This window comes from Lolium perenne, chromosome 2 (genome assembly GCF_019359855.2).
Source record: "Lolium perenne isolate Kyuss_39 chromosome 2, Kyuss_2.0, whole genome shotgun sequence".
In the NCBI taxonomy this organism is placed as follows: Eukaryota; Viridiplantae; Streptophyta; class Magnoliopsida; order Poales; family Poaceae; genus Lolium; species Lolium perenne.
Window position 1 is genome coordinate 112,874,238 of NC_067245.2, and position 72,089 is coordinate 112,946,326.

General features: G+C 42.4%; 2 protein-coding genes and 1 pseudogene across 3 annotated transcripts; 2 read left to right on the forward strand and 1 right to left on the reverse strand.

Moving 5' to 3' along the window:
- The first annotated feature begins 19,733 nt into the window (after positions 1-19,733).
- LOC127330214 (F-box protein SKIP23-like) lies at positions 19,734-22,079 on the forward strand. The gene is made up of 3 exons (XM_051356497.2): positions 19,734-20,927; positions 21,412-21,735; positions 21,851-22,079. Exons 1-3 carry the CDS (start codon positions 19,734-19,736, stop codon positions 22,007-22,009), a joined length of 1,677 nt encoding a protein of 558 aa, XP_051212457.2. The 3' UTR covers positions 22,010-22,079.
- A 323-nt stretch (positions 22,080-22,402) lies between these two features.
- LOC127333624 (probable protein S-acyltransferase 12) lies at positions 22,403-26,798 on the reverse strand. 2 transcript variants are annotated; one of them, XM_051360017.2, is made up of 8 exons: positions 26,459-26,798; positions 25,664-25,754; positions 25,508-25,585; positions 25,057-25,148; positions 23,627-23,753; positions 23,460-23,545; positions 22,948-23,013; positions 22,403-22,872 (listed from the first exon to the last, which is right to left on the reverse strand). In XM_051360017.2, exons 1-8 carry the CDS (start codon positions 26,663-26,665, stop codon positions 22,756-22,758), a joined length of 864 nt encoding a protein of 287 aa, XP_051215977.1. In that variant the 5' UTR covers positions 26,666-26,798; the 3' UTR covers positions 22,403-22,755. The 2 variants fall into 2 exon arrangements, with proteins under 2 accessions (XP_051215977.1, XP_051215976.1); XM_051360016.2 differs by having other exon boundaries at positions 25,508-25,754.
- Positions 26,799-44,559: 17,761 nt separating this feature from the next.
- Positions 44,560-52,823, forward strand: LOC127333623 (FACT complex subunit SPT16-like; annotated as a pseudogene).
- Positions 52,824-72,089: the final 19,266 nt, after the last annotated feature.

Here is a 72,089-nt window from a genome sequence, read left to right on the forward strand (position 1 = left end):
TTAGATATGCTCTAAGGTGCTTTCAGCCTTCCCGTTGACCACAATATCCTATTGTGCTAGAACTCTAGATGCACTATTTTGCAGTTGGATACTCTGCAATACTCTTTGCAGCCTGTCTACGTCTTTACAACTGAACAAAACAAACTCTTCACCGTCTTCACCAAAACCGCTTTTTATATAGATTATGGAAATGCTCTGCCAAAAATAATAATGGGGTGATCTGAAGCGTACTGAATTAAGCAAATCCTTGGTTCCAATGGGCAAAAGGCCCAATAGCATTTCATACTTTCATTCATGTAACTGATGTCAGTAGCATTTGTTTTGAGAGGCTACCTTTGTCAAATTCAGTTGCCTCTGTAAAGAAATGATCCAGCAATTTTGGTATACAAAATGCTCAGCGTATAAAGCCTTTTATCCTAACAATAATACATTATGGTATAAAGCTCAAATCTTATTGTTTACCTTTGATTTTGGTTAGTGTTTTCTTTGCCTGCATTAAAAGTGTATGATTAATCATGTGCCTTGGTTAATCATATACCAAATGTTCATCAGATGCCTCTTACATGTAATTTGGTGTATGCTAATTGTGCAGAGAAGATAAGATGTGAACTACCAATTGCTCAAGCCCAGTCAATTTTTATTTAACATATGATGTCTTTTAGGCTGTCCATGCATGCCCGAGTGCTTCTTTCAGGGCCGGGCCGGCAAAATTCGGGGCCATGTGCGAAACCTTAAAATGGGCCCCATCACACTAGACAAATATAACTAATTAACAATTATAACATATATGTGTTTTAGATAGACATTCAAAGTGAGGAACTACTCCCAACACCTGCAGATTCTAAACCCGTGGTCAAATCGTGTTAAAAAATTGTTTTAAGAGGAATCATATGGTTTAAAACCCCAACCGAACCGATGATTGTACCAAAAAATACATAAATCTAATGGTTTTGATGCATTTAATCTATACTAGAAAAATACTTTCATAATCTCATTAGCTGATAGCATGTAAAGCTATCCCAACAAGTATATTATATAGATGAGCCCATTATAAAAACTATCTCCATGAGAGGAATACAATATTGCTATATCAAATTTACCTCAATCTTTATAAATTAAAATCGCTGTAATTAATTGTTTGATTTGAATATGAGAAGTCAAGATATTGTACTACAAACTTTCTGACATGTTTAAGACTTGAACTGTTTTTTTTTCAAATGTAGTTATAGTGTGATTCATGCATACAACTTCTCTGAGTTTTATTCAATGTTAATAAAAGAAATAATCAAGCATGATGTATCATAGGCATAGCATCAATCGGAATTAAAAAAAAAGTCAGAGAAAAGAACAAAAGAAGCAGCAGCGCTGCGCCTACGGGTGATTTGAACCTGCAACCTCTAAAGTAGCATATGCTTTTCTCGATTTATTTAAGCATGGGACAAAATATATGCCTACGTACTGCAATTTCTCTGAGTGTTTTCAATAGATGTGAATTGTGCAGTCAATAAGATATAAGACACCAGTACATATGCTAGACTTAGATAATTTTTTTGCTCTGCCCGGCGATAGAAATCTGTACTATTGGAACTATTAATGCTGTTTGAAGTTAAATATTTAAAGCAATAAGAAATTAAATATTGTTCATTCATTCAGATAGTCTATGGATCACTTCAGCAAGCACTAATGGACACGAGCTGGGGTTTAAGACTTGGAACATTCCAGCAGCTAAAGAAGTGAGGTGGGAAAGAGAATTCTTGTCTACAGTAGTTCTATTCCCATAGGATTGAGACTGCTAAAGATGCTAACATTTCGCTTCCATTGATTTGAGTGACATGTCTTTGGATCTAACGAAGTCTTCACTCTTCAGGTTGTTCTGAAAAGAATACATGGCTGTAGCATCCAAGTCAGATTTTCCCTATCTACTTGAGAGCAGACCATGCTTGTACACAGGAGAATAGTAAGCTTTGAGGTACGGTTTCAAATTGTTCCTGAGGTAACCTAAAACTGAAGTTCGAGATGAATTATATATTATCTCACATTGATTGTTTTAGAAAATGTTGATGACACTGAATATTTAACCTTCTATTCCGATAGCCTCATTGTCCGTTCTGTTTTCGTATTCAAATCCTTGCTGAATTAGCAATAGCACTAGGGTTTTTTTTTTTTTTTGCTAAAAGAACTACATCTTTGTTTAGGTTCTTTTGTTAATGATATTTTCCCGCTTACTTCTAATCATTAATGTAGAAAGTCCCAGTATTACACATCTCAAGCCTCTTCCGAATATTCCGAATCGTGCTCATTTATTACTAGGGCTTCTCTTTTGCTCAAAAAAAACTACAGATTTGTTTATATTCTTTTGTTAATGTTATTTGCCCGCTTTGTACTGGTGATCATTAGTGTATAAAAGTCCCAGTATTACACATCTCAAGCATCTACCGAATATTCCAAATCATACTCATTTATCATGTTCTTGATGATTAGGTTATAAATATTTACTGTTGCGATATACACATCTCGTTGAACTGGCACTGAAATGAAGAAATATGGCATTTCAAGTTCATGAAATTAATGGAAAAAAATTGTTTTTTCTCACTTGTAGAACCTAATAGACAGGGAATGACAGTTTTGTTAGACTTTGATCAAGTCTGCGATCTATGGTCAACTCAGTTCAGAACCTACAATTTGCAATCATGTGTGTGGATTTTCCTTATTTGTTTGTGAAGCGCGTTTGGTTCATAGCTGGCATCTGTTTGCTTTCTAATAGCCGATGAGACAGATTATTTTAATGAGTTATTTACATCTACTGCAGGTCATCGTATGGACGAGCTGCTTGAACATGTTGTTCATCGGGTAACACCAGAGATGAATGACATGCTTCTCCGTGAGTTCACAAAGGAGGAGGTGAAGGACGCACTTAATTGTATTGGAGATCTTAAGGCGCCTGGCCCTGATGGTATGCCGGCCGTTTTCTACAAACGGTTTTGGAACATTATTGGTGACCGTGTGACAGAGGAGGTTCTTCAAGTCCTGAATGGTGGCGAGCTCCCGGCATACTGGAATGAAACATGTGTTGCACTAATTCCAAAGGTAAAGAACCCAGATAAAATGAAGGATTTGCGACCAATAAGTTTATGTAATGTCATTTACAAGTTGGTGTCGAAGGTGTTGGCAAATAGACTGAAGCTCATCCTCGATGAGATCATTTCCCCAAATCAGAGTGCCTTTGTTCCAGGAAGATTAATAACTGACAATATTTTGTTAGCATATGAGGTGAATCACTACATGCACAACAAAAGAAGTGGGGCTACAGGTTATGCAACACTTAAACTTGACATGAGTAAAGCCTATGACCGTGTCGAATGGCATTTCTTGGAGAGTATGATGAGGAAGATGGGTTTTGATGAAATGTGGATTTCTTTGATTATGAAATGTTGCTCATCTGTGAAATATAGATTCAAGGTGAATGGTGTTCTCACAGAAGAGGTAATTCCTGGAAGAGGGCTTCGACAAGGAGATCCGATTTCCCCATATCTCTTTCTTATATGTGCAGAAGCTTTTTCGAGCATGCTTAATAAAGCGGAGCAGGATGGGAGTCTGGAAGGTATAAAAATTTGTCCAGGTGCACCGAGTTTCAACCATCTATTGTTTGCAGATGATTCTTTAATCCTACTGAAAGTTTCAGAGGAAAGCTCGCTTCATCTGCAAAATATTCTAAATTTATACGAGGTTTGCTCGGGGCAAACGATCAATGTGGACAAATCGTCCATTGTGTTCAGTAAGAATACATCAAGGAGGGACAAAGATCAAATGATGGCTATACTGGGAGTTAGTTGTGAAGGGAGAAACAGCAAGTACTTGGGTCTTCCGGTTTTTGTGGGTAAGTCAAGAGCCAAAACCTTTGCATATATCAAGGATCGGATCTGGAAAACAATCCAAGGTTGGAAGGAAAAAATGCTGACGAAAATGGGTAAGGAGATTCTTATAAAGGCTTGTGCCCAAGCAATTCCAGTGTTCGCCATGACTTGTTTTGATATCACCAAGGGTCTATGTGATCAAATTAATAGTATGGTTGGCAGATTTTTTTGGGCAAGTCAAGACAAGGAAAATAAGATTCACTGGTTGAGTTGGGATAAGCTCACCATGGCAAAAGAGAAAGGGGGTCTTGGGTATAAGGACCTCTATACTTTCAACCTAGCTATGTTAGCCAAGCAAGCGTGGAGGTTACTTACAAACCCAGATTCCTTGTGTGCGCGTGTGATGAAAGCTCGCTATTTCCCTGTTTGTTCAATCTTTGAGGCTCAAGCACAAAGTGGAATTTCGTATGCATGGCGAAGCATCCTGAAAGGCATAGAAGTACTAAGGCAGGGGGTCATTAAACGGGTTGGTAATGGTGAAACAATAAACATCTTGCAGGATCCTTGGTTACCTCGACCCTGGAGTCGTCGGCCGATCACAGCCCGTGGACAGCGAGTTGTCAACAAAGTGAGTGAGCTGATGGATCCTGCTGCTGATACTTGGGACGAGGCCCTAGTGAAGGACATTTTCTGTGCACATGATGCACAGTTGATTTTGTCTATTCCGATTTTTGAAGATACTGTAGATGATTGGGCCTGGCATTTCGATGAGAAGGGTCTGTTCAGCGTTAAATCGGCGTACCACTTACAGAGACAACTCCTTGAAGTTCAGCTTGGACAGGTGGAGAGCTCGGATCAGTCTTCTGGTTTTCAGTGGAAGCAGATTTGGCAAGCAGAGTGTACCCCAAATATTAAGCAGTTTCTTTGGCGTATTGCTCATAATAGTCTGCCTTTTCGACTGAATTTACAACGCCGTGGGATGGATATTGATCCAGTTTGTCCATCTTGTAACCGACTGAATGAAGACGGATGCCACCTATTTTTGCGGTGCAAAGCAGCGAAAGAAATCTGGCGAAGCTTTGGGATGGAGGAAATTAGAAATGATCTGATTCAATGTAACGGACCACAGGAGATGATCAGTCATGTTTTGCAACTCACACGAAGTCAGAAGTTGTTGGTTTTGGCCTTGCTTTGGTGGCGTTGGAAGGATAGAAACAAGGTGGTTGCAGGGAGAAGCCTAATACTGAAATCAGTCTCATCTGATTAGAAATACTGCCCATGATTTTGATCAGTTCTGTACAAAAGAGCAAATGAAACAACCAAAGCCTCGTCAGGTTTGGACTACTCCATTAGGGGATGAGCTTAAGCTGAATACTGATGGCAGCTTCTGTCACGAAAATCATATATGAGGATGGGGTTTCGTTGTCCGAAATTCGGATGGTTTTGCGATGGGTGCAGGTGCTGGGTCTCTTCATTATGTATACGATACCCTGCACGCAGAGGCTGCTGCATGCCTGGCCGGTTTACAATGGGCGCAATCCTGGAGTATTGGTACGATCCAAGTGGAGACGGACTCTCAAAAACTTGTTGATGCCATCAAGACAAATGTTCATGATCTGGGGTGGCGCCGTCCTCGCCCCGTGCGCCTCAGGAGGAGGAGCAGGACTGGTTGGGGAGGCGCCCCGGCCAGTCCCCTATGAGGCGACGCAGCAGATCCCCGGCGCCCTCGCCGCCTATGGGGGTTTCGGCGTCGCGGTGGGATCGGTGCAGGAGGCTTCATCGCCATCTACCCCTGCATCAAGATCTTCTTCACCAGCGTCAGGACGGTCTTCTTCACCACGCTCGTCTCCGCCTCCGCCAGCTGCCCCCGTTTTGCATCCTCCCCCCACTATTCCTCCACCAGTGGCGCAGCCGCCGGTGAGGAGGAGTGGGAGGTTTGCTACGACGGAGGGTGGCGTGGAGGCTACGGATGAAGACGTGATGCAGAGGGCTATGCGGCGTAAGGCGGAAAAGAACCTCGACACGGCAGGTACCAGATTTTCATCCAAGTCCTTCACTTCTTTTTCTGATACTAGAATTTCTTCGAATTTGAGTAGTGTAGGTATTTCTTTGGGTAGAGGTTCGGATGAGATTTTAGCTTCAGCTCATGTGTTGAGACAGACGGAGCTTGACCGTTTAACGGTTGCTCCAAATGGATCCACTGAGCTGGCTACTTCCACTGTTGACGATGATGAAGATGATGGCATCCTAGATGGTTATCTTCTCTCGGCTTTAGTTGGGGGTGTGACAGAAGTTGATTTAGACCACTCAGAGCTTAGTTCAGTTTATGACCTCTCCGCCTCTGAACGTGGTTCTAGATCATCGGCTGGAAAGAAATCTCGTAGATATGGCAAAAAATCTAAATCTAAAATAGTTTCTCGATGAACGGCATGTTTCGGAATAGCAGAGGTCTTGGTGACTTGGCTAAGCATTCTCACATTGCCGATGGTTGTAGAGATTATGATTTAGATTTCATTGCTATATCGGAGACGGGTAGGCGGAATTTCACACAAAGTTTTCTTGACCGATTGTCAGGCAGAATTAACTTTCAGTGGTTTTCTCGCCCACCCCGTGGTAGATCCGGTGGCATTTTACTTGGCGTCCGTATTGATACCATGACTGTCTTAGCTAGTTCTGATGGCGAGTACCACATTAAACTCGACATTCAGAATAAAGCAGACGGGTTCAAGTGGACTTTGGTCGCTGTGTATGGTGCCGCTCAGGATGCTTTTAAGGCTGACTTTTTACGTGAGTTGGTAAATCTTACAAAAGATAATCCCTACCCGATTTTATTCGGAGGCGATTTTAATTTGTTGAGATTCCCTCACGAGAAAAGCAAAGGCCGCTTTGATGGACATTGGCCTTTTCTATTCAATGCTGTCATTGACAGTCTTGATTTAAGGGAGGTGTTCATGTCTGGTCGACAGTTTACTTGGGCCAACAGCTTGCCTGAACCCACCTACGAGAAACTAGATCGCGTGTTGATGGACACCGAATGGGAAAATAAATACCCTATGGTGTCTGTCCGTGCACTAGAACGTATTGTAAATCTGTCTGACCATGCCCCCATCCTTCTAACCACTGGGGAACCCCGCCCTGTGTGTAAGCGGCCGTTCAAATTTGAACTTGGTTGGTTACATAGGGATGGTTTTCATGATATGGTTAAGAAGGTTTGGGAGAGACCGGTCGGTGGCAGCTCTCCAATTCTGAGATGGAACAATAAGATGCGATCATTACGCAAACATCTCGGTGGTTGGGCTGCCCATACGGCTGGTATTCTTAAAAAAGAGAAGGCTCGCTTATCAAAGGTCATTGATGAGCTTGAGGCCTTTGCGGAGGTTAGACCGTTTGTCGACGCAGGAGATTGAACTCAAAAATCAATCAAATGCGCAGATGGCGAGTCTTCTTCGTGAGGAGGAACTCAAATGGTACCAGCGATCCAAAGCCCAGTTCATTTTAGAGGGAGATTCAAATACGCGATATTTCCATGCTTTAGCCAATGGAAGACATCGGAAAAAACGTATCCATTCTCTTACTCAAGATGAAGGGGTGATTGAAGGCCATGAGCAGCTCAAATCGTACATTACTAATTATTATAAAGGCTTGTTTGGTCCTCCGGAGGAAAGTACTTTCTCTCTTAATGAGGATTTAACGGCCGATATACCCCAAGTTTCCGTTGAGGAAAATGGTCTACTAACCGCACCTTATACTGAGGAAGAGGTTCAGAAGGCAGTTTTCCAAATGGAATGCAATAAAGCACCGGGTCCGGTTTCCCAGCTGAGTTTTATCAAACTTTCTGGGACACGATTAAATCGGACCTTCTAGATTTGTTCAGTGACCTACACTCTGGACAACTAGAATTATTTCGTCTAAATTTTGGTGAAGTAATCTTGTTACCGAAAGTTAATGAGGCAGAAAGGATTCAACAATATAGACCTATCTGCCTATTAAATGTAAGTTTCAAGATTTTCACGAAAGTGGCCACCATTAGACTTAATACGGTCGCGGATCATGTTGTCCAGCCATCACAGACGGCCTTTATGCAAGGAAGAAACATCCTTGATGGAGTGGCGGTCTTGCATGAGACGGTACATGAGATGCATTCTAAGAAATTAAATGGGGTTATTTTGAAACTAGATTTTGAAAAGGCGTATGATAAAGTTAAGTGGTCGTTTCTACAGCAAACACTCAGGATGAAAGGTTTTTCTCCAGAGTGGCGCGCTCTGATAAATGATTTTGTGTATGGTGGTAGTGTCGCAATCCGGGTCAATGATGACACCGGTCACTATTTCCAAACACGAAAGGGGTTACGTCAAGGGGATCCGTTATCACCGATGTTGTTTTGTAGGACAACGTTGCATAGAAAACAAAAAATTTCCTACCGCGAACACGCAATCCAAGCCAAGATGCAATCTAGAAGACGGTAGCAACGAGGGGGTATCGAGTCTCACCCTTGAAGAGATTCCAAAGCCTACAAGAGGAGGCTCTTGTTGCTGCGGTAGACGATCACTTGCCGCTTGCAAAAGCGCGTAGAAGATTTTGATCACGATCGGTTCCGGCGCCACGAACGGGCAGCACCTCCGTACTCGGTCACACGTTCGGTTGTTGATGAAGACGACGTCCACCTCCCCGTTCCAGCGGGCAGCGGAAGTAGTAGCTCCTCTTGAATCCGACAGCACGACGGCGTGGTGTCGGTGGTGGTGGAGAAATCCGGCGGAGCTTCGCTTAAGCGTGCGGGATGTGGTGGAGGAGAGAGACCGCTAGGGTTTGGGGAGAGAGGGGGGTTGGGCGCCGGCCCTCTAAGGGGTGCGGCCAAGGCTGAGGCTTGAAGTGTTCAGCCCCCTCTCTATGCCCCTCATTATATAGGTGGAAGCCCCAAGAGTTCTAGTCCAAGTCTTCGAATAAGACCCCAACACTAAAACCTCCCAAAAGTGGGAAACCTACTCAAGGGGGGAGTCCTACTCAAGGTGGGACTCCCACCTTTCCTTGAGGTGGGGCTGGCCGGCCACCAAGGTGGAGTCCACCTTGGACTCCTCCCCTTTAGGGTTTGGCCGGCCATGCTAGTGGAGTCCCTCCGGGACTCCACCTTCCATAGTGCCATTTTTCCGGACTTTTCTAGAACCTTCTAGAACCTGCCATAAATGCACCGGATCATTTCCAAACTTGGAATATGACTTCCTATATATGAATCTTATTCTCCGGACCATTCCGGAACTCCTCGTGATGTCCGGGATCTCATCTGGGACTCCGAACAAATATTCGAACTCCATTCCATATTCAAGTTCTACCATTTCAACATCCAACTTTAAGTGTGTCACCCTACGGTTCGTGAACTATGCGGACATGGTTGAGTACTCACTCCGACCAATAACCAATAGCGGGATCTGGAGATCCATAATGGCTCCCACATATTCAACGATGACTTCAGTGATCGAATGAACCATTCACATACGATACCAATTCCCTTTGTCACGCGATATTTTACTTGTCCGAGGTTTGATCTTCGGTATCACTCTATACCTTGTTCAACCTCGTCTCCTGACAAGTACTCTTTACTCGTACCGTGGTATGTGGTCTCTTATGAACTTATTCATATGCTTGCAAGACATTAGACGACATCCCACCGAGAGGGCCCAGAGTATATCTATCCGTCATCGGGATGGACAAATCCCACTGTTGATCCATATGCCTCAACTCATACTTTCCGGATACTTAATCCCACCTTTATAACCACCCATTTACGCAGTGGCGTTTGGTGTAATCAAAGTACCTTTCCGGTATAAGTGATTTACATGATCTCATGGTCATAAGGACTAGGTAACTATGTATCGAAAGCTTATAGCAAATAACTTAATGACGAGATCTTATGCTACGCTTAATTGGGTGTGTCCATTACATCATTCATATAATGATATAACCTTGTTATTAATAACATCCAATGTTCATGATTATGAAACTAATCATCCATTAATCAACAAGCTAGTTTAAGAGGCATACTAGGGACTTCTAGTTGTCTACATATCACACATGTACTAATGTTTCGGTTAGTACAATTATAGCATGATATATAAACATTTATCATAAACATAAAGATATAAATAATAACCACTTTATTATTGCCTCTAGGGCATATCTCCTTCAGTCTCCCACTTGCACTAGAGTCAATAATCTAGTTTACATTTGTAAAGATATAACACCTTGGCCTTCCGGTGTTTTATCATGTATTGCTCACGGGAGAGGTTTTTAGTCAACAGATCTGACACGCTCAGAAACGTATGTATTTTGTAATTCATTTGCGTCTCAACGCATTACTCATTTCCAAATGAGTCGGCATTAAATATGTTTGATCTTCTGGTGGAACCTTAATTCCGCTATCTGAAATATGTCACTAATATTGTCACACACAATATAGCTTCAAAATTCTGACTCTGTCGGAACTACACCAAGTTCTCAAAGAACCTCTTGACTTTAACATACTTTGTCATTTGTCAAAACAATGACATATTCTGCCTTCTTTTGTAGAATCCGTCACAATATTTAGAACTCTTCTAAATCTAGCATAGACAACTTCTAGCTCATTGTGCTACCTTTTAAACAACACTTAGTCTAATTTGAGATTTGAAATTATATTTTATATGTGACAAAACCAATATCGGTGTAATACCTTACAGCGATTTGTTTGTCATTTCTTCATACAAATATATATATATATCCTTAGTTCTTCTAAAGTACTCAAGGAAATTCTTACTGTCGTCCAATGATCATCATATGAATCATTCTGGTATATGCTCATAACACTTTATAGCACATGATATCTGATTGTGTACATATTATTCGTGATCTATAATCACTCATGTGTTTTTACTCATTGAGTGTCAGATACACTCAAGTCTTGTTAAAACTTTAACATGACAAGAATATTTTCTTAATATTTCTATATTGAACCATTTCAATATCTATTCTATGTACTTTGATTTAAACTTATTTATGTATTTCAATCTATCTTCATAGATCTTGACACTAAATTTGTTTCAGTCCATATCCTTTCATTGAAGTTTAATTTTCAATGAAACCTTTTAATCAAGTATATAATTACATCATTTATAACCAACTATATGTCATCTACATAAGTTTTATAAATATGTCTCAGCGCTCCCACTTAATTTCTTGCAAATGCAAGCCTCTTCATCGTCTCTGATGAAATCAAAAACTCTTTGACTATTTCATCCAGTGAAGATTCAAACTCCGCGATACTTACTTCATCCAATTGAAGTTCGTATACCTATCTAGTATTTCACGGACCAGCAAAACTCTTGGTTTGTATCTAGTATACACCTTTAATATACACTTCTGTTAAGTAGTGTATTTTGCCATCCTACTAACATATCTCATAAAAGAAATATGTAGTGATTACTAGAATAATCCACATAGACTATAAGCATTGCTACGGAAGATCTAATCTTATCGTAGTCAACTCTTTGAACTTTGTCGTAAACAACTTTTCAATAAGTTGAGCTTCTTCAAGGATATTTCATCCAAGTCCATCAATTTCATAGATCCATTTACTTTCAAAAAGTATTCATCTATCTTGGATTTTATGGCGTATAGCCATTTTAACGAAGTCCGGGCCCATCATAACTTCTTTGTTTGTAGTTGGTTTATCATTGTTCAAAATCAATCCTTTGTCCACAAATCATTTATTTGATCACAAAGTAAACCATACCTACAAGGTTCAATATGTACTTCGATCTCCATGACTAAAACACTTTGTAGTCATGAGAGCCATGATCGTCGTGGCCGCTTCCGAAACCAATTCCGATGCTGCGCTACTCTGATCATTATGCTCAGGTTTATAAACCTTATCAAATTATATTGTCCTCCCACTCAAAAACTTCACTAGAAACAATTTCTTGGAAATAAGAAACATTGACAAACACTTTTGTCTTTGTCTCCATAGTGGGAAGAATTCCCAATCAATTCTCTGGGATAACCAACAAAGACATTCATCCGATTTTGGTTGTAAACTTATTTACTTATGCTATGCATACCAAAATTTAAGAAAAGACTATCAGGTTTCATACCCATGCCATAACTCGTATAGTGTCATTTCAACGGATCATGATGATGCTCTATTCAAAGGTGTAAAAGCGGTAGTCACTAAAGCATAATCCACAAAAATATAATGGCGTCATAATATTTTATCTCATCATTAATCCAACAAGATTTGGATACATCTCTCGGATACTTCATCATCACTATGATACTCCGAGAAACGTGAGTTGTAGAACAATTTCATAACTCTCTTAGATGTTCGCTAAAACTTGTAATTCAAATATTTCCACCATGATCCAATCATAGATATTTGACTTTTCTATTACGATGATTTCCACTTCATGCTGAAATTTATTTGAATCCATTCAAAATGTTTCAAACTTTTCCTTATTGAATATATCCACATATATATACTCAATTCATTGTTGAAAGTTTTCATGAAGTAGAAGAATCTCCCGCACACAACTATGCTCAGTGAACCACATACATCATTATGTATTTTTTCACTAAGTTTGTTGCCCGTTCAACTCTTGGCCTATGAACGGTATTTTAATCATTCTCTTTAGAAAAGATTTGCAAGCGTCAAATGATTCAAAAATCAAATGACTCCAAAAATCCATTTGCATGGAGTTCCTTCATGCGTTCCTTTCTAACATGACCTAAATGGCGGTTCCACAAATAAGTGGAATTCAAATCATTTGCCTTATGGCATTTTAGCGTCAGTTTTATGTATGTGTGTTTCACCATTAAGATTTATAATAACTTATCCATCGTACATGGAGTAATGTCATAATTTGAACAACTCATTGTTTTCATTTGACCAGAGCAAAATAACAATTATTAAGTTCTTTATTATAAATTCTAAGGGCTAGATAGAATGCCAACGACGAACATAATAACACTTTATTTTGTTCCAGACGTGCTTTTCTATCATATTCCTTGTCAGTCACTTAGGCCATTGTATTCTTGTATTGCGTTGTTTTGTATGACACTTCATACCAACCAATATGGTACTAATACCCAAGAATTTCATTGTGTGACTTAACTAGGAATACAACCATAACATGTATATCATTTATATACACCTGAGCTAGACTTTCTAGTCTTTTCTTTTCTTTTTGCCAAAATATCTTTTGCAGTTTCTCTTTTAGCTTTCCTCATTATTCAGAAAAACACTTCAACATTAATAACTTCTAGGTTTGTTGGTCAAATACCAATAACCTTGAGGTTCTTACTTTGAAGTTGATCATCATATGACAAGTGTTCCATATTTCACTTATTAGTAACTTTGTAATATGATGAACAATTTCACTCATAATTTTATCCATCATATCATGACGACTTTCCGAGACCATGTCTGTACATGCTAGGCTCGTAAAGTTTTAACCTTGGTATTTGCATGTGCAAATCTAGCTTGCACCCGTTGTATGCACTCGTAGAATCTATCACACCCGATCATCACGTGATGCTTCGAAACGACGAGTCTTAATAATGGTGCATATTAAGGATGGTCACTTCATGGATATGCGAATATTGTTAGTGCCCCAATAGTTGGAGGATTGTGACGCCTGGCGTCTTCAACCTTCATACATTCCCATAAAACTTATGAGTTTATGTAGTCTCACCAAATTATATTCTATTATCTTGTAATAAGGTCTTAGATATCACATATATCTCATACCTTGATTATTTCTGAAAACTAAATTTTCAGCTCCTTACTTTTCAAACAAATTTGAACTTCAAGTTTGACGGAGACAAGATAACTTTAGGTACTAATTGAAAACATAGCTCTTTGAATCAACAATGTGAGGTTTACTAAAAGTTTGCAATAGGACTTAATCAATTCTTGATTCTTTAACAATACGGTACCAATCCGTAAAGTTTCTTGTCAGATTTTAACAGTATTTCTATCTCAATTACAAGACTAGCGCATAGTAGTAAACGGATGCCAATACTACAAAATTAATTCAAAATACTACTCAGACTATGTTTAAGATAATTAGTTCATGGTTTAATCTAATTACTAATGAACTCCCACTTAATACAACATCCCTCATAGTTGTTAAGTGGTACACGATCCAAATTCACTACACCAAAAACCGATCATCACGTGAGATGATGTAGCTTCAATGGTGAACATCAACATGTTGATCATATCATCCATATGACTCGTGTTCAACCTTTCGGTTTCCGTTGTCCCGAGGCCATGTCTGTACATGCTAGGCTCGTCAAGCAAACCCAAGTATTCCGCGTGTGCAACATGGCTTACACCCGTTGTATGTGAATCGTTGAATCTATCACATCCGATCATCACGAGATGCTTCGAAACGACGAACTATTACAACGGTGCATACGAGGGGAGAACACTTTATTATCTTGATATTAATGTGAGGGATCATCTTATAATGCTACCGTCGCGATCTAAGCAAAATAAGATGCATAAAGGATTAACATCACATGCAGTTCATATGTGATATGATATGGCCCTTTTGTCTTTGCGCCTTTGATCTTCATCTCCAAAGCACGGACATGATCTCCATCATCAACGGGCATGATCTCCATCATTGTTGGCGTAGCGTCAAGGTTCATGGCGCCGTCTTCATGGTTGTTCACCTCATGTAGCAACTATTACAACTACTTTGAAATACTACTCAACATGAAAATTAAAGACAACCATAAGGCTCCTGCCGGTTGCCACAATACAATAATGATCATCTCATACATATTCATCATCATATCATGGCCATATCACATCACCAAACCCTGCAAAAACAAGTTAGACGTCTCTAATTTGGTTTGCATATTTTACGTGGTTTAGGGTTTTCGTGTAAGATCTAATCTACCTACGAACATGAACCACAACGGTGATACTAGTGTTGTCAATAGAAGAGTAAGTTGAATCTTCACTATAGTAGGAGAGACAGACACCCGCAAAGCCTCTTATGCAATACAAGTTGCATGTCGAACGAGGAACAAGTCTCATGAACGCGGTCATGTAAAGTTAGTCCGAGCCGCTTCATCCCACTATGCCACAAAGATGCAAAGTACTCAAACTAAAGACAACAAGAGCATCAACGCCCACAAAACCATTGTGTTCTACTCGTGCAACCATCTATGCATAGACATGGCTCTGATACCACTGTAGGAAAACGTTGCATAGAAAACAAAAAATTTCCTACCGCGAACACGCAATCCAAGCCAAGATGCAATCTAGAAGACGGTAGCAACGAGGGGGTATCGAGTCTCACCCTTGAAGAGATTCCAAAGCCTACAAGAGGAGGCTCTTGTTGCTGCGGTAGACGATCACTTGCCGCTTGCAAAAGCGCGTAGAAGATTTTGATCACGATCGGTTCCGGCGCCACGAACGGGCAGCACCTCCGTACTCGGTCACACGTTCGGTTGTTGATGAAGACGACGTCCACCTCCCCGTTCCAGCGGGCAGCGGAAGTAGTAGCTCCTCTTGAATCCGACAGCACGACGGCGTGGTGTCGGTGGTGGTGGAGAAATCCGGCGGAGCTTCGCTTAAGCGTGCGGGATGTGGTGGAGGAGAGAGACCGCTAGGGTTTGGGGAGAGAGGGGGGTTGGGCGCCGGCCCTCTAAGGGGTGCGGCCAAGGCTGAGGCTTGAAGTGTTCAGCCCCCTCTCTATGCCCCTCATTATATAGGTGGAAGCCCCAAGAGTTCTAGTCCAAGTCTTCGAATAAGACCCCAACACTAAAACCTCCCAAAAGTGGGAAACCTACTCAAGGGGGGAGTCCTACTCAAGGTGGGACTCCCACCTTTCCTTGAGGTGGGGCTGGCCGGCCACCAAGGTGGAGTCCACCTTGGACTCCTCCCCTTTAGGGTTTGGCCGGCCATGCTAGTGGAGTCCCTCCGGGACTCCACCTTCCATAGTGCCATTTTTCCGGACTTTTCTAGAACCTTCTAGAACCTGCCATAAATGCACCGGATCATTTCCAAACTTGGAATATGACTTCCTATATATGAATCTTATTCTCCGGACCATTCCGGAACTCCTCGTGATGTCCGGGATCTCATCCGGGACTCCGAACAAATATTCGAACTCCATTCCATATTCAAGTTCTACCATTTCAACATCCAACTTTAAGTGTGTCACCCTACGGTTCGTGAACTATGCGGACATGGTTGAGTACTCACTCCGACCAATAACCAATAGCGGGATCTGGAGATCCATAATGGCTCCCACATATTCAACGATGACTTCAGTGATCGAATGAACCATTCACATACGATACCAATTCCCTTTGTCACGCGATATTTTACTTGTCCGAGGTTTGATCTTCGGTATCACTCTATACCTTGTTCAACCTCGTCTCCTGACAAGTACTCTTTACTCGTACCGTGGTATGTGGTCTCTTATGAACTTATTCATATGCTTGCAAGACATTAGACGACATCCCACCGAGAGGGCCCAGAGTATATCTATCCGTCATCGGGATGGACAAATCCCACTGTTGATCCATATGCCTCAACTCATACTTTCCGGATACTTAATCCCACCTTTATAACCACCCATTTACGCAGTGGCGTTTGGTGTAATCAAAGTACCTTTCCGGTATAAGTGATTTACATGATCTCATGGTCATAAGGACTAGGTAACTATGTATCGAAAGCTTATAGCAAATAACTTAATGACGAGATCTTATGCTACGCTTAATTGGGTGTGTCCATTACATCATTCATATAATGATATAACCTTGTTATTAATAACATCCAATGTTCATGATTATGAAACTAATCATCCATTAATCAACAAGCTAGTTTAAGAGGCATACTAGGGACTTCTAGTTGTCTACATATCACACATGTACTAATGTTTCGGTTAGTACAATTATAGCATGATATATAAACATTTATCATAAACATAAAGATATAAATAATAACCACTTTATTATTGCCTCTAGGGCATATCTCCTTCATGTTTAACATTGTAGCGGATATTCTGGCTATACTCATAGAGCGGGCTAAGGCTGATGGCCAGATTGAAGGTGTGATTCCACATCTAGTTGATGGTGGCTTATCTATACTTCAATACGCCGATGATACAATTCTATTTATGGATCATGATCTTGAAAAAGCTCAGAACTTGAAATTAATCTTGGCGGCCTTTGAGCAATTGTCAGGATTGAAAATCAATTTCCATAAGAGTGAATTGTTCTGCTTCGGTGATGCCCAAAATGATGCGACTCTGTACGCAGAGTTGTTTGGTTGTGGGCAAGGCCAATTTCCGATTCGTTATTTGGGTATTCCGATTCATTATCGGAGACTTACAATCGCGGAATGGAAATTAGTGGAAGAAAGACTACAAAAACGCCTTAGTAGCTGGAAAGGCAAGTTGCTGTCCCTAGGTGGAAGATTGATACTCATTAATTCGGTACTCACAAACATGGTGCTGTATATGTTATCATTTTTCATCTTACCAAAAGGAATTCTGCATAAACTCGATTATTATCGATCCAGATTCTTTTGGCAAGGGGACAGTGAGAAAAAAAAATATCGACTGGTTAAGTGGAGTATAGTTTGTAGTCCCAAAGACCAAGGTGGGCTTGGAGTTCATGATTTGGAAGTCAAGAATTCGGCCCTATTGGGAAAATGGCTGTTTAAGCTCCTCACTGAGGATGGGATTTGGCAGACTATCCTTCGGCGAAAGTATATCGGTTCGAAGACATTATCCCAAATGGTTTGGAAACCAGGGGATTCTCACTTCTGGGCCGGGCTAATGGTGACTAAAAATGAATTTTTTCGCCATGGCACTTTCTCAATCAGGAATGGAGCACAAATACGTTTCTGGGAAGATGCTTGGCTTGACAACGCACCCCTAAGTGAACAGTATCCAGCTCTTTATAGGATTGTTCGTCGTCAAGGTGATACCATTGCTACTGTAATGGCTACCTCACCCCCGAATGTGACGTTCAGACGGGTTTTACTTGGACAAAGACTTGCGGCATGGAATACCTTAATTCAACGGCTTGGGGATATTCAATTATCGGACGAACCGGACGAATTTAGATGGAACCTTCATGCCAACGGTGCTTTCTCTGTGAAATCTTTCTACAACGCGATCCTTCTTTCTGATCTACCAGTTGATAATAATAAAAAGATTTGGAAGATGAAGATACCATTAAAAATTAAAATTTTTGGATGGTATCTTCGTCGAGGGGTAATCCTCACCAAAGATAATCTTGTTAAGCGTAATTGGCATGGAAGTACTCGATGTGTTTTCTGTCAACAGGACGAAACAATCAAGCATTTGTTCTTCCAGTGCCAATTTGCGAGATCTATATGGTCAGTCATCCAAGTAGCGTCTACCCTGTATCCTCCGACTAGTGTTGCCAATGTTTTTGGTAATTGGCTCCATGGGGTTGATTCAAGGTTTAAGTTGCTTCTTAGGGTGGGGGCGCTAGCAGTTATCTGGGCGCTTTGGCTATGTAGAAATGACAAGATTTTTAATGATAAAAATTGCTCTTTGTTGCAGGTCATCTACAGATGTACAGGTATTCTCCGTTCGTGGTTACCTCTTCAGCGAGTGGAGAACCGAGACCTGTTTACGGAGGTCTGTACACGGTTGGAGGCTACGGCGAGGGATACTTTTTCCCAACATGGGTGGCAGCATAGTCTACGGATAGATGCCCCACCTATTTCTTAGGCGTTATATGTTTCATCTTGATGTGTATCTCGCCTAGTTTTTTGTTTTTATCACTTTCGAACCTGAGACAACATAAACGGCTGTGTGCATCCTGGTTATGCAGAGGCTGGATGTAATTGCTTATAAAAGTAATGAAAGCATCCTTTATCGAAAAAAAAGTGGTCATCTCTTCAGAGAGATTAAGTTTTTAGCTCGTTTAAATTTCTCTAGCTTTTCTATTAGGCTGCTCATAGTGGGGAGTAACTTAGACTAGTAACATATGCCATGTTACTAGTCTAGGTTAATATCTTCATAGTGGGTAGTAACTTATATGTGGTGTTATGCATTGTGTCATTTATTATGTTGTAGACTCATTTTGCCTTGGGGTATGTGATGTTATGGTAACATAGCTAGTTACCACCTCACTCTCTTTCTTCATTTATTCGCATGCCATGTCACCAAAATGCCTTGAGATGTGTAATGTTACTAGCTATGTTACTCCCACTATGAGCAGTCTTAAGTACTGCCCAAGGGCTTGTAATAAAGTTGCGGACGCTCTGGTGACGTATGGTGCAAAACTTGGACATCAATCCCCAGCTGTATGGCCGGATGATGTACCTGAGTTTGTACGAGTTTTAGTGGACAGCGATCGTGCTGTTTCCACATGTTAATGGAAGTCTGGTTTCCATCTCAAAAAAAAAAAAAAGATATTTACTGGTGGAATTGTGTGTAATTCGCACCACCATATCTCTACCGAATGTGTTATCCTTGCTCACAATTTGGGATCCTCTTTTCTTTTATCTTCTAAAAAATAATTGCTCAAAAATTTGTAAGTTTTTCCTTTGGTTTAACACTATCCATCACGGGGAAACTCATGACAACACGGGGAGAGAAACAAGCAGCTCGGAAATCCTGATCAGTACAATCGTACGTGTATACAACAACCTGATCAATCACAACCCGATTCGAAACCGTATGTGTATTGAAATTAGTTGGCGATTCGTAACCGTGATCCGACACGGATACCTGTTTAATACTACTACGTATTTGTTTTTTCCAAACGGACTATCCCCCTTTTAATACTCCGTACCAAGAGGACGCACACCTCGGAAACAAGCAGGCAGCTCCCAAGATATCAATGAACATGCAGGAGGAGCCTTCGTCCCTGTCCCAGTGGTCAGACCTGCCACCGGACGTGCTCCGCGAGATCTCCGGTCTCCTGCGCGAAGCTGGCGATGTCGTCAGCTTCCACGCCGTCTGCAAACCATGGCGCGATTCACACGAGCAGACGAGGAAGCGGAAGCAGTCGGGCCTGCCATGGCTCCTCGCGCCAGACAAGATGATTGATCCGTTCTTCATCAATATGAGATGCATCTTCTCCAGGAGGAGCTACTATGCGCAGCCGCCGTTCTCCATGCAATCGAGGAACTGGGTTGCCAGCGCCGACGGCACCGCCGTCTGGTACTTGGCCGAGAGCCCCAGCCCCAGCCTCCGCGACCCTCTGACCGGAGCCGTCACCCTCCTCCTGCCTCCCTTCCCGCACGAGAAAGGCCCGTGGAAGTGTTCTCCCAACGGCATCGTCTACAGCGACGGCGCCGTCCTCCTGTACCACATCTCCCGGTATGTCCATGGCGACCCGAGAAAGTTCAGGGCGGCGCTCCTGCGCCCCGGCGACGCCACATGGATGGTTGTGGACAGGACTTTCAGGTCCGCCGACTTAAAGGGCATGTACGTCTCCTATTACCATGGAAAGATCCTGATTACCGTCGACGGTCCGGTGCTGACGCCAGACGACGAGGCAGGCATCGGCGACGTGCTGGCATTGTCGAGGCCGTGGTTGCCAGGAGAGCTCGACGACTACATCCAAATCATCCACAGGCACAGCTACACGCTGGAGTCCCGTGGCGAGCTTCTGTGCGTGTCCATTTACATCGACCGGGATTACCCGTACGCCTACGGCGGGAAACCCAACGTTGGTGGTCTGGTTCGCTCGCTACGGATGCGTGTGCACGCCCTAGTAGAGGACGAGTCGGCGCCTGGAAAATTGCGTTGGGTGAAGAAAGACGGCGATAGCCTGGCTGACCGCGTGTTATTCCTTGGGCGGCCAAACAGCTTCTCTGTGGACGCCTCGCGGCTCAACGGCGGCAGCGATGCCGTGACTGGTGGATGTGCCTACTTTATCTACCAGGAACTCGGTGTCATGCCGGATCGGCCAAGCTGTGTGTTCAGATACAACTTCATGCATGATAGCGCCAGGTTTGTTGAACGGCTGCCTGAAGGATGGGACAATTATTTGTACATGTGGCTCTTCCCCCAGCCCTCCATTGCTCCAACCCAGGTACTTATTATATATGAACATACCCAGGTACTTAATTATATAAGCATATTGCGAAGATGCTCCTGGTTTAATAAAAAAATCAAAACAAATAGTAAAATAATTTTAAAAAATCTAATATTTTTGGACAATGAACATGAACAAGTGTTCTAACTTCACACCAAAAATTTCCGAGAAAAGACATCTATAGTGGTTTGTGCAAAAAAGCTAAAATACGGTGCTGTTTAGAACGTCTAGATTTGTTTCTTACATCACTTCAATTTGTCTTTTTTGCACAGATCACTACGTAAGTCTTTTTCTGGAGATTTTTGGTGTAAAGTTAGAACAAGTGTTCATGTTCATTTTCCAAAAAATTCAGATTTTTTAAATTTTTTTTGCTATTTGTTTCGATTTTTTTATTAAATCAAGAGCATCTACACCTGGGTTCAGAAATGCCTTGTCCTATTGCTTCCTCCTTTTGAAAATAAACTTGACTTTGTTGAACCAGGAAATCATTGCTCGGCTTGAGGGTCGAAAATGGTGGAAGAAGAAGAAGAAGGAGCCGCATATGGCTCCAACTCCAACGAGTAATATTTACAAGGACGATATACCTCAGCTACAATGTTACAATACTAATCTCAGGGTGTATGTGGAAAACCTACCTCCTAAGGTGGGTAGCTTTCAGCTAAGAAAGTTCTTGAGCAAGTATGGAAAAGTGTCCAACGTTCAGGTGGTGTGTAAGAGAAAGAACAAGAAGTCAACGAAAATTGGGCTCGTGAACATTGCGATGATGGAGAAACGGGCAGATGCGCTCGCTACTCTCAACGGACTGGTCAGTGGCATGCATATGCTAGCTTGTTTAAGTAATTCATTCGCTAATCCATCACATGTTTTCCACTAATTGTTTACAGATTGATGGATGTATCTTTTGTTTTTCATGCATGTAGGTTTTTAATGGACACACCCTCTATGTGAGGTTGCTGCGGATGTGGAAGGGACGAGGCATGCCCCCTGCCGGATCAAATCAGCATAGTCATGGCAATCTTATATGTATTGTTTTGTTGTTATTTTTCTTTATTTTTACGGTGTGGTGGAAGCTTATCTAATTCAGAAAATTGCTTCCATGAAAGAATCTCAAACTCATTCATAATATTCCTCTATTGCTAACCCTCTTTGTCTTTGGGGATGAACAATTTCTTGGATGGATATATGTGAAGTCTCCCTGCGAAACATAAATACACTACAATTTTATCGTCATGATTCAGTGTTGAGTCAGCTAAAATTCTATTTTGTAGATGGCGATAAAAAAAGTCTACCCATGGGCTTCCCAGCTACTTGTTTGAACTGATTTTTTTTAGCATTGCTCACAGTCTTTTCAGAAACTTTATCTTCTTTTCACAACTGTTGCATTGATCCTTTCAAATATACCAACACAATACCAGTGCTTCGCTACGGAGGCACTAACAACAATGTCATGAAGCAACCGTTGACGGGGGAGATGAGGAGGTAGGGAGGCACAATGAAGGCCTCTCCGAACCGATTTAGAGCATGAACAATGTAGTACAAATGGAGCGATGTTTCATGTAATACAAAATCATGAGGTCATATCTAATTCTCAGTTGAAATGAGCTTCACATCTTCAGTCACACCCTATGAACAATCCCCACATATGGTGTTTTTGGGCAGATCTTGTTCAAACCAACCAAAGAATGACCATGGTACAGAGTCATTCTGTTCACTAGCTGTGTATAGAAAGAATAAAGATCCTGTACAGAAATATGATTGTTCAATCTACGGGTGAGATGGCCGTATAGTATGACTAGAATATACTGTGGACAGAAACCAGTGGCAATTATAGCACTGCATCAGAACGAGTCAGGAACTCAATGCCTTGAATTGCAGTAATGTTGTGCAGATCCTCGGTGCAGTACATAGGAAGAAACCAGAGCAACTTTTTGGTGCCAAAAACCTACAGCACACAATATTTCAGAAGGTATGCATGGAAGTAGGAAGACCAGGCCAATGAAAATGACGAGAAAAATACCTGCTCCAAGTTTTTTCTCCGTCCTAGGTCATATTTCCATGAGCGTGAGTTCTTTCGCGCGTACACCTGGAATAAATTTCACCCGTACAAAAGCTTATCATTTGGGCATTCTAACAGAAATGCAACTATAGGACCAAAATCAAGTCCTAAGCTCGATGATCTGCGGTTCTTGAAGAAAATTTAAGCTGGAACCTAGATTGTAACTATACTCTGTACCAATAAGTTTAACTACCAAATCAAGGCCATGAAAGGATAGGTTATGAATATGAATACAATGAGGTGTGTGGTATTCTTTGAACAGTGAGACGGTCTTCCTCGTATAAGTTACATAGTTAGTTTTATGTAACACAGAAAAAAAATTATGTTGATTGGAAATAGATATTGCATCCAAATTTGCAGATCAACCTGTAACTCAGTATGAATGGAAAAAATGAAGCCTAGCTGTTTAATCGAGGGATTTAGTGAACTGTGACACACAAGGAACCAAAAGAATTCACGGTACACCACCTTACCTCTATAGATGTTGTATTACTCAGAACAAGAGGCATGTTAATGCCTAGGAAACAAAGGAGGCTCAGCGCAAACACTAAGTTAAGAACTGCAAGACAAGCATGCAAGTAGGGTAAGTACAACCGGACAACTTTAATATATGTTTGATGCTTCCATGGACGAGGCTTACCGAAAGCGATAAATAGAATGGCAATATCGCTGGCGGAGTTGGAGCGCCTACTTTCATCTTGAAAGTAGGTAATAAAGCTTGGAAGTAGTACTGATATATCTAGCAGAGTCTCGGAGAAAGTATACACCTATAATAGAAAGATAATGCACTTACAAAACAATAAATAACAAGAATTAGGGAAGCTAAAGAAGCAAATAGAGAACACTGTTATCAGAGTGTGTATCATAAGGCTTGTTTTGCTTATGCACAATGCTGATCTACAGCTGAAGCCAGCCAGAGCTGGTTTGCCAGCATAGAGAATATGGCACAATGACTGTTATTCTTGGTAAGTCAGCACGTAGTACACAAGACAACCTTGCAGGCTTTTATTTAAACTTATAGGTTCTCTAATTGCAGAAAATAAAATTATTCTCAGTATGCAGGAGGAACATTTCTATGTCTTACTATTTTTTGCAACCCTTGTATATTTGTATCTTTTGCTGGTACCTTCAATTTTTTTTAAAAAAACAAATACAAATTAGCAAGCCAATGTTCCTGTACATGCAAAATCTGGTGAAAATTTGTGCCTAGACATATCAGATGATATCACAATAGATAAGGAAATCCTTATTATCAGTAAGGAAACAGAACAGAAATATATGGCTACAAGCCTACAACAGCATGATAACAAGCTCAGAAATGATAACAAGGCAATTGGTGGAATAAATTTGTGCAATGAGCCTGAAAAGGCAAGCCAAATGCTCCAAGATGGTTACAACAAAATGATAAAAAACAAATTGGTGGCACATATTTTGTGCAAGCTTTAAGAATGCTGATATATAATGTTGTGTTACATTTGATGAAAATGCTGTTTGGCCAACACTATTTCTTAGTTCCTATTATTCTGAAGTGGTTTCCCCCCCCCTCCCTCCCCCCCCCACAAAGCTGGTAATTGGTAGTTTCATCAAAGCCTGTTTTCTTTATGTTGTTTGCCTAATCTAGCTGAACAAGGTTTAAGTGGTAGGCCCATAAAATTAGTTCAACCACGGTTTTTCTTACAGCAGAGATCCACACAACCCGTGAGGCATTGTTTGCACATCAAGTTTATATGAAAAAAGATTTTTTTCTTACATTAAATTTAGGGCCTAACAATAATCTCAAATCATGTTTGTCTACGGAATGACGAACTCGTATAGCAAAAGTCAGCTTTGCCAAAAAAAAAAAAGATACAACAAGTAAATCAGGATATCACCCTGCCATGGTTTTTGTAGAAGGAAAAAAATCAGATATAAGAGACTAGCTTTAAAGACATTATATGTGCAAAAGATCCACTGCATCCTATCCGAACCAAACAACTTAAACTCTGTATTGCAAGAGTTAACACAAAAACGTGCTCTGATAAAACTTTTAAATACTATCCAAAATCAATTTCCCAACAAGTCCAATCATACCAGGAAAAGGAGAAAATACTTGTAGTTCCTTGCTCCAACACAATTTACTACCCAAACACAGTGATGATCCATTTTGAGTACACATCTGTCACCTGCATAGTCAAATACATAGGTCAGAATGACAACGTGAAAGAAGGTATAGACGACTTTAACACATTTATAGATAACTCCAAAGGAAAAGCATGCAAGATCCGAGTCATCATCTGAGTCGTGATAACAAGTGAAAATAAGAGCATGCAAACTATGCAAGAACATTCTTGTGTTTTTCACCACTAAAACTTTTGGCATTTCTGCAGCAGCTTCACATACTACCATTTCTTAATTCAATGGACAGCAACACTAACATAACATCAGATCCAGATCAGGGACCATATTGGATGGAAAAAAAGTTCCCTTTGCAAAACTGTGGGATTTTATATATAAACTGACACCATGAGGACGGCTGACTTACAGACAGAACAATGATGGCAACGTGGAGGTTTGCCATTTTGACAACGAGAGCAATATCTAGGCGTGTGTCCTTGCTCCTCTGAAAGGGATAATGGACGATTCACATTATCTGTAGCAACATAGTTTGATATGGCCGTACTGTTGTTCACATCCATACCATCCTCTTCGGCAGCACGCCTCCAGTTTTGGGGTACGGATCCAGGATCCGTAAAAACAACCATCAAATAGCACCATAGCATCATTGCAAGCTGCAGAAGAAACAAGATCCCTGAAGAAATTTAAGCAAAACAGAGACACAATCATGGCCCAATTTTCTCCTTTAAAGAAAATAAAAAGTCCATGAAAGCAAATAATGTAAAGTGGCGCATGCATATGATGATGAAATAATTCAGTGTAATTGGAACAAATCGACATATTCTTTGGCATACTAACTATGTAGGATAGGAACTACAAAGGTCAATGTTAGATAAAAGATACCTCCCTCCGTTTCATATTAGTTGTCGCATAGTCGGTTGTATGACTTGTATCTATACACATTTGATCTATATCGCTATATGGCATATCATCGAATATGGTTTGATCTATATGCTACCAACTTTCTTGACAAGAACACCTGGTAATGACTTGGAGAATGAAATAAATAGTCGAATTAGAGTTGACGCATCTCTAATGTTTTAATTCGAATTACATTAATTATTCCACCTGAATTAAGATCCATAATATACAACCTTGTAGTTCAAAATTGCAATGTGTATGTGCCTGGTAGCGCTAATGTTCAACTACGTACTGTGTAGGCCAAAGCAGCCAAGGAGCGGCAATGCAAAGTTTGGCAAATGAGAAGGCCGAGACAGAGGAAAATCAGAGAGGGTTGCTTCTACATCGCAGCACATGAAAAATTCGTGGAGGCAGATTAAATTTAGTTGGTAAGAGAGACATGGTTGCGGGAGTTTACAAGCAGGTGGAAGGCGGCAAGGATGGTAGCCGCCGCGGCCACGGAGCCTCGGCCGCCCCCGTGCAGGAGTATCGGGCCCCAGGCGTAGACGACGACGGCGTAGTAGGAGGCGGCGACGATGGCGGCGACGAGCGCCAGCATGAGGTACCCCAGAAACCGAAGCCCCGCGCACGCGCGGAAGGGGTTCACGCGCCGCAGGCACTCCATCCCGTCGGGCCCGACACCGGCGAAGCGCGGCCGGCGAGGCGGGCCGGGGGATGTGTCGGCGGCGGCGTTGCGTGCGCTGCGGGGTTTGGTGCGTCACTGACTCCCTGGGGCCCGGAGGCTGGAGCCGCGAGCAAAACTGCCAAGCTGTTACGGCCAAGGCCAACGTTGGTGGGCCTGCATTGTCGGCGCCTCGGCGGTGCTTCGGCCTTGGGTTGCAGTCCCACGGTGACGTGGCAGTTCATACATTTTGTTGGGAAAGAGATAATCGCATGGTTGGTCATAGAACTTACCAGAGATGAGCACATTAGTCACAAAACTTCAGAAGAGGAGTCCGCTAGTCACTCAAGATTGTTTTGTGAGCAAACTGGTCACTCCCGTCATGACACCGTTAGCCAAGATGACGTGGCACGTTGACTAGGAAGTTGACTGGAGATAATCGCATGGTTGGTCGCAAAACTTACCAGAGATGAGCACTTTAGTCACAAAACTTCAGAAGAGGAGTCCGCTGGTCACTCGGGACTGTTTTATGAGCAAACTGGTCACTTTCTGTTAAGTAGCACGTTGAGAGCCTGTTGACCACGTTAGGATGTCCTTTTTTTTGCAAAAAAACACCCTAAACAATCAATATAGTCCTCTTAATCTCACGTCTCTCTGGACCCTTGTTGGCTAGTGGGTCCCACTGGTCAGGTGCATCTTCTTCCCCGTCCTAGCACATTGGAGCGTCCTGTCCGCGCCCTCCGACACAGTGCCCTCGGCGATGAGCTAATGAACAACAGGACGAGGAGAGGGTCCGCCGAGGGACACACTGAAAGGACACGGATGTCGCCTAGAGGGGGGTGAATAGGCGATTTAAAACTTTTACGAGATGGGCTTAACAAATGCGGGATAAAACTAGCGTTTACTTTGTCAAGCCCAAAGCCTATATATTATTGTTCACCTATGTGCACCAACAACTTATTCTAAGCAATGGTTCACCTATGTGCACCAACAACTTATGCTAAGCAATACAAGCAAGTATGTGATAGCAAGATATATATAACTTCAAGCACGATGGCTATCACAAGGTAAAGTGCATAAGTAAAGAGCTCGGGTATAGAGATAACCGAGGCACGCGGGAGACGATGATTTATCCCGGAGTTCACACTCTTGCGAGTGCTAATCTCCGGTGGAGAGGTGCGGTTGCTTAGTGTTCCCGAACGCCACAAGAGGCTCACCTTGAGGTGTGGTTGCTCGATGCACACCAACGCCACAAAGGCCTCACCCCAAGATGCGGTACTCACACCACACACCGAACGCCACGAAGGCGCCTCACCTAAATCTCCGGTGACCCTCGCCACAAAGGCCTAGGTCACGGTTCCACTAAGGGATTTCCTTCGAGGCGGAAACCGGGCCTTACACAAAGATTGGGGCACACATCCACAACTTAATTGGAGGCTCCCAACAAACCGCCACAAAGGCCTAGAATCCGTCTAGGGTTCCAAGAACCCAAGAGTAATAACTTCCTTGCTTTCACCTCCACGAATCACCGTGGAGAACTCAAACCGATGCACCAGATTCAATGGCAAGAACACCACAAAGATGCTCAAGTCCTTCTCTCTCAAATTCCAACAAACCTACAAAAGCTATTGGGGGAATAAGAGAGGAAGAACAAAGGAATTCACAAAGAACACCAAGATCAAGATCTAGAGAGTTCCACTCACAAAGAGATGGATTTGATTGGTAGAAATGTAGATCTAGATCTCCTCTCTCTTTTCCCTCAAATGGGGGCAAGAATCATGGAGGGATTGAGAGATAGTGCAAGCTTCTCTAGTTCAACAATGGAGGAGAGAGAGTGAGAGAAGCAACAGCCCAAGGAGGAAGAAGGGGGGTATTTATACCCCCCAAGAAAATCGAGCCGTTGGGCAAAACCAGGGCCGGATAATCCGGCCTAAGTAAGGGTCGGATAATCCGCCCCCCCCCCCCCCCCCCCGGATAATCCGGCCACAGGGACAAAACCTGGTCAAAATCCAGCCAAAAGTCCGACCTCACATCAGAGTTGCTTTTCTTCGGGTCCTTAGCCATTTTTCGAGGGGCCGGATATTTCCGAAATGTCCGGCCCGGATAATCCGGCCCTGGGACAAAACCGGGACAATATCCGGGCAAATGTTCGGCCCCTATACTGAGCAGCAATTTCTCATGTCCTTAGCCGATTTCGAGGGGGCCGGATATTTCCGAAATATCCGGCCCGGATAATCCGGCCCGGATATTTCCGAAATATCCGGCCTAAGCAAACTGCAGAAATACCAAAACTAAAACGGGCATAACTTTTGCATCCGGACTCCGATTTCGATGATCTTGGGCTCGTTGAAATCACAACAACGAGCTCTACAACAATATGCATAGAAACATCATAGTCCAGCAAAAGACGATATAAACAACTGATGAAAGGTTTGACCTATCTCAAAAAGACATACCGGTAAAACCTCCAATCTTGAAAATGCGACAAGTTGCCCATGGAAAAACCATTCTCAATGAACTAGAGCTTGTCATGAGAATAAGCACAAGCTCTAAAACATCACATGGATAAGATCCAAATAAAACCAAGTAAGATGATGAACCAAACTCGAAAACGCAACAAGTGATCTATGCGAAATCCGTTTTCGATGAACTAGAGCTTGTCATGAGAATAAGCACAAGCTCTAAAATATCACATGGATAAGGTCCAAATAACAACCAAGAAAGATGATGCAAGGATGCAAATGTTTGAGCTCTCTCCGAACGATACGATCGAGTTACTCACTCGAGAGCCCTCTTGATAGTACGGCAACTAAACTATAAACCGGTCTCCAACTACACTATGAGACCGGTGAGAAAGAAACCCTATCAAGAGCAAACCTTATACTTGCGCATTCCACTTGAGCTCGATGACGACGATCTTGACCTCAACAAGATGGAACGCCTTTCTTGCTTGTGCTTGCTTGACGAAGTCTTGTGGATTGCTCCCCCATAATCCACCATGGGAGAGCTTCTTCTTCGGCGCATCTTCACATAACCATGACCACCATGTGGATTGCTCCCCCATAATCCACCATGGGAGAGCTTCTTGTTCGGCGCATCTTCACATATCCATGATCACCATATGGATGGCAAGACTCAAGCAAAGGATCTCTTCGAGATGGCTCATCTTGAACTTGCACTTCATTCTTCATTCTTCATCATATTGATGTCTTGAAGTAACTTGAGGGCTCACTTCATCTTCATCTTCAAGACATACTTGACACTTGATATCCTTCATCAATTTGTTCTTATTGCAACCTTGAAGCCAACAAATGGTTCAAGAATTGCCTATGGACAACTCCTACAAATATAACTCAATGCAAACATTAGTCCATAGGGATTGTCATTAATTACCAAAACCACACATGGGGGCTCCATGCACTTTCAATCTCCCCATTTTGGTAATTGATGACAATCTCTTTGAGAGGGTTTATATAAGGAATTTAAGAAACAAATAAGTTGAATATATAGAGCAAACTCCCCCATAATATATGCATGTGTGAATGATCTTGACTTTCATTGCATATATTAGCATTCAAAGCCTAGTGGAGTTTCCTCTAAATATTCAACTATGCAAAGAAACAAGATGCAATGCAATAAAGGCACATGCTTAAGCACAAAGCGAAGACATAACCAAATTCCCTTAAACCCTCCAAACTTCTCCCCCATTGGCACCAATTGCCGAAATGGGTGAAAAATTTAGAAGGCCAAAATAGTGAGAGTTCCTCCATAGCGTGTGCATTTCTCAAAATTTGAGTGAAATCAAATGCACATATCCAATGACGAATATTCGGAAGGAATCACACTATAGATAGGATCAAAGATTGCAAAAAGGTAACAAAGTCAAGAAGCTTCAACAAATGAAGCAAGCAACCAAATGAACCACAATGAAGATACCAAAAGAAATACCAAAAGAAAGATATATATTATGATAAGATCAAGAAGATTGCTCTAAATAATATGAGGAAGCTCCCCAAGGTTTGTGCACAAAACTAGACAATTTGCATTGGAGTATAAAGTGCACAAACATGGAATCATCACTCCCATAATATCATTCAAAAACAAAAGATACCAAGTGAATCAAACTCTAATGATCACCACAAGATAGTGTTCTAAATCAAATGAGGAAGCTCCCCAAGGTACATGCATAAAATAAAATGTTGCATTTGAATACAATATGCATAACATGGAATCCTCACTCCCTCATTTAAAACACAAACATTTGTAATAGATCATAGATAGAAAAGTAAGCTAAACACTTGCAATAAACAAATAGTTGAGCAACAAGTAAGAGGCACCATAATAAAAAGGCTCAACCAAGAGGATATGTGAAAGGCATGATAAATCATATTATAAGACTATTACAAGGATGAGCAAAAAGCATCATCATAGTCTTCAATGAATTATATTGCTTAGCATGACCAATCAACACGCAATAAATAAATAAGATATCAAAAGGAGATGTATCATATCTTATGTGTATAAGTTTCTCTAAGTGGGCAATATCACAAAGATATTTATCCACAAAGAAACATGCACACATAAAATAGATACGCAAGAAAAATAGTAAAATATCCAAGACGAAGTCATGCAATATACCAATAAGAATTTTTGCTTAATAGCATGGCCAAAGGCTCAATTTTATCTTATTGTACATTCATGAACTTCAACCACAAACAACTAAAATATATCACAAATATCAACAAGGGATAGAAGATAGTTGGGATGCATTTGAGAAAGGCAACAAGTATCACAAACGGGGATACCAAAAGAAGTAACTAAATTTGCACTTTCATCTATATTGCACATGTGAGAGCCTTGAAGAATTGATATACAATAAAATTGCTAGATAGGCATAGTTGGGATGGATGAATCATGAGCATGATTTAAAATACTTCCCAACAAATGCACTCATCTCAAATTACTCACATTCACAATAAAGAGGTTTCATTAAGACTTTTGCAAGAAGCACAACATTTGCAAATCAAGAGATTCATGCCAAGATGCAACCATAAGGTTGGATACAAGAAAAGTATGCATGAGAAGATACTTGTTACCAAGATAGCATTGGTGTAGATGTAGTAGATATGTGTTCGTTGATCATCCTAGCTTGCCTCAAGTTACCATTGAGTTACCACTTCTTTCCAAGAGTGAGACAAGCATCCAATGCATATCCATTGTACCTAACACAAAGGTAAGTACAAAATGGTCCCCAAACTAATTGGGTCCGAAGTAGTTAGACACACTACAACATATAGGACAAACTCCACAATTCTATGTGCATATAGATATGAAATTGAATTTCATGCACATCTTAGCCAAATTAGGATTTGATGGAGTTTACCCTATATATTGGATCAAAGAAAGTAACACATGCCATAAGATATACATATATTAAATATGCATTCACAATACTTTCAAGAACCAAAGGAAGATACAATTTGGACAAAACACTAAATAAATCAAGACACAATGGTTGCCCAAATTATATCAAAGAATCAAATCAACACAAGATTGACTCCAAAGAATTATCTCATTATAAGAAGCTAATTAAACCTAAACACAAAGGAATGAGATAACCAACTCCCAAGAGAGCAAGGTTCCAACAAATAAACCAAACCCTCGAAACTTTTTATGATGGCACAAAGTACCAAAAAGAAAATTTATGTCTCCCAAAACCAAATTGTTGACAATGATCAAGAGATGTTAAGCCTTCTAACAAATATAGGAGAGCTCCCCCAAGATTAGTGCATTATCTAGGATTTTGCATATGAATACAAAATGCACAAAACTAGGATCATCACGCTACCTATATCTACTAAAAATGCTAAGAAAGTTTGAAAAGACAAATTAAATCCATAAGATGCAAGAAAGACACATGGGAGTCAAAGAACAACACATTCATGGCAATAAATAAGATAATTTAAACACACGAGCCAATGTAAATATGATCAATAAATTTCTACCTCATAATAGATTGCCAATTATCCTAGGACACAAGGTATTAGGAAATATTTCCCGGTGGTAGTTTGTAAGTATATGTAAGATCATATCTACACCAAATAAAGCATATGGTAAAAGATAAGAGTTAACCATCATGCAAAGAGAGTTTCTTGATAGCTTCAATTAGTCATACCATCATGCAAAGCAATTAATAGTATTCATACCAACATGCAAAGCAATTAATAGTATTCATACCAACATGCAAAGCAATTAATAGTATTCATACCAACATGCAAAGCAATTAATAGTATTCATACCAACATGCAAAGCAATTAATAGTATGACTTGAAGCATATGGTTTTCCAAAAATGTATTGAGGGACACATTGTGAAAAACCATGCTAAGAACCACTTTCACAAATAAGATCCACAAAGATATTAGCAATGAAGCGATTTAAGCAAATTGGAACTTGTTTGAGAAAACATGTCACATATGAGAGATAATTTACAATATCAATTCTATGTGACACAACCTCAAATGTTCACATTTCCTAGGCTTGTAATATGCACAAAGCTTATTACTCCCCCATAATGTGATAAGGAATTTATTTTCACAAGAGGCAAATAAGATCCAACTAGAGATATTAATGAACATTAGAATTTGAATTTCTCATGAAGATGACATACCACATAGAGACTAGATAATCTTGCAATATCAATTCTAAGTGATATTCCTAATGTACACACATTGTTAGGATTGTGAAATTCCTAACAGCATATCACTCCCCCAAAATGTTATAGTCCATTAATCTCTCATAAGAGCCATATAAGATACAACAAGATGCAAAGAGGCTCCAACACAAGCACAAATACATGGTGTGCAACCTAACATACATAGACTTGATTTCTCAAGAAAAACAAGTAGGATGCACAACATATACAAACACATGTTAGGGACAAAACTAACACATGCAAAGGGGCGAGTAACTTTCAATATAAATGAGTTGAGCACATGTTACCGCAAGGAGGAACATTGGGTGTATGATAGAAGTAAGATAACCAAAAGACTTGGCTTGAGATAATATAAATGATGAAGATCCCTTAATTCTTCATGATGTAGCCAAGTCTCCAATGCCCTCCAACAAGCACCTATTGATCAAGTTTTGGATTGTTGGTCCCCAACTAAGTTGGGTCCTAAGAGGTTAGTCACAATAGGCTTGGCAACCCAAATGGTTCTTTTCTTGACACCACTTTGAGCACCAACATATTTGGCAAACACATTGTCACCCTCATCCTTACGAAGAGAATAAACATCATCAATGGAGATAGAGTTGGATGAGGTACCAATAGTGCAAAAAGAGGAGATGTGGCCCTTCTCACGGCATATGTAGCAAGTTCTTTTCCTCTCCTTCTTCTCACTAGATTTCTCCACAATGGGAGCATTGGCTTGATTCTTCTTGGGAAGTGGAATTTCTTCAACTTGAGGTTGAATATGAGTTTGAGCTTGAGGCCGCTTCCCTTTTTGCTTCTTCTTCAAAGTGCAAGATCTAACATGGTGCCCTTCAATTTTGCACTTGAAGCAAACAATCTTGGCCGGGTCTTTGACTTGTACGTGGCCCTTCTTCTTCTTCTTGTTGTTGTTGTTGTTGGACTTGTTCTTGTTGTTGGATTTGAATCCAAGTCCACTCTTGTCATTGGGGGATTGTTGCACACTTAACATCGTGTCAAGTTTGCATTTCCCTTCATGACTCTTTACCAAGTCATTCTTCAAAGAAGTGACTTGAGCCTTGAGCTCTTTGATTTCCTCTACATGGTTAGTAACAACACAAGTACTATAGGAAGTAGAACCTTCATTGTTAGAGCAAGAAGGCAAGGAAGATAATTCATCACAAGATTTAGCAATATTATGAGTGGATGAATTACTAGGACTAGCACATGCCAATATAACATTTTGAGTAGTAGTGCTAGTACCCACATGAGGCTCACAAGGTGTTGCCTTAGATATGATAGCCTCATGAGCTAACTTTAGCCTATCATGAGAGGCTAGAAGATCCTCATGGGAGCTAGCAAGGTTTCCATGATTTTCTTCCAATTTCCCATAATTGCTAGTTAGCAAATCAAGTTGAGCCCTTAGCTCAACATTCTCCTTCAAGATAGATGCTTCACAAGAAGTAGAGTTAGTAGCACAAGCATCATCACAAGACATATCAAGAAGAGAGGGTAACATAGCATGCTCTTTTAAATATGAAGCTTGTAGTTGCTCATATGACTTGGTGAGGATAGAGTGTTCGCTCTCCAAGGCCTTGTGGGCCTTGTCTAGATCATCTAGATCCTTAACAAGTTTATCATGACCAACACCAACTTTGGACTTTTCATTTTTAAGCAATTTTAATTTAGCTTTAGCATGGTCTCTTTCTTTAGTGAGTTTAGCAAATATTTCATTTTGAGACACCTCAAGGGTTTCAAGTTGCTCCTCTAGAGAGGCTACGGTATCTTGTTCTTCTTCAAGATCATTCTTTAAGGATGCTACATCATTGGCATACTCTCGTTCAAGAGCACCCTTTTTATCAATGGTGTTCTCATGCATCCAAATAAGTTTTTGGCTCTCAATAGCGGTAGTCAAGATTTCAAAGAAGTGAGTGCTAGCAATTTTATCTTTGCAAATAACCTTGAATACGCTCTCACCCTTATCGCGTAGAGAGACAACCCAATCCTCTTCTTCATATTCATCCTCATCCTTATCACCACGAGACATATTAGGTTCCATGGTAGGAGGTACCGTGGAACCCTTGGCCATAAGGCATATATGAGGACCGTGAGATAAAGATGAGGAGTTACTTGAGGCTCCTTTCAAGATCTTGTCTTGACTAATAGAATCCTTGGTTTCCTCTACATTGTTAGACACACAACAACTAGAGGAAATAGAATCATTTTTACCATGGCCACAAGACAAATCAAGCATATCATTATGAGATTTATTCAAGCAACTTACACATGATATGCAAGGACTATCAACACAAGCATGTAAATCATTTCTAGTGCTAGATGTGTTTAAGTCCAAAGATGAAGCATTGCAATGAGATAGAGATGAAAAATCATCAATAGTAAGCTCAATATCAACATTGCAATTTTCATCACCACTCACCATATCATTACCTTGTGTCTTACCACACTTTGGTGAAGTGGATGAAGATGAGAACTCATCACGGCCGGAAGTGGAAGCAATACAATCATCCTCAATAATATTGGACACATCATATTTATCTTGAATCTTTGTCCATAACTCATGAGCGCTCCAAAAAGGCAAGTATGGAAAAAGACCTACATCTCTCAAAGCATTCATAAGAACATAAGAAGCTTGAGAATTGAGATATAAATTTTTCTCATCCTCTAACGATAGATTTTGTGAATCCATAGGAGGAGAAAAACCTATATCTACATTTTTCTCCATATGAGGGTCAATGTCCCGAAAATGACTAAGCATGCAAATTTTCCAAACATCATAATTTGTACCATCTAATATAAGAGTGTTATCGTGCACTAATCCTCTAGCCGGCATCTTTACTCTCAAGGCGGTGAAGCCTAAGAATGAGAGACCTTGCTCTGATACCAATTGAAAGGACACGGATGTCGCCTAGAGGGGGGGTGAATAGGCGATTTAAAACTTTTACGAGATGGGCTTAACAAATGCGGAATAAAACTAGCGTTTACTTTGTCAAGCCCAAAGCCTATATACTATTGTTCACCTATGTGCACCAATAACTTATTCTAAGCAATGGTTCACCTATGTGCACCAACAACTTATGCTAAGCAATACAAGCAAGTATGTGATAGCAAGATATATATAACTTCAAGCACGATGGCTATCACAAGGTAAAGTGCATAAGTAAAGAGCTCGGGTATAGAGATAACCAAGGCACGCAGGAGACGATAATTTATCCCGGAGTTCACACTCTTGCGAGTGCTAATCTCCGGTGGAGAGGTGCGGTTGCTTAGTGCTCCCGAACGCCACAAGAGGCTCACCTTGAGGTGTGGTTGCTCGATGCACACCAACACCACAAAGGCCTCACCCCAAGATGCGGTACTCACACCACACACCGAACGCCACGAAGGCGCCTCACCTAAATCTCCGGTGACCCTCGCCACAAAGGCCTAGGTCACGGTTCCACTAAGGGATTTCCTTCGCGGCGGAAACCGGGCCTTACACAAAGATTGGGGCACACATCCACAACTTAATTGGAGGCTCCGAACAAACCGCCACAAAGGCCTAGAATCCGTCTAGGGTTCCAAGAACCCAAGAGTAATAACTTCCTTGCTTTCACCTCCACGAATCACCGTGGAGAACTCAAACCGATGCACCAGATGCAATGGCAAGAACACCACAAAGATGCTCAAGTCCTTCTCTCTCAAATTCCAACAAAGCTACAAAAGCTATTGGGGGAATAAGAGAGGAAGAACAAAGGAATTCACAAAGAACACCAAGATCAAGATCTAGAGAGTTCCACTCACAAAGAGATGGATTTGATTGGTAGAAATGTAGATCTAGATCTCCTCTCTCTTTTCCCTCAAATGGGGGCAAGAATCATGGAGGGATTGAGAGATAGTGCAAGCTTCTCTAGTTCAACAATGGAGGAGAGAGAGAGTGAGAGAAGCAACAGCCCAAGGAGGAAGAAAGGGGGTATTTATACCCCCCAAGAAAATCGAGCCGTTGGGCAAAACCAGGGCCGGATAATCCGGCCTAAGTAAGGGCCGGATAATCCGCCCCCCCCCCCCCGGATAATCCGGCCACAAGGACAAAACCTGGTCAAAATCCGGCCAAAAGTCCAGCCTCACATCAGACTTGCTTTTCTTCAAGTCCTTAGCCATTTTTCGAGGGGCCGGATATTTCCGAAATGTCCGGCCCGGATAATCCGGCCCTGGGACAAAACCGGGACAATATCCGGGCAAATGTCCGGCCCCTATACTGAGCAGCAATTCCTCAGGTCCTTAGCCGATTTCGAGGGGGCCGGATATTTCCGAAATATCCGGCCCGGATAATCCGGCCCGGATATTTCCGAAATATCCGGCCTAAGCAAACTGCAGAAATACCAAAACTAAAACGGGCATAACTTTTGCATCCAGACTCCGATTTCGATGATCTTGGGCTCGTTGAAATCACAACAACGAGCTCTACAACAATATGCATAGAAACATCATAGTCCAGCAAAAGACGATATAAACAACTGATGAAAGGTTTGACCTATCTCAAAAAGACATACCGGTAAAACCTCCAATCTTGAAAATGCAACAAGTTGCCCATGGAAAAACCATTCTCAATGAACTAGAGCTTGTCATGAGAATAAGCACAAGCTCTAAAACATCACATGGATAAGATCCAAATAAAACCAAGTAAGATGATGAACCAAACTCGAAAACGCAACAAGTGATCTATGCGAAATCCGTTTTCGATGAACTAGAGCTTGTCATGAGAATAAGCACAAGCTCTAAAACATCACATGGATAAGGTCCAAATAACAACCAAGAAAGATGATGCAAGGATGCAAATGTTTGAGCTCTCTCCGAACGATACGATCGAGTTACTCACTCAAGAGCCCTCTTGATAGTACGGCAACTAAACTATAAACCGGTCTCCAACAACACTATGAGACCGGTGAGAAAGAAACCCTATCAAGAGCAAACCTTATACTTGCGCATTCCACTTGAGCTCGATGACGACGATCTTGACCTCAACAAGATGGAACGCCTTTCTTGCTTGTGCTTGCTTGACGAAGTCTTGTGGATTGCTCCCCCATAATCCACCATGGGAGAGCTTCTTCTTCGGCGCATCTTCACATAACCATGACCACCATGTGGATTGCTCCCCCATAATCCACCATGGGAGAGCTTCTTGTTCGGCGCATCTTCACATATCCATGATCACCATATGGATGGCAAGACTCAAGCAAAGGATCTCTTCGAGATGGCTCATCTTGAACTTGCACTTCATTCTTCATTCTTCATCATATTGATGTCTTGAAGTAACTTGAGGGCTCACTTCATCTTCATCTTCATCTTCAAGACATACTTGACACTTGATATCCTTCATCAATTTGTTCTTATTGCAACCTTGAAGCCAACAAATGGTTCAAGAATTACCTATGGACAACTCCTACAAATATAACTCAATGCAAACATTAGTCCATAGGGATTGTCATTAATTACCAAAACCACACATGGGGGCTCCATGCACTTTCACACACAATCACAACAGATAGATTTACATCACAAGTCTAGAGCTAGGTCATTAGAATCTTAGCCTCTCGACGAGATCTTAGTCATAGCCTTCGGCTATCCCATTGTAACCCGATATATTCGATAATCAAGATCAGACAAGTAGGAAGTAAGGGTTTTACCTCATCGAGGGCCCCGAACCTGGGTAAATCTCTCTCCCTGTCTGCTTGGTATCCGATGTCTCGTGTCAGCTTGCAGGATTCCGTCAACCCTAAGCCCCAAAAGGTGGGCATTGCCGAGGAGCACCCTCGTCAATCGCAGTCATCAGCTCATCGCCGATGGCACTATGTCGGAGGGCGCGGACAGGACGCTCCAATGTGCTAGGACGGGGAAGAAGATGGTCCTGACCAGTGGGACCCACTAGCCAACGAGAGGGACCAGAGAGACGTGAGATTAAGAGGACTATGCTGATTGTTTAGGGTGTTTTTTTTTTGCAAAAAAGGACATCCTAACGTGGTCAACAGGCTCTTAACGTGCTACTTAATAAAAAGTGACCAGTTTGCTCATAAAACCAGTGGCGGAGCCAGGAATTGAACTGAGGGGGGTCGAAACCAAGCTTTAATTTTTTTTTTGACAGAAAAGAGCAAATGTATTCAATAAAGAGGTCCAAACAGATTCAATTTGCATATTTCATCAAGTACAACAACAAAATGACTATAAAAAATAAGAACACCAAAATAGAGCTACATTTTGATAAGATAGTATCATACCATTAAGTTGCCTCCTCGTGGGCGTCCATCGAAGGCAGCCGGGGACGAGCCGAGCTGGGGGCAGCCATGCAGGGCCGACCGGCCGAGCAGAGGCCAGGCGATTGGAGTCGGAGATGGGGACGAGATGAGGCGTTGAGCAGGAGGAGGCGACTGGAGACGAAGGCGGCGGCGGTGGCGGGCCAGCGGGGAAAGGCGGCGGGCAACCGGAACGGCGACGACAGCATCGACCTCCTCGACCTGGTCAGGGACGCCGAGGCCCTGGCTGAAGCGGAGAAGGAAGCAGAGGAGGAGTGGGCGGCCCATGCGGCAGTCGACGCCGAGATGGAACAGCGCAGGGTGGCGGCCGCACGGGAGGCGGCGAAGAAGCAGACGAGGGAGCGACGCAACGACGGAGCCGGCCCGTCAGGCAGCAAGTAGTCTAGGCTTCTAGAACTACTTTCTATAGTTTGAATATACTAGGTTTCTATGCTTTCTATATATGTTGCAAATCTTTAAAAAAATGGGTCACCCCGATGGGGGCACACCCAGACACAAACGGACGCACGAACAAAATATGTCTGCGGGGCGACGCAAACGGACGCTCGCGACCACTTTTAGGTGTCCAAAATGCGTCGCCCCGTTGGAGATGCCCTTAGGGTCGATTATTTTTCCCCAATTTCTGAGCCGGGTGGACCGACCCTCCTCGACCCGGTGGTGGCTCTGCCCATGCATAAAACAGTCCCGAGTGACCATCGAACTCCTCTTCTGAAGTTTTGTGACTAAAGTGCTCATCTTTGGTAAGTTTTGTGACTAACCATGCAATTATCTCCAGTCAACTTCCTAGTCAACGTGCCACGTCATCTTGGCTAACGGTGTCATGACGGGAGTGACCAGTTTGCTCATAAAACAATCCTGAGTGACTAGCGGACTCCTCTTCTGAAGTTTTGTGACTAAAGTGCTCATCTCTGGTAAGTTCTGTGACCAACCATGCGATTATCTCTTTGGGAAATGCGGTACAGATGTTGACGGTCACACATTCACATATACGCTCACATCTATAAACGCACGCGCACCCTAACTCTATGAACACCTTCGAGAGATTAAGTCAAATAAACTTATTTCGACAGGTCTTGATTGATAAAGTCATCACAGATGCTTCGCTGTCGATGGGAACATCGCCTCCCACTAAAGAATATCATGGCTTTATGAGACACCAAAGTTTGACAATTTTTTTAAAAAAATCTATCAACAAATATGATATTTTGTATATACCATATGATAATATATTTCATTATATATCTAATGATATTGATTTTATATTTTACATCTCAATGATTTTTGGTAAAAATATGGTCAAACTTGACATAGTTTGACTTGACATAGTTTGACTTTATAAAAATAATATAAAGCTTAAGCTTTGAAATGGAGGTAGTAGAATTTTTATAGAAATTATGTAGAATTTAGATGATATGAGAAAATTTCCTACGCAATCTATTTCATTTATAGAAACCTATTTTATAGGAATATTGTAGTGTAAATTCTATAGGAAAAAAACATTAGGTATGTCTCATAGAATTTTTTTTGCTATAATCTTTCGATGGGATTCAAGTAGTCATCACATTTCAATCCTATGCCTTTTTTATTTCTATGTCTTTTTATCCTATGAATCAAAGGAGTCCCTAGGCTATAGTTATCCAAAACTAGTCAAAAGATCCCCTAACTCTATCTTTGATTTGAAGGATATTGAATCAAAGGAATATGGTAGACATGGGAATAGGAAATGAAAGGATGGCATGTGTAAACATGTCCTCGTTCTTTACACATAGAAATTGGAGAATGAGGTCTGAGTGGATTTTCGTTTCCTGTAAGATTTGGCTTGAAACTGAGCTCCAAAGGAATAGTTCTTCTGATTTTCCTTTCTACCATTCCTATGAATCAAAGGAGTGAACAGTAGCATCTTTGAAAGAATTTCTAACCCTCTACTTTTCCTCCACATTTCTTCCACATCAAAGGAGCCATTAGTTGTTTTGGCTAGTGGTTTTGCACACCTATATTGTTTTGCCTAGTGGTTTTGCACACATGGCAAAGAAAAACTAGTCAACGAACCATGTGTGGCTCCATCGCTCCCCATACTCCTTTACCATGGCGGCGACTGATGGACAAATGCTAACCAATCACGTCAAAATTAGGGGAATGGCCTAGGAGAACCAGACGCTCACCCTGGAGACGAAGGAGGTTCCGGCGAAGGCGAAGGAGCACGAACGAGGGAGTATTTAGGGTCGCCGGCGTACGAGAAGACAAGACCGTGATAACGAACAAAATTGAAGGGTCCTAGCTCGATTCAATTGACACGGAGGAAGAGGACAACAAGGCAAAGATGTCAATTGGTCGTGGGGTGGCTGAAACGATGCTTCTATAGAACTACAATGGCCCATGACCTCAGCTTACGTAGGGACGAATAGAGAGAGGGATAGAGGAGGAGGTGGAGGGCATATAGATTAGAGGAGAAGCAGGATATCCTCGTGGCTTCGGGCGAGTGTGCGACTCTCCAATAAATCCAGCAACTTCGGTGTCACCCGGATGCGGCTCGTGCTCACTGATAGCTCAACAGCGACGAGAACTTGACTAGTAATAGTTTTTTACTAAGGAAGCCCGGTTTTTCTTTGCCACATGGGCAAATTTACTTGGTAAAATAGCTAAGAGGGTCTTTTGCCCCATTTTAGTTGATAGTGCTAAGTTTTTTTTAAGGGGATGATGGTGCTAAGTGTGCTAGTTTAGAGCTGAGAGGTGTTGCGATTCGGATTTATCTAGGGTGTGTTCGTTTTTCCAGACCGGGTGGAATGGAATGGAATGGTTCCATTCCATCACATTCCATCCCATCTCATTTTTCTGTTCGGTGAGAAGAGAAGCCTGGAATGGAACCGAATGTAACTAATCTAAATATGCAATTAATTAGCCTAATTTAAAGGGATTCACAATTAATTAGCTTGGAATGGCTTCGTCTCCGCCATGGCCTGGATGAGACCCGTCGGCCGCCGCGCTTGGAGGAGTGCGGCCGTCCTGGCCGCCGCCCTAGCCACCGTCCTGGTCGTCGCGCCCCTAGCACCCGCCGGCCGCCGCTCTTGGAGGAGTGCGGCCGTCTGGCCACCGCGCCGCCAGCCCCCGCCGGCCACCGCCCTTGGAGGAGTGCGGTCGTCCTGGCCGCCTCGCATGGCCGCCGTCCTGGCCGCTGCTCCGTCCGCCAGCGGCCGCGCCTTGGCTCCGGCCGGCCCCGTCGCATCGCCCGGCTTCAGCGCGATGTACCGCACTGTCCCGTGGCCAGCGAGCACGAAGGAGAGGGAGGGTGGCCGGCGAGCATGGAGGAGAACGGAGGAGATGGATCGGGGGCGAGCATGGAGGAGGAAGGAGCAGATGGATCGGTTGCAGTGAGGGTCACGGGAGAGAGAGAGTGGTTAACGCGTGAGAGAGATTAGCACGAGCCGTTCCACCTCGTCTGGCCGATTTGGCCCGACGGATGCGTTCCGCATCTACACAGAATATTCCCTTCTGAGAAATCACTTCGTTCCATCCTTTTATCTAACCGAAATGTGTATTCCATTCCAGCTCGTTCCAAAACCGAACAGACCACTAGACTTTCTCCTCAAAAGAAAGGGAAAATAACCCGCGACGCTGAGCGGGAACGGGCCTGCAGCCCGCGCGCGGCCATCCGCATGCTCGCTCAGTGCTCACAAAACCCATTTCCCGCCCCTCTCCTCATCCTCCCGTCAACCTCCATCTTCTTTCTCCCCCGGTCCATCGCCGCCCCCCTCCTCCTCCTCCTTCTCCCGTGGTTACGAGTCGCCGGTGCTCAAGATCCGGCCGTCTGTCTCCGTCTGCCGGGACTCCTCGCCGCTTGTGGAGGTACTGCTCCTGTCCGCTCCTCCTTCTGCCGTCGTCTCGCCGGTCGCCACCCCCGACGTCTCCACTCTCTCCCCCTCTCCTCCTCCCGGTGGTTGCCCAACCTCGCCGCCTGCTGCCTCCGCCTCCACCGCCCCATAAAACCCGTTCTCTGCTTCGGCCGGATCTGAAATACTATGGTGAAATACTGAAATTTCTACCGTGTATTTGGGGAATTTCGAGCTAGGGTTTGAGCCTACCATTTTTCACGTGACTGCGTTATTGTAACCTAGCAACCTCCGCTACATATTGGGAGAGGCTTGCCTCAACACGATCGTTATGATAACATTAACATATGTGGTTACAGTCTGCTCTTTATTTTCCGCAATACTTTAGCTCATACCCTTGTTTATTTTGTCATGTAATTTTGTAAGGACTAAATTAGCCAGGCCGACGAAGAAAAGTCTCCAGAGAATCAGCACTGCTGTCTTGCACTCTCATAACTTTCAATCTTCAATACTCATGGCGAACTAATTTTTAGTCGGTGTGAAGAAACTTAAATGTCATGGACGGTTATCTTTGACCACAATCTGTAAACATGCGAAAGGCATCATTGTATTTATTTGAAATTTATAAGAAAACTTGTTTCCTGGCTTCATAAGCCACATAGCTGTTGACGCTGTTCTCATTACGAGACTTTAATTCACTTCCGAGACCCTAAATCTATGTCGCTGTTGTGTCTAAATTGCAAAAAAAAAAAAAAAAATCACTACGGAGATATATGTATTGTTAAATGATGGTGCCATGCTAACCGATGTGGCTGCATTTATAATGATACAAGAGCAAGATTATTGTTCGTACAGTAGCAATTCAGAATAACTGAATCAGTTTGTGGGCTTTATTCTCATGATAGAAGGTTGTGATGAGCAATTAAGCATTGATGTTCTGGATTATCACTCCTCTTCTTCTGTGAGGTATTTTTCTTGGATTTGAAACATTTTACATCAGTTGCATTAGCTATTGATAATGTAAACTGGTATTTTTCAAATGATTTTGCACTAACTAACCATGAACCAACTTTTCTGCAGTTGGCTTGGTTAATCTGTGCTTCTTGGTAAAGATGTCAGATAACGGTAAAGCAAAGTCAGGCTCCGGAGGAGCCTATACAATAAATCTTGAGAACTTCAGTAAGCGTCTGAAGGTGTTCTATGACCATTGGAATGGAAACAAGTCTGATCTTTGGGCTTCTTCTGATACCATCGCAGTTGCTACTCCGCCTCCTTCTGATGATCTCCGTTATTTGAAATCCTCAGCTCTGAATGTTTGGTTACTTGGATACGAATTTCCCGAAACCATAATTGTCCTCATGGAGAAGCAGATACATTTCTTGTGCAGCCAGAAGAAAGCAAATCTCATTGGAACCCTCAAGAATGCTGCTAATGAGGCTGTTGGTGCTGATATTGTCTTGCACGTGAAGGGAAAGAATGGGGATGGCATTGACCTGATGGATGACATACTTCGTGCTGTTTGTGCTTAGTCAAAATCTGGCACTCCAGTTGTTGGGCATATTGCGAAAGAGGCACCTGAGGGTAAGCTCCTTGAAACATGGGCAGAAAAGTTATCCGGTGAATCTATACAACTTGCAGATGTAACAAATGGGTTTTCTGAGCTTTTTGCTGTGAAGGACGCCACAGAGATCATATGTGTGAAAAAGGCTGCTTACCTTTTTTCGATAAAGGATGCTTTATTACTTCAAGAAGCAATTACATCCAGCCTCTGCATAACCAGGATGCACACAGCCGTTTGTTGTCTCAAGTGACCAAAGTTACATAAAACAAAAATAGGCGAAATACATATCGGAACGATGAATCATATAACGCCTAAGAGCTAGGTGGAGCTTCTATCCGTAGACTATGCTGCCACCCATGTAGGGAAAAAGTACCCCTCGCCGTATCCTCCAACCGTGTACAGACCTCCGTAAACAGGTCTCGGTTCTCCACCCGCTGAAGAGGTAACCACGAACGGAGAATACCTGTGCATCTGTAGATAACATGCAACAAAGAGCAATTTTTGTCATTAAAGATCTTGTCATTTCTACATAGCCAGAGCGCCCAGATAACTGCTAGCGCCCCCATCCTAAGAAGCATTTTAAACCTTGAGTTGATACCATGAAGCCAATTGCCAAAGACATTAGCGACACTAGTCGGAGGATACAAGGTAGACGCTACTTGGATGACTGACCATATAGATCTCGCAAACTGGCACTGGAAGAATAAATGATTGATGGTTTCATCATGATGACAAAAGACACATCGTGTACTTCCGTGCCAATTCCGCTTAACAAGATTGTCTTTAGTGAGAATAACCCCTCGACGAAGATACCATCCAAAAAATTTAATTTTTAATAGTATCTTCATCTTCCAAATTTTCTTATTATTATCAGCTGGTAAATCAGAAAGCAGCATCGCATTGTAGAAAGATTTTACAGAAAAGGAACCATCTACGTGGAGGTTCCATCGAAATTCATCTGGCTCTGGCGATAACTGAATATCTCCAAGCCGCAGAATTAGGTTGTTCCATGCCACGAGCCTTTGTCCTAGTAAAACCCGTCTGAACGTCACATTCGGGGGTGAGGTAGCCATTACAGTTGCAATGGTATCACCTTGGCGACGCACAATTCTATACAAAGCGGGATACTGTTCACATAGGGGTGCATTGTCGAGCCAAGCATCTTCCCAGAACCGTATCTGTGCTCCATTCTTAATGGAGAAAGTCCCATGTCGAAAAAAGATATTTTTTGTCGCCATAAGACCAGCCCAGAAGTGTGAATCCCCAGGTTTCCAAACCATTTGAGATAATGTCTTCGAGCCGATATACTTTCTCCGAAGTATAGTTTGCCAAATCCCATCCTCAGTAAGTAGCTTAAAAAGCCATTTACCCAGTAGCGCTGAGTTCTTGACCTTCAGGTCATGAACTCCAAGCCCTCCTTGATCTTTGGGACTACAAACTATACTCCATTTAACCAGTCGATATTTCTTTTTCTCGTTGTCCCCTTGCCAAAAGAATCTGGATCGATAATAATCGAGTTTGTGCAGAATTCCTTTGGGTAAGATGAAGAATGATAACATATACAGTACCATATTAGTTAGTACTGAATTAATGAGTACCAATCTTCCACCCAGGGACAACAGTTTACCTTTCCAACTACTGAGGCGTTTTTGTAATCTTTCTTCCACTGATTTCCATTCCGCAATTGTCAGTCTCCGATAGTGAATCGGAATACCCAAATAGCGAATCGGAAATTGGCCTTGCCCGCAACCAAATAACTCTGTATACATCGTCTTGGGCATCACCGAAGCAGAACAATTCACTTTTATGGAAGTTAATTTTCAATCCCGATAATTGCTCAAAAGCTGCTAAAATTAATTTCAGATTTCGAGCTTTTTCAAGATCATGATCCATAAAAAGAATTGTGTCATCGGCGTATTGAAGGATGGATAAGCCACCATCAACTAGATGTGGAATCACCCCTTCAATTTGACCATCAGACTTGGCCCGCTCTATGAGTACCGCCAACATATCCGCTACGATGTTAAACAACATCGGAGATAACGGATCCCCTTGGCGTAACCCTTTTCGCGTTTGGAAGTAGTGTCCGGTGTCATCATTGACCCGTATAGCCACACTACCACCATACACGAAATCATTAATTAGAGCTCGCCACTCAGGCGAAAAGCCTTTCATCCTGAGTGTCTGTTGAAGGAAAGACCATTTAACTTTATCATACGCCTTCTCAAAATCAAGCTTTAAAATAACCCCATTTAATTTCTTAGAATGCATCTCATGTACCGTCTCATGCAAAACCGCCACTCCATCAAGGATATTCCGTCCTTGCATAAATGTTGTTTGCGATGGTAAAACCACATGATCCGCAACCGTATTAAGTCTAATGGTGGCCACTTTAGTGAAAATCTTGAAACTTACATTTAATAGGCAAATGGGTCTATATTGTTGGATCCTTTCTGCCTCATTAATTTTCGGTAACAAGATAACTTCACCAAAATTTAGACGAAATAATTCTAGTTGTCCAATGTGTAAATCACTGAACAAATCTAGAAGGTCCGATTTAATAGTATCCCAGAAGGTTTGATAAAACTCTGCTGGAAAACCATCTGGACCCGGTGCTTTGTTGCATTCCATTTGGAAAACTGCCTTCTTAACCTCTTCCTTAGTATAAGGTGCGGTTAGCAAGCCGTTTTCTTTCAAAGAAACTTGGGGTATATCATCCGTTAAGTCCTCGTTAAGAGTAAAATTACTTTCCTCCGGAGGACCAAACAGACCCTTATAATAGTTAGTAATGTAAGACTTGAGTTGCTCATGGCCTTCAATCAACCCTTCATCTTGAATAAGAGAGTGAATACGTTTTTTCCGGTGTCTCCCATTGGCTAAGCCATGGAAATACCTCGTATTTGAGTCTCCTTCCAAGATGAATTGAGCCTTGGATCGTTGATACCATTTGAGTTCCTCTTCGCGGAGAAGACCGGCCATCTGTTCATTGGATTGATTTTTAAGTTCAATCTCATGTGTAGACAGTGGTCTAATCTTCGCAACAGCCTCAAGCTCATCAATCACATTTGATAAGCGAGTCTTTTCTTTTTTAAGAATACCAGCCGTATGGGCAGCCCAACCAGAGAGATGTTTGCGCATAGACCGCATTTTATTATTCCATCTCAAGATAGGTGTACTTCCCCCGACCGGTCTTTCCCAAACCCTTTTAACCATATCATGAAATCCCTCTCGATATATCCAGCCAAGTTCAAATTTGAACGGCCGTTTACAAACGGGTCTGGGATTCCCAGTGGTTAGAAGGATGGGAGCGTGGTCAGACAGTTTTTCAATACGTTCTAGTGCACGGACTAACACCATAGGGTATTTACTTTCCCATTCGGTATCCATCAACATGCGATCTAGTTTCTCGTATGTGGGCTCCGGCAAGCTGTTTGCCCAAGTAAACTGCCGACCAGTCATAAACACCTCTCTTAAATCCAGGCTATCGATGACAGCGTTGAACAAGAAAGGCCAATGACCATCAAAGCGGCCTTTACTTTTCTCATGAGGGAACCTCAACAAATTAAAATCACCTCCGATTAAAATCGGATAAGGATTATCCTTTGTAAGGTTTACCAACTCACGTAAAAAGTCAGCCTTAAACACTTCCTGGGCGGCACCATACACAGCGACCAGACTCCATATGAAACCATCTGCTTTATTCTGAATGTCGAGTTTAATGTGATACTCTCCATCAGAACTAGCCAAAACGGTCATGGTGTCTTTACGGACGCCGAGTAAAATGCCCCCAGACCTACCACGGGGCGGGTGAGAAAACCACTGAAAGTTAATCCCGCCTGACAAACGGTCGAGAAAACTTTGAGAGAAATTCCGCCTACCCGTCTCCGAAATAGCAAGAAAATCTAAATCATAATCTCTACAACCATCAGCAATGTGGGAATGCTTAGCCAAGTCACGAAGACCTCTGCTATTCCGGAACATGCCATTCATCGAGAAACTATTTTAGATTTAGAGTTCTTACCATACCTGCGAGATTTCTTTCCAGCCGATGATCGAGAACCACGTTCGGACGCTTGTAAATCAGAACTAAGCTCCGCGTGTTCTAAATCAACTTCTGAAATGTTGCCAATTATAGCCGAGAGAATTTGACCATCTAGGATGTCGTCATCATCATCATCGTCTATAACTGTCGTTTCAGGCCTAGTGGAGACATTCGGAGCAACCGTTAGACGGTCAAGCTCCGTTTGTCTCAACACATTAGCCGAAACAGAAATCTCATCAGACCGAAAACCCAAGGAAACCCCTAGGCTAATCAAATTAGAAGAATGTTTTGGTTCTTCACTGATCGATGCCTGCTTAATCTCCTCCTCTGGTGCTGATTCCTCATCATCCAGCTCCCAGCTGAGATCCTCCTCCTCCTGCGCGATGACCCGCTTCACGAACTTGGCCCTGGCGTCCTCCTGCTGCTTCAGCCTGTGGACGCGGTAGAAGTACCTCGCCCAGAACAGCTCGGCGTCCACAGCGTCGGGCACGAGCCGGTCCAGCATGCCCTCCACGACGTCGCTCTCGTAGCAGAGCGCCTCGATCTCCTCCTGCCGCTCGTCGACGCAGAACCCGGCCTCCCTCCTCCAGGCCGCGAAGTCCTCGGCGTCGTCGGGATCGGTGGCGAAGGTGGCCGGATCCGACTGGAGCGCGCGCAGCTGCGCCTCGAAGCGGCTGTAGTAGCGGAGGTGGCCCGACGCGGAGCTGAGGTCGGATTCGGCGTCCGCGGACGGGGGGGAGGCGGAGGAGGCGGAGGAGGCGGCGGCCTGGGCGAGGGCGTCCTTGCCCAGGGCGACGATGTCGGCGAGCCCAAAAAAAAAAAAGGCTGCTTACCTAACTTCATCTGTAATGAAAAACTTTGTGGTCCCGACCATGGAGAAGGTTATTGATGAGGAGAGAAAAGTCTCCCACTCCTCATTGATGGATGACACGGAGAAGATTATTCTTGATCCTTTGAAGGCCAAGGTGAAGTTGAAGGCTGAAAATATTGATATATGCTATCCCCCTGTCTTCCAAAGTGGAGGAAAGTTTGATCTTAGGCCAGGTGCTTCCAGTAATGATGATTATCTCTACTATGATCCTGCAAGTGTTATCATATGTGCAATTGGGTCTAGGTACAACAACTATTGTTCAAATGTTGCTAGAACATTTTTGATAGATGCTACCCCGACACAGAGCAAGGCGTATGAGACACTTTTGAAAGCCCAGGAAGCCGCTTTAGCAGCATGTAGACCAGGCAATCAGATGTGCACAGTTTATCAGGCTGCACTTGCAGTGTTTGAGAAGAATGCCCCTGAATTTCTTTCTAATCTAACGAAGTCAGCTGGAACTGGAATAGGCCTCGAGTTCCGAGAATCAGGCTTAAACTTGAACTCCAAGAATGCCCGTCTGATAAAAGAGGGCATGATTTTCAATGTCTGCCTTGGTTTGAATAATGTGCTGGCAGAGACAGACAATGAGAAGACAAAGCAGTTCTCTTTGTTATTAGCTGATACAGCTTTAGTTAATGACAAGGTTGTAGATATCTTAACCAATTGCTCCAAGGCTGTTAAAGATGTTGCATATTCATTTAATGAAGATGAGGAAGATGTTCCGAAGCCAAAACAGCCAAGGGTTGAGCCAAATGGCCTGGAAGCAGTACCATCCAAGGCAACACTTCGGTCAGACAACCAGGAGATGTCCAAGGAAGAGCTCCGGAGACAGCACCAGGCGGAACTTGCTCGTCAAAAGAATGAAGAGACTGCTAGAAGGCTTGCTGGGGGTGGTTCTGGTTCTGGCGATGGACGCGGTACCGCTAGGGCTTCAAACGAGCTTGTTGCATACAAGAATGTGAATGATGTACCGTATTCAAGAGAGTTGGTGATACAAGTCGATCAGAGGAATGAAGCTGTCCTCTTACCTATTTATGGCAGTATGGTGCCTTTCCATGTTTCTACTGTTAAGAGTGTGACCAGCCACCAGGACAACCGCACCTGCACTATCCGCATTTTCTTTAATGTACCTGGCATGCCATTCGCAAATGATAACAATCTGAAGTCTCAAGGAGCTATCTACTTAAAAGAGATTACATTCCGCTCGAAGGATCCACGACATAGCAGTGAAGTTGTTCAGCAGATCAAAACATTGAGGAGGCAGGTAGCTTCAAGGGAGTCGGAGAGAGCTGAAAGGGCTACCCTTGTTAGTCAGGAGAAGCTCCAGCTGGCAAGCATTAAAACGAAGCAAATGAGGCTTAATGATTTGTGGATACGTCCTGTATTTGGTGGTCGTGGGAGAAAGTTGACAGGAACTCTTGAGGCCCATGTAAATGGCTTCAGATATTCTACTTCAAGGGCTGATGAGTGTGTGGATATCATGTACGGAAATATAAAACATGCTTTCTTCCAGCCAGCAGAGAAAGAAATGATTACACTCCTTCATTTCCATTTGCACAATCATATCATGGTGGGAAACAAGAAGACGAAGGATGTCCAGTTTTACGTTGAAGTGATGGATGTTGTTCAAACTGTTGGTGGAAGTAGGAGATCAGCCCTTGATCCTGATGAGATTGAAGAAGAACAGCGTGAGAGGGATCGGAAGAACAGAATTAACATGGAGTTCCAGAATTATGTGAACAAGGTTAATGACCACTGGTCGCAAGCACAGTTCAAGGGACTTGATCTGGAGTTCGATATCCCCCTTAGAGAGCTTGGGTTCCATGGGGTTCCATATAAAGCTTCAGCTTTCATCATTCCAACTTCAACTTGTTTGGTTGAGCTAATTGAGACTCCCTTCCTGGTGGTGACCCTTGGTGAGATAGAGATTGTTAATCTAGAGAGGGTGGGTTTTGGAACAAAGAACTTTGACATGGCTATCGTGTTGAAGGACTTCAAAAAGGACGTTCTTCGCATCGATTCTATTCCGTCAACATCACTTGACGCGATAAAGGAGTGGCTTGACACCACTGATCTCAAGTACTATGAGAGCAGACTGAACCTGAATTGGCGTCCTATTTTGAAAACTATCATTGATGATCCTCAGAAGTTTGTTGACGATGGTGGCTGGGTCGCTGGGAATTCCTGAATATGGATGCAAGCGATTCTGAGACAGAGGAATCAGAGGAATCAGATCAGGGATACCAGCCTTCTGATGCTGAGCCAGAGTCTGAATCGGAAGATGATGATTCTGACAGTGCGTCTTTGGTGGAATCAGATGAGGACGAGGAGGAGGATTCTGATGGAGACTCTGAGGAAGAGAAGGGTAAGACCTGGGATGAGCTGGAACGGGAGGCAACCAACGCAGACCGGGAGCATGGTGGAGAATCAGAAAGCGAGGAAGAAAGAAGGCGCCGCAAGGTCAAGACCTTCAGTAAGTCTGGTCCACCACCACAACGTGGTAGTGGTAGCAGCAAGCATCGTCCAGCGCCAGAGCGTGGTAGCGGTAGCAAGGCTCGTCCTCCTCCAGATCGTGGTAGCTCCAAGGGAGGGCCCTCAAAGAAGCCGAAGTTCAGGTGATTGATACCACGCTTGCCAGTCTTGGTCGTCGTGTCCTCTGAATCTGCCCTTTTTGGAGGCATGATATGGTTGCTTGTAGCCGAAGCCTTGTCTGTTCTTAAGACCATCGTGGCACTTCTTTCTGCAGTAGCTTACTCCTATTAGGAATTCGAAGTTCCGTGAGTTACATAGTGTGTGCCACGAATCTTCAGACTTTTGTCATTGGGCAAATTCAAGTTGATTCATCTGTGGTATCCTTGTTGTTTTAGTGTTTAACTGTAGAATTGTCGACCACCAGTATGTATAATTTTTATGCCATATACTTTTTGTCCTTTTCATCCTTTTTTGTGACGTTTCTGGCTGTGGAAAAAGAAATACTAGCTATCCTCTGATTTTTTTTTTTCCTTTGGGGGAATCTACGATGTTCTGAACTTCAATAGATTCTTCCATCACCTTATGATGGATGTCTTTGCTGGTTTGATTTTCGCACCAAACATTGTTCATTGAGGCGACAAATAAACCTATTTTGTGCATCTGTTTCATTTTTTATTTGCGAAAAAGTGCATCTGTTTTAAAGCAGGTCAGTAATGCCCTCCACCTGTTTTTTTTTAAAGACCTCAAAGTTCATCATGTTTATTGGATGACATGAAAACATCATCCTCTTTAATGTCTTTTGTTTTGGTTTCATAGGAAATAAAATTTTATAGAATTTTGCTGGAAATGGAATTTTGTCCTTTGTTATTTGTATGATAAGTTGAGCACCCTATTAATATTTCTATTTCTAGTTCAAAAATGTGTATACACATTATTATTATGCCCCTTTTATGTTGGTTCTTATTGGTAATGATTACAGTGGTTTCTTTGATGGGCTCTCAATCAAAGCCACTTGAGACATATAACTACTTCCTCTGTGCCAATTTATAGGACAGTTTAGCGCACTGTTCTAGTAATCTGAAACGTCTTATGATTTGGTATGGAGGGAATACAATAGAGATGAAATCCCAGATTTTGTGCTATCTGCAGTGCAGCTGCATATAGCCCTTTGCTATAGTGTGCAATGGTGCTGCTGTCATCACAGATATGGCCGTGTGAATTTTTTCTTGCTATTGGACCTTAGGCTTGGTACCAACATTTAACTGAAACAACATAGATTCTAAGGGTTCCACATTTTATTGTCAGTCCTGAACTAAGGATTTCAGAGTCTGTCGAACAGATTTGGAGAACACACACGCAAATAGATAATTTCAGCAATTAATTATGAAGTATTTAGGTGATTGCAGAGTAAAGTCTTGCCGACACACCAACAGCAGTGGCCTAGTGTTTCAACCTCATAGAAGATATATTGCTCTCCCTACATGGAATTAGGCTAAATAGCGGCAATCGAGTGAGCTGGTAGGACGAAAAACTAGTGTCACTAGAGTTATTGGAATTCAAACAGCGACCGTTGATCGCTGGGAGCTGTTGGATCAAAGATCTGCATCACTCGGTCGTCGAAGGTGGCGTAAAGCGGTACTCTGCAATGACGACCACAGGATATCAGATCCATTGGCATAAATCAATCTGGCACCTTGAATCGTTATGCGAGACTGAATTTAGTCTGAATTAGTTGTGCAGTTCTTCAGATATTAAAAGTTGGGGTCTGACAATTATGCTGATTGCTGTCAGCTCTGAAGGCTTTCTTGCTGCTGCAGATGACAGTGGGGATGTTAATGTATAGAAGATCTTTTCCAAATAATAGTATTAATCGTTCAAGGTTTAGACTGTTTTATACATAATACATATAGTTTCTGCTTGCCTAGGAAACAAGGTGTATCTATACATCTTGGTTCTCTTATTTTAGATATGTATTATCTTCACTTGGCAGCAATTTCTGGTGGCCTCGACTCAAAGCTTGTTGTATAGATTTCTCCAAAGTATGAACACAATTTTGTAAGTCTCATACGTAGCTTACATTGCTTGCACTTCTTCAGAGTTGTACTTATCTCCTGCCCTGATAATGATGCATTCTAACAGTTCCCAGTATGCCTCATATAACTTGCTTTAGGCATGTTAAATGCAGCTCTTATTTGTCTATTAGAAACTAGGGTCAGATTATTCTGTGTACATACCAGGAAAAGATTTGTTGGTTCATTAAAAAGTAATAATCTATGTCTTGTTTCACTGTGATATTCGCCAATGTGGATCGGTAAACACGTTTCTGTTGAATGCCAGGATCACCTGAATTGCAAAAGGGCAGCTCTCCTGTTAGTGCAGGGCAACGTTTCAACCCTGCTTTCATTAACTGAGGTACCAGTTTCTGAAGAGGGCATTTTAGGAGGGTTGTAGAAAGTTTGTGCTGTTGCAACGGGGCATGGCGCTGTTGACGTAGTTGATCTAGAATATGAACGGCTCCTAGCACACAATAAAATCATGACTAAGGAGAAAGAAAAAGAAGCTGGGCAAGCCTGAGGACTGCATCTTCTGCTCTGAGCAGGAGTCAGTACAACATCTGTTCTTTGATTGCATTGTGGCCCGGCCAGATTTGGCAAGTTATTTCATCTTTTTCTCATGTGCGGTGTTGGGTCTAGTTATGAGAATACTGCTCGGTTTTTGGATTGCTAATTCTAAACATGCAATGTTAAAGTCAGTTGGTTCATGTGTACTGAGTACTGACCTTGGAGCATTTGGAAAATTAGAAATGGCATTATCTTTAATGGTCAGCCTTGGATTGATGTTAAGCAGGTTTTGAAGGCTAGTCGTAAGCTCTCCGGGACACTGAAAAATCATCTTCACAAGTCATATGCTGGAGAAACTGGGGGCGAGGCCCCTGTTGCTCCAAGAAATTAGAAGGCTCTAGAAAGAACCAATATGGTGGATGGAATGGAAGCAGTAACCAAAGTCAAAGGAGTATTCTGGTAAAACCAAAGTCAAAGGAAAACGATCCAACTGGCTGTCTACTGCTCCAACTTCAGTAGCGTTCTGCGTGTAAGTTCCTTGTTGCTGCCTCTGTGTTTCTTAAATATGTCATGATTGCACTACTAAAAGAGAGTATTTTCAGTGTTCGGTAAAAAGATCCTTGTTTTGTTTCAGGTTAAAATATGTGATTGGTCCAAATGATTTATTTCTGAAACAAACAGCATCCGTAACCGGACCTTGGATTTGTTTGAATTATTTTCGTTTGGTAAACACTTAACAGCACCGATGATTCATAGGTATAGTACAATATTTTGTTGTTATTATGCAGCTGAGATTTGTTAGTTATAATCGACAATGCTGACTTGTACATAACTTGGCAGGTAAATTGGCCGTGTACTGCTTCAATTGATTCAGATACCCTGATTGCGTGTGACACATCAAAGATGCGGATTGTGTGATGCAAAGTTGAAATTGAATTCGTCGGTTTGTGCTTTGTGTATGGTTATCATTCTATAACTATGACGAAACGAGGGCACAAATGTATTCATAGTTACAGACTAAGTTGAGAACCAACCCTCGGTTGGATGGTTAGGAGGATGATGTACTAGCCCACCAAAGATTGACTCTAGGTTTGTTTGATGTTTTGGTGTTTTATAGAGATGGAATATTTGTTTCATTAAAAGACGATGTTTCCATTGACATCGAGACCTCGGTGCTTATAGGGATAGGATTTACATGCTCCTAGGAATAAGTGTATGTTGTATTTGTGAGGCTACATGTTTGAGCTTTGTTTCTAAAAGAAAAAGGTTAGTTTGTTAGAAATGCCATAATTTTAAGAGCATCTTCACTCGCCTTCCCCAAAGATCTCCAATAGTCGATTGGGGGGCGCCGGCGCGAAAACGGACGCCCAGCCACGGCCCCTAATTTTTTTTTGCCGGCGGGGCTCAAATCTCCATCCGGCGCCCCAGACCGAACTCAATCTACACGGGGGCTAGCGGGGGCGCCGGCGAGAAAACGCCGTAGGCCAACCCTGTTGGCGACCAGAGCCAAAAAAAACACAAATATTTTCCTCCTTCGCCTCGCGACCACCTCCCATCCCCGATGTCACCGCCGCAACCACCCCTTGTCGCGACGCTCCATTGCCGCCGGTAGGAACCCACTCCACCGCCGAATACAATCTGTCGCAACCCTCGCCGCCCCTTCCCACCATCGTCGTTCACCCGCTCCCACCACCACTTCTACGTCCATCCCCGCCATGCTCCCAGCTTGCACGCGAGGTGTTCGACTATTTGCCAAGGCGATGGACTCGGACGACGAGGACGTCATGGTCGCGTTGATGGACGAGGACATCATTGGTGGCTCCGCGTCGGGGCGCCTCAAGAGCAAGCCAAGGCAGATGATGGAAGGCTATTGCATTCTCTACGCCGACTACTTCGCCAACGATCTATTGCACGGCGATGCCGTATTCCGCCGTCGTTTCCGGATGAGTAAGAAGCTTTTCGTGAAGATAGTCGAGAATTTAAGGGAGCGGAAATTTCCAGTGTTTGACACTGAATCATATGAACGGGTGGATCCTCTTGCAGATGTTGATCACAATGTACCTCCCACATTTGCTGCTTTTCTCACCAGGCGTCAACAAAGTTCGAGACTCCAACACTCATCACCAACTGCAAGATGGTCTGGTGAAGTATTTGTGGATTCTCAAAGGCACCGTCTAGTTTTGTTTATTTCTTTACCATTATGATTTAAACATTTAATTTGTTTGGTTTGATGAACCTAAATTATTTGTGTGCTATGTTGAACTTGTTGAATTATATCAAGCATTTGTTTAAGTTGTAATAAATTATTACAGTTTATTTGTTATTTAAATTTAAATTATATATGAAACTGTACTGGAACGCCTATAGGGTGCACGGCTGGGCGATGGCAATTTCCCATTTTGCATTTTACGCCAGCGCCCCCATACGGTTCATAAAACGGCTGCCCCGGACGTCGTAGCAGAAATTTCCCGAGTAAAATAAAAACCCGGGCTGAAGCGCCGAAAAAGGACGCGAGGCCAGCAATGTTGCGCGGCATCGGAGCCTCAACAGTCAACACGCTCCGCATGCTTTCTCCCGAAACGGCAGACGCATACGGCACAGCTGAGCTGAGCCCAGCTTGCACGTATGGTTCGGAGCTCACACATCACATGGGACACAGCCTGGCGTGACCCCAAAGCAAATCATCATCCTGGCTAGCCAGCCGCAGCTGCAACCCAAAAAGCATCCGCGTCGCGCCCAACCCAACAAGGCGGCGTGCCCCACCCTGCCCGGTGCCGCGATGTTGCGTCGACACATAGAATTAGGCAGAAAGAAATAAAGGAACGCTCATAAATAGGTCGATATACCAGCACGCACGTTACGCAGAGCTTCCAATTAGTCGTTGCGTCGCGTGCCTGTCAATGCTGGACTGAGATCCGGTGCCTCGCTGAAGGCAAGGCACGGATGAACAGTACCGTGCCCCGCTACGTTTTCTGGCTGTTGGATCGAGAACGGATGGCTGGATGAGCGTGAACAGGCGCAGCGCTACAGGACATCTACAGTGCATATGCTACAGGAAATTCGCTACAGTAGTCATCCACAGTGCCTGCTACAGTCGACGTCCACAGTGCCTGCTACAGTAGCTATCCTCAGTGCCAATCTTGTCTATCCATTATCGATCCAACGGCCAAGGCAGCAAGGCACGCTTGCCTTCAGCGAGGCACCGGATCTCAGTCCGTCAATGCTGTCATGCGATTGCTGTGATGCTTCCATCCCGGCCGGCCGGCCGGCGGGTACGGCGTTAGGTTTGTTTGTACGCTACACCATTATTTGCCGTCAAGCTAATCCAACGCGCATCCTGTGCAAAATTAATAAGATGTCTAATGTACCATGCTGCCCCTGAGGTATACTCCAACTCGCACTCTGGCAAGAAAATACGCAACTGCCAACTCACTTCTGGTTACGTTCATAAAAAGATATCTTAAACTTATCCTTTTTTTTATAAACACAGTATAACGCTAGCTCACAAACACGCACGTATAAACACCCTATAAACGCACGCACGCACACCCTACCCCTAAATCATGACTTCAGTAAACTTCTATGTAAAACGAGCAAGGTCCCATTCCTTTTGAAAAGTACGGTGAGACCCCAAGCCCCTTCGACGAATGCCGGCCATGTCCCATGATGTTGCGATACTCATGTGTGAAGACAAAGAATGTTTGCTTTGCAATCTTAATTCAATATGTAATGTCCTTTTCGAGCACGTATGGTTGGTAACTTGGCATGACACTTGCTCAATCTTCGAAAAAATAATACTCAGTTGATTGTACTCAGTACATAAATAATCACTCCATTTTAATAAATAATCTTCGAAGAGATACTTAGTTATTCAATAGTTGGTTGTGTTTTTTTATTGGTACCTGGCAAGTAAGTTCGGGGGCTTATATACAACTCCCGAGGGAGTATATGCGATTGTATCTTGACTTTTGATTGAGGGTTTGTTTGATCCGCGGGATAGGAAAAACGTAGGATTCTAATGTCATGTTCAATGTAATCCTACATGAATTCATATGAATCATAGTTTATTTGATTCCACAGCAGGAAAAGCAAAAGATTCTGAAAAGGAGGTATACGCCGAATGTTACATTTCCTACAAAATCTAGTGCAAAGAATTCCTTAAGAAAAATTCCTATGGAAAGCAATCCTACAAATTAAACAGCCATCATAGGAAAATATCAAACATAATTTAATCCTTGAAATTTCCAATGCAAATCATTTTAATCAAAATATGCCCTAAAATCCGCACGACCAAAAAATCTCGACTTCTGAAATGTGTGTTTGCTTGTATTTTTATATTCTAATCGCACACAAGAAACTAGTTACAAACAATCAAGGTGTATACACGCCCAAAAAATAATTTAATTCTAAAATTTGATTTATCTGCACATAACGTACTTTTAATATTGCGCAACGCAGGTGAATTAGAAACTAGGAGTACTACGTACCACACCATTGGAAAGTGTTTTCCGAAGAAAAAAAATACACATACTCTGAATATGTGGTGCGACCGACGTGGATGTGACGCGACGACAACAGTCCACACGTTCACTTCCCGCCAAAAAGAAAACGCTGCTGGGGAACCAACTTGAGCAATCAAGTTTGTTCGACCCATAATTATTGCATGAATGATAGCAGTATTCTTTTCCCCGTTGTGTATCATTGGAGCCAGGTCACATGGTGTCATGGTGTGTGGAACAGGGTGATCATGACGGATACGAGGGACATCACCTGCGCTCTTCGTATACACTATACAGAGTATATTATGTACGAGATACAAGTATGAGCAGCCAAATTAAATAGAAGCCGTTAATCCAGGCAAAACACGACTCCCGTCGCCGTTGGTTTCCATGACATTGTGTGGAAGAACATTTCGCGCTGAATCCAGACTTGATTTGAACTGGCCGTGGCCTTGCTGACAATCAAACATTTGCACACACGAGATCACTCTGTTGGAGTTTTGGCCCAATTGAAAACGAACAGGCGAGGAACCAATCGAGCGAAAACAAGCCAAACTCCTCGGCAATTTAGAGTAGCTCCATCGGCATCCCAAATGCACCCAAAATGGTCTAATTTTTATTTTAAAAGAATGAAAGCTACATCGATAGATGGATACGACATTTTTATTATTTCATTCAATAAAAGCTTGACAAAGATCATACATAAAAAAAAATTAAGACCACCACGCAAGATCCACACAACTGACAATGATGAAAACAGGGCCGGTCCTGAGATTTCGAAGGGCGAAACTAAAATTTTGGGCCCCTCTTACTACTTTTTTTTCCGCATGCATGAGATGATGAAAAATAAATACTTTTAAGTATACACAACTTTAATATTCATATAAAATAATATTTATATGATACCTTAAAATTTTCTCCACCAATTCCTAGAAGCAAAATACGTGACGATGGAATCAATATTAAACGTGTCCATTAACTTCTTGTCGATGTATAGAGTTGCCAAACCAGTTAACCCCGCTCCTACAAATAAGAACAACGGCTGCTAATCAAAATTCAGAACCTGAATTATAGGCGAGCATATAGTAGAATTCCAAGAGAAATCTTAATCTAATACGCAGGTTGGATGATTGCCTGATTGACGACGGTCGGGCTGGGACTGCCAACTGCGATGGCCACTGACCGACGGACTAGCAGGCAACACCGTAGTTCGTAGGAGGGCTACAATCAACGGATCGTCTCGCGGTCGTTCGGTTGCGATCGGCGAGAGGGAGGGCAGGAACCACGATAGCCACGAACCGCATGAGGGAAGGCAGGGAATCGAGGCATCGGGCTCGGGCAAATTGGCAATGTTTCACATATCGATAAATGGAACGAATTTCAGGCGCTGACGCAAGTCGTAAAACTGTTTTTTTTGCAATGTATAGTAAGCCTATACAGAAAATATGGGCCCCCAATTTTTCTGGGCCCGGGGCGGCCGCTCCGCAAGACCCTCCCCAGGGCCGGACCTGGATGAAAATAAACTTTGTCGTTCCTCCGTTGACGCCACCACGACGTCAGACAATGCCACCACCCTCAGCACGTCCATCGTCACACGCCAGCCATGGAGACTCCACTACACCATGCCGCCAAGACTCATTGTTCTAGTTGGTAGATGACACGCCGATCCACCTTGGTCTGCACACGAGAAACATGCGGAGACCAACACCCAACCACTAAGCCATCCACACGCCCATCCGAATCTCTCGAAAGATGATGCCCCCACGGGGGTAACGATGTAGACGTTGCCATCATCCGATCCAGGTGGCTGATGCGCGTGGTTGACGTATTGTCTTTCCGTTCGACACGCGTCCGTTGGGAACCCCAAGAGGAAGGTGTGATGCGCACAGCGGCAAGTTTCCCTCAGTAAGAAACCAAGGTTTATCGAACCAGTAGGAGTCAAGAAGCACGTGAAGGTTGATGGCAGCGAGATGTAGTGCGGCGCAACACCAGGGATTTCGGCGCCAACGTGGAACCTGCACAACACAAACCAAGTACTTTGCCCCAACGAAACAGCGAGGTTGTCAATCTCACCGGCTTGCTGTAACAAAGGATTAGATGTATAGTGTGGATGATGATTGTTTGCAGAAAACAGTAGAACAAGTATTGCAGTAGATTGTATTTCAGTATAGAGAATTGGACCGGGGTCCACAGTTCACTAGAGGTGTCTCTCCCATAAGATAAACAGCATGTTGGGTGAACAAATTACAGTTGGGCAATTGACAAATAGAGAGGGCATGACCATGCACATACATATTATGATGAGTATAGTGAGATTTAATTGGGCATTACGACAAAGTACATAGACCGCTATCCAGCATGCATCTATGCCTAAAAAGTCCACCTTCAGGTTATCATCCGAACTCCTTCCAGTATTAAGTTGCTAACAACAGACAATTGCATTAAGTATTGCGCGTAATGTAATCAATAACTACATCCTCGGACATAGCATCAATGTTTTACCCCTAGTGGCAACAGCACATCCATAACCTTAGAGATTTCTGTCACTTCCCGCATTCACGGAGACATGAACCCACTATCGAGCATAAATACCCCCTCTTGGAGTTACTAGCAAAAACTTGGCCAGAGCCTCTACTAATAACGGAGAGCATGCAAGATCATAAACAACACATAGATATAAATTGATAATCAACATAACATAGTATTCTCTATTCATCGGATCCCAACAAACACAACATATAGCATTACAGATAGATGATCTTGATCATGTTCGGCAGCTGATGCGCGTGGTTGACGTATTGTCTTTCCGTTCGACACGCGTCCGTTGGGAACCCCAAGAGGAAGGTGTGATGCGCACAGCGGCAAGTTTCCCTCAGTAAGAAACCAAGGTTTATCGAACCAGTAGGAGTCAAGAAGCACGTGAAGGTTGATGGCAGCGAGATGTAGTGCGGCGCAACACCAGGGATTCCGGCGCCAACGTGGAACCTGCACAACACAAACCAAGTACTTTGCCCCAACGAAACAGCGAGGTTGTCAATCTCACCGGCTTGCTGTAACAAAGGATTAGATGTATAGTGTGGATGATGATTGTTTGCAGAAAACAGTAGAACAAGTATTGCAGTAGATTGTATTTCATTATAGAGAATTGGACCGGGGTCCACAGTTTACTAGAGGTGTGTCTCCCATAAGATAAACAGCATGTTGGGTGAACAAATTACAGTTGGGCAATTGACAAATAGAGAGGGCATGACCATGCACATACATATTATGATGAGTATTGTGAGATTTAATTGGGCATTACGACAAAGTACATAGACCGCTATCCAGCATGCATCTATGCCTAAAAAGTCCACCTTCAGGTTATCATCCGAACCCCCTCCAGTATTAAGTTGCTAACAACAGACAATTGCATTAAGTATTGCGCGTAATGTAATCAATAACTACATCCTCGGACATAGCATCAATGATTTATCCCTAGTGGCAACAGCACATCCATAACCTTAGTGGTTTCTCTCACTCCCCCAGATTCACGGAGACATGAACCCACTATCGAGCATAAATACTCCCTCTTGGAGTTACTAGCATCAACTTGGCCAGAGCATCTACTAATAACGGAGAGCATGCAAGATCATAAACAACACATAGATATAAATTGATAATCAACATAACATGGTATTCTCTATTCATCGGATCCCAACAAACACAACATATAGAATTACAGATAGATGATCTTGATCATGTTCGGCAGCTCACAAGACCCGACAATTAAGCACAATGAGGAGAATACAACCATCTAGCTACTGCTATGGACCCATAGTCCAGGGGTAGACTACTCACACATCACTCCGAAGGCGACCATAGCGGCGTAGAGTCCTCCGGGAGATGAATCCCCTCTCCGGCAGGGTGCCGGAGGCGATCTCCTGAATCCCCCGAGATGGGATTGGCGGCGGCGGCGTCTCTGGAAGGTTTTCTGTATCGTGGCTCTCGATGCGGGGTTTCACGACGAAGGCTATTTGTAGGCGGAAGGGTAGGTCGGGCGTCGCGAGGGCCCAGGAGACAGGTCGGCGCGGCCAAGGGTGGGGCCGCGCCGCCTACCCTCCCCGGCCACCTCGTGGCCCCACTTCGTTGACTCTTCGGTCTTCCGGAAGCTTCGTGGCAAAATAGGACCCCGGGCGTTGATTTCGTTCAATTCCGAGAATATTTCCTTACTAGGATTTCGAAACCAAAAACAGCAGAAAACAGAATCGGCACTTCGGCATCTTGTTAATAGGTTAGTTCCAGAAAATGCACGAATATGACATAAAGTGTGCATAAAACATGTAGATATCATCAATAATGTGGCATGGAACATAAGAAATTATCGATACGTCGGAGACGTATCAGCATCCCCAAGCTTAGTTTCTGCTCGTCCCGAGCAGGTAAACGATAAACAAAGATAATTTCTAGAGTGACATGCCATCATAACCTTGATCATACTATTGTAAGCATATGTAATGAATGCAGCGATCAAAACAATGTAAATGACATGAGTAAACAAATAAATCATATAGCAAAGACTTTTCATGAATAGTACTTCAAGACAAGCATCAATAAGTCTTGCATAAGAGTTAACTCATAAAGCAATAATTCATAGTAGAGGTATTGAAGCAACATAATGGAAGATGAAGTTTCAGCGGTTGCTTTCAACTTATAACATGCATATCTCATGGATATTGTCAACATAGAGTAATATAACAAATGCAATATGCAAGTATGTAGGAATCAATGCACAGTTCACACAAGTGTTTGCTTCTTGAGGTGGAGAGAAATAGGTGAACTGACTCAACAATAAAAGTAAAAGAATGGTCCTTCAAAGAGGAAAGCATCGATTGCTATATTTGTGCTAGAGCTTTGATTTTGAAAACATATAGAGAGCAATAAAAGTAAAATTTTGAGAGGTGTTTGTTGTTGTCAACGAATGGTAGTGGGCACTCTAACCCCCTTGCCAGACAAACCTTCAAAGAGCGGCTCCCATTTTATTTTATTTTTGTGTGGCACTCCTTCCAACCTTTCTTTCACAAACCATGGCTAACCGAATCCTTCGGGTGCCTGCCAACAATCTCATACCATGAAGGAGTGCCTTTTTATTTTAGTTTTATTATGATGACACTCCTCCCCACCTTTGCTTTCTCAAGCCATGGCTAACCGAATCCTTCGGGTGCCGTCCAACAATCACATACCATGGAGGAGTGTCTATTTTTATTAATTAATTTGGGACTGGGAATCCCATTTCTAGCTCTTTTTGCAAAATTATTGGATAAGCGGATGAAGCCACTAGTCCATTGGTGAAAGTTGCCCAACAAGATTGAAAGATAAACACCACATACTTCCTCATGAGCTATAAAACATTGACACAAATCAGAGGTGATAAATTTTGAATTGTTTAAAGGTAGCACTCAAGCAATTTACTTTGGAATGGCAGAGAAATACCATGTAGTAGGTAGGTATGGTGGACACAAATGGCATAGTAGTTGGCTCAAGTATTTGGATGCATGAGAAGTATTCCCTCTCGATACAAGGCTTAGGCTAGCAAGGCTATTTGAAACAAACACAAGGATGAAGCGGTGCAGCAAAACTCACATAAAAGACATATTGTAAACATTATAAGACTCTACACCGTCTTCCTTGTTGTTCAAACTCAATACTAGAAATTATCTAGACTTTAGAGAGACCAAATATGCAAACCAAATTTTAGCATGCTCTATGTATTTCTTCATTAATAGGTGCAAAGTATATGATGCAAGAGCTTAAACATGAGCACAACAATTGCCAAGTATCACATTATCCAAGACATTTTAGCAATTACTACATGTATCATTTTCCAATTCCAACCATATAACAATTTAACGAAGAAGAAACTTCGCCATGAATATTATGAGTAAAGCCTAAGGACATACTTGTCCATATGCAACAGAGGAGCGTGTCTCTCTCCCACACAATGAATGCTAGGATCCATTTTATTCAAACAAAACAAAAACAAAAACAAACCGACGCTCCAAGCAAAGCACATAAGATGTGACGGAATAAAAATATAGTTTCAGGGGAGGAACCTGATAATGTTGTCGATGAAGAAGGGGATGCCTTGGGCATCCCCAAGCTTAAACGCTTGAGTCTTCTTGATATATGCAGGGGTGAACCACCGGGGCATCCCCAAGCTTAGAGCTTTCACTCTCCTTGATCATGTTGTATCATCTCCCTCTCTTGATCCTTGAAAACTTCCTCCACACCAAACTCAAAACAACTCATTAGAGGGTTAGTGCACAATCAAAATATACATGTTCAGAGGTGACATAATCATTCTTAACACTTCTGGACATTGCACAAAGCTACTGAAAGTCAATGGAATCGAAATATCCATCGAACATAACAAAACAGGCAATGCGAAATAAAAGGCAGAATCTGTCAAAACAGAACAGTTCGTAATGACGAAGTTTATTGAGGCACCAGACTTGCTCAAATGAAAATGCTCAAATTGAATGAAAGTTGCGTACGTATCTGAGGATCACTCACGTAAATTGGCATAATTTTCTGAGTTACCTACAGAGAATTTTGCCCAGATTCGTGACAGCAAAGAAATCTGTTTCTGCGCAGTAATCCAAATCTAGTATGAACCTTACTATCAACGACTTTACTTGGCACAACAAAACACAAAACTAAGATAAGGAGAGGTTGCTACAGTAGTAAACAACTTCCAAGACACAAAATAAAAACAAAGTACTGTAGTAAAAACATGGGTTGTCTCCCATAAGCGCTTTTCTTTAACGCCTTTCAGCTAGGCGCAGAAAGTGTGCATCAAGTATTATCAAGAGATGGAGCATCGTTATCATAAGCTCCCCCATCTGTAGTGGTACTAAGGGCTTTGTCAATTTTAGGCCTATAATAATATTTTTTTGGTTTAGGCACTTTAGAGACATACATAAACTTTTGCTCCTTACCCACATAAGCTTTCTCCTTATATTTAAGAGAAGAAAAGGTTGATCCCAAGGTTCCCATAGCCTTTTCAAGTTCGCCGATCCTATCGGTTTGATTATCGTGGACAACACAAGTTCCTAGGACACTAATTCTTTCATCAATTCCTCCTAAGGATTTATCAAGTTCATCAGTTTTATCAAGTAACATTTCCAATTTAGTTTCAACACTTGGAAATTTTTTCTCTATGGTTTCCAATTTTTTCATAACATCTTCAAGAGAGATTTCAATTTTAACTTCATCAACAGGGGGTATTCCAAATAAACTCTCAATAATGCAGCTAGCTTCTAATGCAGGAGTACTTAGGAAGTTACCTCATGCGAGACAATCAAGAACATACCTATTCCAGCTAGAGATACCAACATAAAAATTCCTGAGTAAAATAGTGGTGGAGTGTTTCTTAGTGCACCTATTATGGGCATTACTAATTCTATACCAAGCATCTCTTAAACATTCTCCCCCTTGTTGCTTAAACGAACGAACTTCAACTTCAGGATTACTCATTTTAGCAATAGTAAATAAAGCAAACTAGATAAAGTAAATGCAAGTAACTAATTTTTTTTTTGTGTTTTTGATATAGCAAACAAGATAGTAAATAAAGTAAAACTAACAACTAATTTTTTTGTATTTTGAATTAGTGCAGCAAACAAAGTAGTAAATAAAACTAAGCAAGACAAAAACAAAGTAAAGAGATTGGGATGTGGAGACTCCCCTTGCAGCGTGTCTTGATCTCCCCGGCAACGACGCCGGAAATTTGCTTGATGCGCGTGGTTGACGTATTGTCTTTCCGTTCGACACGCGTCCGTTGGGAACCCCAAGAGGAAGGTGTGATGCGCACAGCGGCAAGTTTCCCTCAGTAAGAAACCAAGGTTTATCGAACCAGTAGGAGTCAAGAAACACGTGAAGGTTGATGGCAGCGAGATGTAGTGCGGCGCAACACCAGGGATTCCGGCGCCAACGTGGAACCTGCACAACACAAACCAAGTACTTTGCCCCAACGAAACAGCGGGGTTGTCAATCTCACCGGCTTGCTGTAACAAAGGATTAGATGTATAGTGTGGATAATGATTGTTTGCAGAAAACAGTAGAAAAAGTATTGCAGTAGATTGTATTTCAGTATAGAGAATTGGACCGGGGTCCACAGTTCACTAGAGGTGTCTCTCCCATAAGATAAACAGCATGTTGGGTGAACAAATTACAGTTGGGCAATTTACAAATAGAGAGGGCATGACCATGCACATACATATTATGATGAGTATAGTGAGATTTAATTGGGCATTACGACAAAGTACATAGACCGCTATCCAGCATGCATCTATGCCTAAAAAGTCCACCTTCAGGTTATCATCCGAACCCCCTCCAGTATTAAGTTGCTAACAACAGACAATTGTATTAAGTATTGCGCGTAATGTAATCAATAACTACATCCTCGGACATAGCATCAATGTTTTATCCCTAGTGGCAACAACACATCCATAACCTTAGAGGTTTCTTTCACTCCCCCAGATTCACGGAGACATGAACCCACTATCGAGCATAAATACTCCCTCTTGGAGTTACTAGCATCAACTTGGCCAGAGCATCTACTAATAACGGAGAGCATGCAAGATCATAAACAACACATAGATATAAATTGATAATCAACATAACATGGTATTCTCTATTCATCGGATCCCAACAAACACAACATATAGAATTACAGATAGATGATCTTGATCATGTTCGGCAGCTCACAAGACCCGACAATTAAGCACAATGAGGAGAAGACAACCATCTAGCTACTGCTATGGACCCATAGTCCAGGGGTAGACTACTCACACATCACTCCGGAGGCGACCATGGCGGCGTAGAGTCCTCCGGGAGATGATTCCCCTCTCCGGCAGGGTGCCGGAGGCGATCTCCTGAATCCCCCGAGATGGGATTGGCGGCGGCGGCGTCTCTGGAAGGTTTTCCGTATCGTGGCTCTCGGTACTGGGGGTTTCGCGACGAAGGCTATTTGTACGCGGAAGGGTAGGTCAGGGGGCGTCGCGAGGGGCCCAGGAGACAGGTCGGCGCGGCCAAGGGTGGGGCCGCGCCGGCCACCCTCCTGGCTACCTCGTGGCCCCACTTCGTTGACTCTCCGGTCTTCTGGAAGCTTCGTGGCAAAATAGGACCCTGGGCGTTGATTTCGTCCAATTCCGAGAATATTTCCTTACTAGGATTTCTGAAACCAAAAATAGCAGAAAACAGCAACTGGCTCTTCGGCATCTTGTTAATAGGTTAGTTCCAGAAAATGCACGAATATGACATAAAGTGTGCATAAAACATGTAGATATCATCAATAATGTGGCATGGAACATAAGAAATTATCGATACGTCGGAGACGTATCAGCATCCCCAAGCTTAGTGTGTGCTCGTCCCGAGCAGGTAAACGATAAACAAAAATAATTTCTGGAGTGACATGCCATCATAACCTCGATCATACTATTGTAAGCATATGTAATGAATGCAGCGATCAAAACAATGTAAATGACATAAGTAAACAAATGAATCATAAAGCAAAGACTTTTCATGAATAGTACTTCAAGACAAGCATCAATAAGTCTTGCATAAGAGTTAACTCATAAAGCAATAATTCATAGTAGAGGCATTGAAGCAACACAAAGGAAGATGAAGTTTCAGCGGTTGCTTTCAACTTATAACATGTATATCTCATGGATATTGTCAATGTAAAGTAATATAACAAGTGCAATATGCAAATATGTAGGAATCAATGCACAGTTCACACAAGTGTTTGCTTCTTGAGGTGGAGAGAGATAGGTGAACTGACTCAACAATAAAAGTAAAAGAATGGTCCTTCAAAGAGGAAAGCATCGATTGCTATATTTGTGCTAGAGCTTTGATTTTGAAAACAAGAAACAATTTTGTCAACGGTAGTAATAAAGCATATGTGTTATGTAAATTATATCTTACAAGTTGCAAGCCTCATGCATAGTATACTAATAGTGCCCGCACCTTGTCCTAATTAGCTTGGATTACCGGGATTATCGCAATGCACATGTTTTAACCAAGTGTCACAAAGGGGTACCTCTATGCCGCCTGTACAAAGGTCTAAGGAGAAAGCTCGCATTGGATTTCTCGCTATTGATTATTCTCAACTTAGACATCCATACCGGGACAACATAGACAACAGATAATGGACTCCTCTTTTATGCATAAGCATTCAACAATTATTAATTTTCTCATATGAGATTGAGGATATTTGTCCAAAACTGAAACTTCCACCATGGATCATGGCTTTAGTTAGCGGCCCAATGTTCTTCTCTAACAACATGCATGCTCTAACCATAAAGGTGTTAAATCTACCTTACTTCAGACAAGACGAACATGCATAGCAACTCACATGATATTCAACAAAGAGTAGTTGATGGCGTCCCCAGGAACATGGTTATCGCACAACAAGCAACTTAATATGAGATAAAGTGCATAAGTACATACTCAATACCACAATAGTTTTTAGGCTATTTGTCCCATGAGCTATATATTGTAAAGGTAGAGGATAGAAATTTAAAGGTAGCACTCAAGCAATTTACTTTGGAATGGCGGAGAAATACCATGTAGTAGGTAGGTATGGTGGACACAAATGGCATAGTGGTTGGCTCAAGTATTTTGGATGCATGAGAAGTATTCCCTCTCGATACAAGGTTTAGGCTAGCAAGGCTATTTGAAACAAACACAAGGATGAAGCGGTGCAGCAAAACTCACATAAAAGACATATTGTAAACATTATAAGACTCTACACCATTTTCCTTGTTGTTCAAATTCAATACTAGAAATTATCTAGACTTTAGAGAGACCAAATATGCAAACCAAATTTTAGCATGCTCTATGTATTTCTTCATTAATAGGTGCAAAGTATATGATGCAAGAGCTTAAACATCAGCACAACAATTGCCAAGTATCACATTATCCAAGACATTTTAGCAATTACTACATGTATCATTTTCCAATTCCAACCATATAACAATTTAACGAAGAAGAAACTTCGCCATGAATATTATGAGTAAAGCCTAAGGACATACTTGTCCATATGCTACAGCGGAGCATGTCTCTCTCCCACACAATGAATGCTAGGATCCATTTTATTCAAACAAAACAAAAACAAAAACAAACCGACGCTCCAAGCAAAGCACATAAGATGTGATGGAATAAAAATATAGTTTCAGGGGAGGAACCTGATAATGTTGTGGATGAAGAAGGGGATGCCTTGGGCATCCCCAAGCTTAGACGCTTGAGTCTTCTTGATATATGCAGGGGTGAACCACCGGGGCATCCCCAAGCTTAGAGCTTTCACTCTCCTTGATCATGTTGTATCATCTCCCTCTCTTGATCCTTGAAAACTTCCTCCACACCAAACTCAAAACAACTCATTAGAGGGTTACTGCACAATCAAAATATACATGTTCAGAGGTGACATGATCATTCTTAACACTTCTGGACATTGCACAAAGCTACTGAAAGTCAATGGAATCGAAATATCCATCGAACATATCAAAACAGGCAATGCGAAATAAAAAGGCAGAATCTGTCAAAACAGAACAGTTTGTAATGACGAATTTTATTGAGGCACCAGACTTGCTCAAATGAAAATGCTCAAATTGAATGAAAGTTGCATACATATCTGAGGATCACTCACGTAAATTGGCATAATTTTTTGAGTTACCTACAGAGAATTGTGCCCAGATTCGTGACAGCAAAGAAATCTGTTTCTGCGCAGTAATCCAAATCTAGTATGAACCTTACTATCAACGACTTTACTTGGCACAATAAAACACTAAACTAAGATAAGGAGAGGTTGCTACAGTAGTAAACAACTTCCAAGACACAAATATAAAACAAAGTACTGCAGTAAAAACATGGGTTGTCTCCCATAAGCGCTTTTCTTTAACGCCTTTCAGCTAGGCGCAGAAAGTGTGTATCAAGTGTTATCAAGAGACGAAGTGTAAACATCATAATTTGTTCTAATAATAGAATCATAATGTAACTTCATTCTATTTCTAGGGAAGTGTTCCATACCTTTCTTGAGAGGAAATTGATATTTTATATTACCTTCCTTCATATCAATGATAGCACCAACAGTTCGAAGAAAAGGTCTTCCCAATATAATGGGGCAAGATGCATTGCATTCAATATCCAGGACAACAAAATCAACGGGGACAAGATTATTGTTAACGGTAATACGAACATTATCAACTTTCCCCAAAGGTTTCTTTGTAGAATGATCAGCAAGATTAACATCCAAATAACAATTTTTCAATGGTGGCAAGTCAAGCATATTATAGATTTTCTTAGGCATAACAGAAATACTTGCACCAAGATCACATAAAGCATTACAATCAAAGTCATTGACCTTCATCTTAATGATGGGCTCCCAACCATCCTCTAGCTTTCTAGGAATAGAAGCTTCGCGCTCTAATTTCTCTTCTCTAGCTTTTATGAGAGCATTTGTAATATGTTTCGTGAAAGCCAAATTTATAGCACTAGCATTAGGACTTTTAGCAAGTTTTTGTAAGAACTTTATAACTTCAGAGATGTGGCAATCATCAACAT

Excerpts from the sequence above, each read along its gene's own strand:
- LOC127330214 (XM_051356497.2), top strand. The coding sequence starts at position 19,734 with ATGCAGGAGGAGCCTTCGTCCCTGTCCCAGTGGTCAGACCTGCCACCG. Across the intron at positions 20,928-21,411 it reads CCTCCATTGCTCCAACCCAG|GAAATCATTGCTCGGCTTGA; the intron begins GTACTTATTATA and ends TTGTTGAACCAG. Across the intron at positions 21,736-21,850 it reads TCGCTACTCTCAACGGACTG|GTTTTTAATGGACACACCCT; the intron begins GTCAGTGGCATG and ends TCATGCATGTAG.
- LOC127333624 (XM_051360016.2), bottom strand. The coding sequence starts at position 26,665 with ATGGAGTGCCTGCGGCGCGTGAACCCCTTCCGCGCGTGCGCGGGGCTT. Across the intron at positions 23,754-25,056 it reads AGTATTTTCTCCTTTTCCTG|GTGTATACTTTCTCCGAGAC; the intron begins GTATGATTGGAC and ends TTTCTATTATAG. Across the intron at positions 23,546-23,626 it reads CATTCTATTTATCGCTTTCG|TTCTTAACTTAGTGTTTGCG; the intron begins GTAAGCCTCGTC and ends CTTGTCTTGCAG.